Below are 72089 nucleotides of genomic sequence, written 5' to 3' on the forward strand. Positions count from 1 at the left end.
ACTACCGAACAACGACTGACGAATTAACAAGCCTGGTCTGAATACCCCTATTATGCATGGAATGCATCGTCAAAGAAATCGTTACGCAGAAAGCAAGGCCAACCAGTAGATAGACATCCAGGTGTCTTACCAACTAATGCATTAGGACGGATTTACACAATCCACCCGAAAAACGACGATTGTTTCTACCTTTGGTTGCTATTGATTAATGTACGCGGTTCAACTTTATTTGAGTCATTGCTTACTGTTCGATGTGTGCAAGTTTTGGAGAAGTAAGCCAGCAACTACAATTGCTGGAACACCTTAATCACTGGAATGAAAATGAATTTCGCATACTTTTCGATATAAACATCGACATTGTCAAAGAGATTTTACATCGTCTTCGCTAAAAATTGGAAATGGTACAATTTCGGTTGTTACTTCCGTTGGTTCGGTATCAATTCCATCTTCCCTTTATCAATTCACGAAAGATGAACTGATCACAAATGTTCGGACATTGGCCAAATTATCGTAACTACGATTCATTAAGTGCACGCGCAATGTTAGCTGCCAAAAATACCGATGTTGTTGACTTAAGCTGGAAGATACAAAGTCAAATTCCGGGAGACTTGCGCTCATACAAATCGATCGATCGTCTTAACAATGAAGACGACGACGTGAATTATCCAGTGGTATTTCTAAATTCTTTGGACAGGCTTGGTATGCCACCGCATCATTAGCGTCTCAAAGTGGGATCCGTCGTTATTATGTTTCGCAATCTTCATGCGCCGAAAGTGTGTAATGGAACCCGACTGATTGTGACGCACCTATTGAATACAAGGGGAAGAATGCTTGATTCTACGAATTCTTTTGAGGTCTAACGATTTCTCATCTAAGTTCAAACGTATTCCGTTTCCAGTGAAAATTGCATTTGAGATGTCAATCAACAGGACCTAAAGATAGTAGCATAGTGTGAGGCATAAATTTGGAAATGCTATGTTTTTCACACGGCCGTGGCGTGCTCACGTGTCCATCTTTTCTGTACACCTGAACAGAAACCAAAAAATGTTGTTTACAAAGCTTAGTAACATTGAAAAAAAAAAAACAAAAAAAAATGAAATGATAAATTTTACTTTCTTTTCATTTCAAAATACATAATTTCACGCAGGACAACGGGTGCGGGGTCAGCTAGTTTGAATTAAATATCTATTATCTAACTACATATATTTATTTTCTAAAGTTATTAACATACAAACCGCAATGCTTACCTTTTTTAATGGTTGCTTTTCCGTTTTATATATGTATAGAAAAAGCAAAAAATATATTACGAAATAATCGAGGAAAGAACTTTCATCTTCAAAATCCAAATTTTTCCATGAAATAGCGCTTTTTCGCTCTTTTCTTCTTCTTGAAAATTTTGTATTTACGTCTTTTTTATTGTAGCATGTTAATATTAACAATATGTTTAGAATGTCGATAGTCTTTCTCATTCTTATTTTAGCTTTCTCCCATTCAATTGGACGTTGTGGAAAATGTAACTTGGTGGGTGAACAGCTACCGTTTCAATCAGGGGTGTTGTGGAATCTGATAGTTGTCGGAATCAGAATTGAAACCGATCAAAAAAAGCAGTAGGTGTCATGAATTCAGACATTTTTGGTTGGATATTCGAAACAGAATTTGTATCGGTATTGGGTATCACGGAAACCAATTTTATCGGTTTTGCTGTCAGAAACAAAACAAGAAGATAGTCGCAAACAGATTTGAAATGTAAGTTAAGTAATCAAGTTATTTTATTGTTACGAATTGATTTATATTTATTTCTATAGGAAAAAACATAAGAATAAAATGAAACGAAATGTCTTAATTGTTAAGTTTTGGAAAAAATGCGGATATTTAAGGAGGGAGCCTGCTTTAGAGGCTTAAAAAATCGATTTTTTTAATGTTTTTTTGGGAGGTAAAGAAATAATTGATTAAAGCGAAATTTCTAGGGTTTATAGTTATCACCAAAAAAAAATGTTATTTTATGTTGTTTAAACATATGTTCAAACTTAACTTTTCTTAGTTTGTTTTAGTTTAAATAGAAAAAAAAAAATCGTAAAAATTAAAAACCGATTGAAAGTTTTCGCTTTCTGCCCAAGCGCTCATAAGTATTTGTATCTGCCAGACGCTCGGTCACTATTTCCCTTCTAGCTTCGAGAATATTTTTTTCCCATCTATAACTTTAGGGACATATTCTTAGATAATTTTTAAAGAGATTAATTGTTTAATTGCTTAACAATTCAATTTTTTGAAGCTTCTAAAGCAGGCTCCCCCCTTAAAGAAGATTTACAAAACGTAATAAACGTAACTTAACATCCAAATGCCTCTTTATTCATTCGATAAATATCATCTCTTAAAATCTTTCTTTAATTCGGAACTCATTAAAAACTTTAATAGGATTGCTTCCAAATGTATGCATTTGCAAGCTTTGTCACATTAGTAAACAGCTGGTTCGAATATTGGTTTTGCGTATGTTCGAAAAGACCAAAATCCAATCAGATTCTGTGACACCATTGATAATCAGAATTGGTTTGCAATTCTGACAACTAAGCAATTCTGTCTTGGATTCCACAACACCCCTGAATATCTTTATAAAACAATTATTCGATTCAGATGAAATGAAGCAGTCGTGTGCGCACTTGAACATGAATAACGTTAAAAGTTCGATATCATCGTCTATATGGGGATTTCTTCCCGCAAGTTGTGTGGCATAAGCAATAACTGAATTGAATTGTTTTAATTTTTTGTTTAAACATTTTCAGGTTGGTAACATCAATGAAACTTCAATTGAAAATAGTTGAATTTCCAAAAAGGGTTAAAATTATCTGAAGTTAAATTGCCTTAACTTAATTTAACTGAATGAATTTGAATAGGTGTAGAAATTGGTTAGAAAATACTCCACATCTCTCTCGATAAAGGTGTAAGGTAACATATTGCCTTTATAATAAAACAGTTGATTGAAATCAAATAATAGAATTTATTATAGTACAATATTGTTTATAATTCAAGAAATTTCAACAAATTAAATAAACCAGAATCCAAAATAAAGAAGACTTTGGAATGGAACATAAAATTTACAAATAATAAAGCCTGGCAATTTTTGAAACTGTTAAATTTTATCTAATTTTTGTTGATTGCAATATTGGATATATTTTTAAATTATTGGTTTATTTACCATGTTCTTCACGCTCCTGCCTAACCCTAATATTAATTAATACAAATAATTAAAAATGGCAGATCGGCGAATCATTTTATTATAACAATCAGTAAATATCATGACTGATATTAATCACAAAATACTGGTTACTCAACTTTTACCAACGTTATCACCAATGCCATTAGCCAATACCTCAGTCTTTTCAAGGTTAGGTGAAGAATTCGGCATATTACTCGAATGTTCAAAGGTACCATTATTTTGGGCAGTTCCGATAATGTTGTCATTTGTATTCTTTAAGTGTTTCTCTATTTCCGTTCGAACCTTAGCTATATCCTTTTGACTAAATAAAACACAATTAAAAAATATAAATATTTATGTAAATCTTTATGACCTACCTGATTTGAACGAACAATATTCCATTTATTGTGTTTAGCATCTCCAAAACCGATCCCATGGTCGGTGGTTGTATGTGAATTGGAGGTAACCCAGTGCCTAATTTGCCATTTGAATATATATCGTTCATTTTGCGTTGCAAAAGTACAGCTTGCTGTGTAAGCAGACGCAAGCATTCCGCAGACTCTCGGGTTTTCTCATGAGCCTCACCTAACTGCAATCCAAAAATATGTGTCAGCAAACTTAAAAATTTCTTATATATATTATGCATAATAAATACATATCGTCACCTGAAATGCAAAATAACGTATCATCAAAAAATTCGAAATTGAGTGTCTTATTGATTACGCTTCACTACATCAAATTATATACGTAATATTAAATATGTTCAACATTTTCTGGTTCTGCGGTCATATATAAACCAGTTTTAACCAATATTAATATTTTGTTTCACTCATGTTCCATTTTATTCCGTGTTTCATTCATGCCACTGTAAATTTCTGAAAATGTTGTTACGTTAATTTGCATTTCAGGTGACGATATAATGTTAACTATTCCTTAGCAAATATCAGAGGTTACTATAAGCTCAAAAAAGCGAAACATCACGCCTCTTGGAGGGGACCAACTGAGCGAAAAACCAATAGACCAACTGTATCAAGGACCGGCAAGGGTAAAACAAGCCACGATGCAGAGGAATAGGAAAATTATAGGATATCCTCACCGAAGTCAAGTAAAGTTATGTAAAGAGGCAATAATTAGATAAAAACTACTTTCAATGGAAGATTTGGCAACCATTATCTACATGTGCTTAAGCTGCCCTAGACCAGGCAGGTTCTTCAAGGGTAGCGAGAAGAAATGGACTGTAGAGAACACCTTAGGTCTTGGAACATTAGCAATACAAAAATATTCGATACGCAGGATCATGGGGGGTGATTAGGCGCTGGAGCATAACCTGAACAATTACCCAGCCTGTCATCCGTTGACGGAAAAATCACACATTTTATCAAATATTCTGACATGGAAGCACAATGTCTAATGACGGCTTAAGTACGGCTGCCTTCAACTATTACACTCATTTACTACATGTGCTTAAGCTGCCCTAGACCAGGCAGGTTCTTCAAGGGTAGCGAGAAGAAATGGACTGTAGAGAACACCTTAGGTCTTGGAACATTAGCAATACAAAAATATTCGATACGCAGGATCATGGGGGGTGATTAGGCGCTGGAGCATAACCTGAACAATTACCCAGCCTGTCATCCGTTGACGGAAAAATCACACATTTTATCAAATATTCTGACATGGAAGCACAATGTCTAATGACGGCTTAAGTACGGCTGCCTTCAACTATTACACTCATTTACTACATGTGCTTAAGCTGCCCTAGACCAGGCAGGTTCTTCAAGGGTAGCGAGAAGAAATGGACTGTAGAGAACACCTTAGGTCTTGGAACATTAGCAATACAAAAATATTCGATACGCAGGATCATGGGGGGTGATTAGGCGCTGGAGCATAACCTGAACAATTACCCAGCCTGTCATCCGTTGACGGAAAAATCACACATTTTATCAAATATTCTGACATGGAAGCACAATGTCTAATGACGGCTTAAGTACGGCTGCCTTCAACTATTACACTCATTTACTAAATACCGTAGTACTCAACGAAGTGAAAATGTTGAACAAAGTGAAATACATATCAATAACTATAAATTTGAAAATATTCTGTTTTTCTATTTCTTTCTGCTGAAGATACTGAAAACAATAACATGATTCACCCTTCACTGAGTACTAATTTTTCTTATTTCAGGTTAAGGCGTGACACATTAAAGAGACCGAAAAAACTTACCGAATTGTACACGTCAGAGATCACAATTGGACAAGGACAAGCAAAAAAAATTAACAATTTTCCGCGAAATGATTAAACTTTACATCCAGGATGGTGCACGAGGTCTTTATAGGCGCTGTTGTCAAACGACATTTGGCGTGTCACCGCCCACCTTTAGGTGAAATCACATACCTACGCGACCAATTTCAACCAAGTTATGTAGCTAATATTAACCTCAAATTTCTGTTACAATGCAAAAAAGTACAACAAACACGCCTCCTTCCAGGTAGGCACTTTGTAGCACTTCTGCAAGAGGTATGGCAAGTCTTATTGCCCCACCTTATTTGGTTGATAGGAGAATTCCACTCTTCAGTGGCAGTGGCATGTGGATCTGACCATTAGCAAAGGCACAAAAGCACCCATCGTGGGAATCGAATCGGAATGGGAAATCCTGGGGCTGCAAGCCAAGGATTATCAGGTGGATGTATACCATAATCGTAAGACCGATTGTTTCAACTATCAAACGGATTGAGTACAATAGACCTTAACTCGCGGTACAAGCCTCAATTACTTTCCAAGATGCATCCAATGCAATGTATTTAAAGATGAGTGACGTCGTTAAAATGACAAAATTTTATAATAAGGGTTTACTGGAGTCAGCAGAAACTCTTTATGGTAACAAATAACAATGATTGAATACTGCAACTAGACAATGATACGAAACATATTAAGACTTTTAAATTTAAATTTCGCGTGAAAACCTGTTCGTCGATATATTTTTTATTCTAGGTTGGTATGACTGTCACGTGACATCACACATTAAAATAATTATTAGTGATTAGTATACGCTTGTATTTCTGCAGTATATAAAGTGCACTGAGCACTCTTCTTTTATGACGAGCGAAATTATTCAACAAACAAGTTCCATTAAATTGTGTGTGCGGAATAAAATTTCTTATGCCGAAACGTTCAAAATGTTAGAAAACACCTTCGGTGATAATTGGTGTCAAAACCAGTTTTTTTTTCGAAAAATCAATGTCGCGTTATCGCCTGTGAAACAATGTTTTCCGACGTATTCAGGATGTCATGAAATGTATTATTACTGACGATGAGTCTTGGATCTATGCTTACGACTCGGAAACAAACGATCAATCGACCGATTATCATGGCAGAAGTGAGCCGAAGCCGAAAAACCACGTTAAAACAGGTCAAAAATCAAGGTTATGTTGATAGTTTTCTTCGATTATCGAGGTGTGATGCACTTCAAATTCCTTCCGACCGGCTAAACTGTTAAGTAATATTATTTGAGTGTTATGCTTCGTTTGCGCGAAGATGTTCGTAAAAAGAGGTCGGAATTATGGGGCGACAACTCTGGTTTTTGCACAACGACAATGCACCGTCGCTATATGTAGTGATTTTTCGTGAGTTTATCGCCAAACTTCTTTGGCTATTCAGCAAACTCAAACGTTCCGTGAAAATCGTTTTGAGTCAATTGAAGGCATTAAAAGCGAATCGCGTAGCATTGAATACTATTCCAGAAACCGACTTTAACAACTCTTTCGGGGATTGGGAAAAACGTAGGCATAAGTACGTTGGGCCCAAGGCGGATTACTTTGAGGGGAACGACATAGATTTTAAAGAATAAATTAAGAGTTTTAAAATTATGTAGTAAATACACATTTCCAAAATGTATTACAAGGTATTACCTGAGATTTATAAATGGCATACGTTTCTTTTTCATTATTTAGAGCTGAACGGAAATCACCCATACATGACTGAGTTCTGGCAACTAAGTGGTAACTAACTGCAACATGCATGGACTTATCTCCAAAATATTTCAAATTTAATCCCAGTGCATGTTCAATAAATCGTAGAGATAACTCGTACTCGCCCACAGCATGTAAAATTAGACTAATATTACTCTGAAATGGCAAAAAATATATCAGAAAAAGAAATTTTGACAAAACAACATTTTACATCTATGAGGGCAATTTCTGGATGATCTTCACCACATATCAGAACCAATAAATATCGGGCACGGTAAAGCAGTTTCAATGATGCACCAATTTGACCATTAGCGAAGCAATATAAAGATAAGTGTGTCTAAAAGATATGTACATAAATATTTTTCTTTTCTATATTTCATATTACTTACGTATTCTAATATGGTACATGGGTGATCAATACCGTTAACGCGTTCACTCATAATTACTGAGCGCTGCTGAATTGCTAATGCCTCCTGTGGATCTCCCAACAAGTAGCTAAGTCGAGCTAACATACGTAAGCAAGATCCATTTTCGGAATGCATAGCTCCAAAAACATTATTTAAAAGATTTAAGGCTTCACTAATAAGCTCATAACCTTCTTTAAATAGCCCTTGCTGTATTTTAGACTGACCTGTGGTATAAAAATTGTATGCATCTGACGCACGAGGACTTATATGTTTAACAATTGGAAAAACGTTTAAAATGTCCTCTTCGTTAAACGTTGATTTATTGCGTAAATCAAAATGATACTCCCGCAACAACACTTGTATTCCAACTTTCAAGCAGAAAGCACGCAAAACGCTCATTCGATGGAAACCATATATTTCGATAGCTGTTTCAATTGAATCACATTGGAGATCATAGTCCCAGTATGATTTAATTTCTTTTTTAATTTGATTCCATATTGACTTTGGGGTCACAAGTAGCCAATCATTATTATCGCCAACTGATGTGTTTTTGTTTCCAGATCCATTGGCAATTTTGGTATATTTTTTTTTTCCACGCCGATTAGATTTACTTGAATCATTTGAATTGCTTGCAGCATGCACAGGTCCCGAGGACAAGAAACAATTCAGAAAATGACTAATGGCGTTGGACAACTGCATAACATCCGTATTTTGCATATATGAATAATAAATATGTTTGGTAGCACGAACTATAATTTCAATAATAGCTATTCTATATAAGTATTCCAAGCGAGGTATTTTTTCCAACATATATATTACTTTTCCAAGATACCTTCAAACAAAACAGTGTTTATTAAAAAAAAAAATTAAAAATGTCAATATCCATACCTAATGTTAATGCCATGACTGTGTAAAGCCTCTGTTAAACTTGTACCATCCATCGGTGGTGACGAATGATTCATATGTTCTTTAATAAAAGATGGCAATTGTTTTGTAACCAAAAATTCAGCAGCATCCTGTATAAGTTTTTTTTGTTTAGAAATTGAGTTATGACAACTTGAATCATCCACATGACGTATTCCTGGCGAAAATACGTCCGGGTTGAAACGAAAGTCGAACTCTTGCTCTTTTAAAGAACCAACAGCTGCACACGCGTGTTTCACAACATCAGCAGCCTGGGTCTCATCAGAAGCAGCCACTTTAAACTGTGCTTCTTTGATAACGTCTAGGGCCTCCGACATAACGTCTTTGGCTTTATTGTTAGATTTTGTTGATATTTGGTTTTCCTCTTCTGATTGCAATACTTCACAGCGTAAATCATTATTATTTCCCAGCGTTGGCTTTTGTGAATTGCAACTTTGTAAGTGTTGAGCTGCGCTTCGTATAAAAGTAACATAACGGTCTTCTATAAACGCTTCAAGTAGCTCTTGTCTTAAGCAGGAAAGTTTATGTTTATGCTCTATTGGAAAACCTAAAGCTTGCAAATCAGGACTAATATGGATATCATCCAGAACTAAAAAATTTACATCTGGGGGAAACGTTCGAAGTAGATCTAGAATATAATGTCTGCCATCGTTACCTATGATGCCTTTACATTCGACAGAGGAGCAGAGCTCTACGGGTTCATCGCGTTCATTTAGTACGGAATGAGGCATAATCTTTAAATGCTTACCAGCCTTCCGTAGTAACTCAAGATACTTTGGATGGCTTAGAACAGTTTTTCCAAAATCAATGGAACCATAAACAACAGATTGCTCTTGTTCTCTCTCCAAAATCCCAGGAATAATGGATTGAGCGGTTACTCTATAACCACGATAATCTATTACTACTGTTCCCAATGTATAAAGGCCCTCTATATCTACGGCACTATAAACACGTACCCCATGAAGATCATTTCGAGGAGCTACAAAGGCGGCTACATCACCTCCCAAGTCCTTATAATGATCTCGTACATCAAATCCCAACGAGAAAAATATATTGTTCCATATAAACATTTGCATTTTTGGATCCTCTCCAGGGTTTATAGCCAAAACATTACCATCTATAACAGCCATAGCTCCGCGAGTTGCCGCAATAACAAAGTCTCCATGTACTTTAAAAATAGCTCGCTCGCGAAGTAATCGTTCTGGTAAAGTTTTACGTGGCAATTCACGAGTTGTTTGCAACTCTTCATTCCAATCACGTGTCTGTCCAGGGATGTGTTCCTCATAGCTATAAAAAAAATTATCAATATGTATTACTTCAAAAATTACCAAAATGCTTACCCAAGCTTTGATGAAAAAGCATCTTCAGCACGAATCGCATCAATTGTATGCTCTAATTGTGGTGCAGTCCACTGATACAATTGATAAGGCGTAGCAACCCGTTCGAATGCGTGACGTAAAGTACGCTTTTTTTGCATTTGTTGAAATGCACGCTTAAAACATGGTGAAATTTGTGAGAGTAAATCTATTAACGAATGATTCAAATGGCTGGTATTGTCAGGTTTAGGATTAAAAACTTCGTCTGTAGATTGGTTTATATAGAATCCCTTAGGACAAGCAGATATGTGAAATCGTTTCTCTTCCATGGTTACAACATATAAGTACATAAGATCTCCATGCAGTTTACGAGGGCCTGGAGGAGGATTCCATGCAGAGGTGGTTAATATTTTAAGTGCTTGTGGTCCTTTTGAATTTTTTAAACCTGGTTGCAAAGGAATAAGTGGAGCTTCTTTCACGCCGGGAATTACATAATCTGGTGGTGTACAATCTACTGAATCAGATCGCGATTTTTTCTTTTCGAGTAAGTCTCCTTGTGTTATAGTATGCAAAAACGTCAGAGAATTACATTCAATACCACTATAAGCATCCGAAGGGTCCATACTTTTTAGTAAATCACGCACATGACGTACATGAATACGCGCCTCACGCATCGTGTAAGGTTCTTCGATAACTTTAATTGTTGATCCGTGTTTTAAACCTTCAATTGTTTTTAGTTCAGCAAAATTATCTAAAGTTATTCCATTTAACTGTAAAGAAAAACAGGTACGGTGACAAGTATCTTCTCGATCCATGAGTAATTGATGTATTTCTTGAACCAACTCCATACTAGACAACTGTACTGAAAGCAATTCAGCACCTGGGCTCTGTATATGTACTGTGATACCAACATCATGAAGCGTTTCTAAATCTATAGACTCGGATGAAAGCGAATATTCTTCACCGTCAACTAACTCACTTGATCCACTCTCAACATTTTCGTGGGTTTTATTTTCATTTCTGTGAGTTGATGCTGATACAGAATTTTCACTTAATTCATTGATTGGTTTTTTCTCTTCTTTTCCTATAAGAAGACACAAATACATATACTAAGTTTATTTATATAGTTTGATAACACTGACAACTACATGTATAAGTAGTAAGATATACTTAGTCTAAGTTCTGTTACGAAGTTTACAATGCATACAGCGAGGACAAAATCGCAGAAAAAATAACTGATATTTTTATTGCTGCTGTTTCATCTAAAACTAATTAAGATAGATGTAAGGTTATACATAAATTCAATATATATGTAAATGGCCAGGATGGATGTCGGGTCGAATTATCATCCATATGTCTGTCTATCCGTCCGGCCGTTTGTCGTTCTGTTCCGTTGTGTCTGTGCAAGCTGTAACTTGAGTAAAAAATGAGATATCGTAATGAAACCTGGTTCACGTCTTTCTTGGAAAAAAGTGAGAATGAATTCGTTGATGGGTGTAATCGGATTACTTCCACTCGGATCGGATTAAATTTGACTTCTGGCTATTCAGTAAACTCAAACGACCGCTCTAGAGAAACCGTTTTAAGTCAATTGAAGACGTTAAACGTGATTCGCTACGCGCATTGAGGGCTATTCCGGAAATTGGCTCTATCAACTTTTTCAAATATTAGAAAAAACGTTGGCACAAGTGCATTGGCTCTGAAGAGGATTACTTTAAGGGGGATGACAAAGCTTTTGAAGAATAATTTAAGACACATATTACTTTGCAGAAGTAGTAATCGCATAGATTTAAATAAATAATAATAATTTATTGTGTTTTTGAAAAATAAGTAATTAAAAGTATTTCAGTATAAAATGGGGTCTGGAAAATATATCATGATTGAAAAAAATCTAGTAATTTGGGAAATGTATGAGAATTGGCTAAACTAATGCAAAATTCTTGTAAAATATACGCAATCAAATCATGTGTGGCGAACCCCCGTGTCTTGGTCAAAAGCAGAATTCGGGAACTAAAACCACGCCAAACGATTGCGCGTTCGGATGCTGTTTATAGTAAGAGTGGTCAACAATTATCCATTTAAATCATCGCGGCAGGTAGCAGCCGATATTAATCAATCATTGGGCTTAGAATAGAATAGAATGGGCTTAAAAATATCCTTCAGATTCGTCAAGAAACGTTTGAATCAGTCAAAGTTATTCGGGCGCACTTTGATGAAGAATCCACTCCTTCGCCAGAACTCACCAAAAAAAGGTTTAAATTTTGGAAAAATGTATTGTGGAATAGGCAGAATATTTGTCCATTATCCTAAGTGCAAAGAATATCACTCTAAGTTCAACCAAAAAAAGCTAGAGCAGGCTAGCTGAAATATTATGGTTTGGGAGTATTTTCTTGGCATGGCGTAGGTTCTCTCATAAGATAAAATGGAAAATTACAGAAGTTTGAGTGCTTGCACATTAAAAAAAAAACATATTTTTTCGATTACAAAATTTATTCAAGTAATGATCCCAAACACGCCTCAAAGCTAGTAACATTTTTTGCAGAGAAGATCGATCCTTTTGATTGGCCAGCCCGAAATCCTACCTTGAATTGAAAACCCCTGAAGTCAAGACTGAAACTGCAAAGGTTAATTGTATAAATATGGACGATTTCTGGTTCTGCCTTTAAAAAAAAACTTGGTACGTTTTATTTAAAGGTGGGTGTTAAAATCTGGTGAAAAGTATCGGTAGGAGGTGTAAAGCAGTCATCTAAAATAAAGGTTACAGCACATAATATTAACAATAAAAATCTTTGTACGCACTAAAGTTGATAAAAATCTAATTTTAACCAAATTGGCCATATTCATCTATGTTTTACCATTTATGCACCAGCTCATTATGCCACAAGCTTCGCATTTTCATCTTTTTTTGTTTTAACAATTGTAACTTCAGTTTGTATTATTGTAGAATACAAGGAACTCCCTGTAGAGTTCCTGTCCAATAATATGAAACAAAATGAAGGACATTGAACCTGTCGGAAATCAAGGCGCCTAGTAGAGGATTCTTCAACAAAGCCCGGAGTAGTGGGGCAAGGCGAATAGTTTTTCTTTTCTCAAAACAATATTGCATCTATTCAGCTCTATGCTCGAGTTGTCAATATAGCGTGTTATTTTTTTATATACAGTAGCGTGCAATGGTGAGTAAAAAAATGAAAATATCTGTTTAATTAGAAAACAGCATCGTGACATTGACAACGGATGCTCTCGTCAAGGCAAATTGCAGATAAACTAGGTGTTAGCCAGCGTACTGTAACCAACGTGCAAAAAAGACGAAATGTAGTCCGGAAAACAAAGGTGGCCGACCAAATTGCTCACGGACGCAGATGGACGCTGGAAAATGCAAAAGGACAACACAACTACACCAGAAAGGGCCGCAAAAGCTATAAATAAGGGTGTAAGCGAATGGACAGCACGCAGAGCACTGAATCGGATTGGTTTTGAGTCAGCAGTAAGAAAAAAAAAGCCAATCCATAAAATCGATGGAATAATGAAAAAATATTGAAGAGCTACTAGCCCGATTTTGTAGACAAAAGCGCGTACCCGGAGGAAGAAGTAGTATTTCAGCAGGACGGTGATCCCAAACACACCGCTAAAATTGTGAAGGAATGGTTGGCGCTTCAAAATTTTTCGGTGATGAAGTGGCCTGCACAAAGTCCTGATCTCAATACCATTGAGAATTTATGGGCATTAATGAAAATGCGATTAGGAAAGTACGAAAGAGCACCGAAAAACTGGATGAGCTGCACAGTCGCATACAAACGGAATGGAACAAAATACCAAATGAATTTATTCAAAAATTAATTGAGAGTATGCCAAAACGTATAAAAAGCGTAATTAAAAATAAAGGACTGTGGACAAAATATTAAAAATTAATAAGTTAATATGATTATTGCGAAACGAGCAAAACCGAGTAAATATTAGTATACTTTGAATTACTTCATTATTTAAGAAAGTTGATCTCTTGTCTTTAGTGTTATATTTTCTGTTTTTTAATACAATAAAAATAAAGAAATTCAGAAAGTTTTGTTTAAATTGATATATCATTAACATTTTTATATAATTATACAATATGTACAGCATTGGTAATAATTTACTCAGTTATGCACGATACTGCACATATATTTTCAGGATCGTTTGTTTTTTTCTCAGAATATGCCTTCCAGCTAAAAAAAAATGCAAAGTTTCTATAGTTCTCAAAACGTAAGAGTGCACCTGTAACACTCCAGCGAATGTTTACGATATTTATTTTTATAACCTGAAGTGGGTATAATAAGTTCGCTCCACAAGTTTGGATAGCAAAACGTTTTTGAATTCACATTCTTTTACGTTTTTGAAATTACTGTGTTTAAGATTTTTAGGTACAATGCCTAGGCAGTGCGTAAATAGTGCCAACAGTTTTGTGTTATATGTGCGGAGAACTAACTTTTAAATCGCAAAAGCGTAATTTTACTCCGCTGTGCTAAAAGCTTACGAACTGTATTTTGGTATTAAAGTTAGGGACCCCTCATATCTGTTGTAAAACTTAATATAAAAATGTAATATTGTTAATGCTTCAAATCGTAAAATGCCCTTTCCTTGCCAATAGTTTGAGAGAACCTAAATACTATGTTACAGACTGCTATTTTTGCCTCATGAATATTAAAGGTATTGGACCGAAGTCTAGACATACAACAACAGCAGACAACTTCCCTTTCCAAAAGCAACAGACTTGGAGTATCGATGAAGAACTAGAATCGACTAGCTCTTCAAGTGATGTTACAAAGGAAATGACAACCGATCCTTTATTTGATTTACCAGGATGTTCAACAGTGCCGCATCTAATTTTACAGGGTGAACTTAATGACTTTGTTCAAGATCTAAGCTTTTCAAAATCGCAATCGGAACTTTTATCATCCAGACTAAAAGGTTGGAACCTTCTCCAAAGTGATGGAAATGTTACTTTTTACAGAAAAAGGCAGAAAGACCTCACAAATTGCTTTCTTCAAGAAGGGGATCTAGTATACTGTTGAGAAGTTAACCTTGTGTTTAACGCACTAGGTTAAAAATATGATCCACGTGATTGGCGTCTATTCATTGATTTCTCTAAACTTAGTTTAAAGGCGGTATTGGTTCATAACGGTAACAAATATCAATCTGTGCCCTTAGCTCATGCGGTTCATATGAAGGAATAATAAGAGAGAGTTATTTTAGAGCACATCCGTTATCATGAGAGAGAATTTGTTGGTTTAATGTGCACTTGAATAATACTGAGATTTCGCTTGTGAATTAATGCGAAATAAGTTTTACAAAAAATCGAAAATACATTTTGTGTGACAGACTATTTCGTGCTATGTGTGTTAGAAGTTGTTTTTGTGCGTTTAATTACAACTTTATTACAGGTGTAGTGAATATAAAATATATGTAAATAATTGCGTTACGACGTTTAAATATGTACATAATATTTCAGATTTTCAAAATGCTGCCTTCAAAATTAAAAAAAAGCAAGGTCTGGAGCTTTTTTATAAGAAATTTAGATGCTTCCGCCACATGCAAACTCTGCAGCAAGAAATTAAAAACACCAGGTAACACGTCGAATCTTCGCTGTCACGTTGAGAATGTACATTAAATGGTATTACTCGATCAGGTTGATAATGCAGAATGCTCCTCCAAAACTACGCCGCACACGGAACCAAAACAGCGAAAAATTTCTGAAATAATTAACATATCACCAACCGCTGGGACGACAGCGTCAAGTGAGTTATCCGACAATAGTAATAAGAAGACTGCATGTATTGAATCGTCTCCTAGTACATGTACTCCGTCTGTACTGCAAAACAAATCGGATGAGTTGCCAGCGCAATTGTGAAATGTATTATAATGGACAACAAGCCATTTTCCACTGTAGAAGTAAAAGGTTTTCTGCAGATGATGAAAGAACGGGTTCCGCTTTTTAAAGTTCCAAGTAGAGAAACAATAAAATTACGAGTGGATGAAAAATATGAAGCGTTGTCTTCAATTTTCAAAAAGTATATTCGTAAGTGCGACAGTTATTGCCTAACGTATGACATATGGACGGAGACAATGAAAAATCGTCGTTCCTTGGGGTAACAATTCATTTTTGGACAATTTACTTTGTCGAGTCTGACGATAGGAGTAATCGAACTGCACGAAAGTCATACAGCAGCTTATTTAGAAGAAACTATGTTTAAACTTTTCAACGAGTAGAACGTTTCCATAAATAAAGTTTCTGCTTGTGTAACTGATAATGATTCAACCATGATGAAATTAAATAGAAGTTTGTTTGGCGAAAAAAAATAATACCCTGCTTCACATACACGTTTAATTTGATTGTAACGCAATCAATAGATAAGTCCACGGAATTATCATCTTTGATAACTAAGGTGCGCGAAATTGTTAAGTTTATTAAAAGAAGTGTTAATGCCTGTGATAAATTGCGGAAGAAACAAATAGACACCGGAGCTTCTACGCGTAATACCAAGAAAATGATTTTTGACGTAAGAACGCGATGGAATTCATGTTTTTATATGTTAGAGAGATTTGTCCAGATAGCCCCTATTTTAAGTGAAGTACTGCTCACTCGCCTAGAAGCACCCTGTATGGTTAATGTCTCCGAACTGAACAAAATTAAAGAGGTGATTGACCAGGGAGATTTCGGCTGATACCTACGTTACCATTAGCAAGGTTATACCTTTAGTTAGCTGTTTAATTGAAGCTCTGACAAAAATTTCAGCTCAAGACGCTATTGTAGGGGAGCTAAAAAGTGAACTGCAAAAGAACATGAATAAGAGATTTGACAAACTTGAATTTAATTAAGTTCTGGCGTTGGCTACTGTATTGGATCCGAGATTCAAATTTCTGCATTTTAAAGATGCACTGGCTAAAAACAAAACAGTTTTGTATTTAAATAGTTTCATAAAGGATGCAAATAATGGCGTTAGTACGACGGAATCTTCGGATGAGTGTGCAACAGAAACCCCATTTCATATTTGGAGCTAGCATAAACAGCTGGCCCACCAAAATATGAATTGTAAGTTTTCCAATTTATCTGCCATTACAACAACGGAAGTTGAAGTACAAATGTATCTTGGATCAGCTGTTGCTTCTATCACTCAGAATCCAACAGAAATGTGGGATGATATGAAAAAATGTATTTCCTGAATTGTATAAACAAGCTTCCAAATATTTATCCATTGTGGCCACTTCAGTCCCTAGTGAACGACTGTTTTCTAAAGCTGGAGCAACGATCACCCAGCAAAGAAATCGTTTAACAGGGAAAAGGCTTTTATCATCACCCGCTCTATAAGCGGTTGAAATAAACCATGTATAAGACAATCATATACTATATGACCAAATATCTGTACATAAATATATGCGTGCAACTGCAAAACGATTCATTAGCACTATCATTCTTCAAGAAATTGTTCAACATTAGAAATGGAAAAATTTGTTTGCATGGAGACTCACAATGCATAAAATTACCCCACACAATTTCTGCAACTTTGTTTACAAGTTAATCAACCTATCATCAGCACCTAAGCAATGCAACGGTACAAGATTAGTCATACAACAAATTATGGACAATGTTCTTGAAGCTACAATTTTAAACACAAATTTGAAGGTGAAGTTGTTTTCCTGCCATAAACCCCAATGCTCCCTTCAGACTTAGCCATTCCATTCAGACGTCTGCGATTTTCAATTCGCTCGGCATTTGCCATGACTATTAATACGTCACAGGGTCAAACAATATGTCGATATATGAGCTGAATCGAGTGTTTTCACATGGTCAATTATATGTGGTATCCCATATTGTAAACCGTCAAGAGTATTATTTTAGACTCGTCATAAATTGATTATAACGAATTGTTTTTAGAAAAATTAATTCTATTTCAAAATCTTCTATATAAATAAAAATGAATCGCCAAAATGTATGTACGCTCATAACTTTCATACGACTGAACCAAATTTGATAATTCTTTTTTTAAAATGTTTGTTGAGGTTCAGGGATGGTTTCTGCGGAGAAAAAATTCAAATAATTGCCGGAAAACCCCTAAAAACAGCCCTTTTCTTTTTCCCATACAAACGTTTGTTCGTTAGTAACGCTAAGAGAACGGCTGAATCAATATTGATGAAATTTTAAGAGGTTGTTCGTTGCGGATCGGGAAAGGTTTAGAAATAAAGATGTATGTCTTTCATGAGGAAATGTCGGAAAATTTAACAATTCCAAAAAGTTAATTTTTTCCATACACATGTTTTTACTCAATATTTTTGTTTTGTTTTTCAATTATTTAAATCTTTCAAATTTGGCGTTTGCTTCAAAAATTTTTGAAATTATTCCGTGAAAATGTTATATGTTTTTCATACAACGTGATCAATTACAACTTGAAATTTGTCACGATGCCATTAAGAGGTCGCGCTAATATCGGTCGGCGTTCTTTTTGTCATTAACATACATTGGCAGCCCAAGGCACATGAACGAGTACTCCCAGGATGCGATGACATACCTGCGGTATTATGGGTCGCGATCAATCAGAAAGCGATCGTCACGATGTCACAGCAAGACTTTTCAACAGCTTCGATCGACATTATCTTGAAGCAACGCATATATGGTGCTGTTAGATGCTAGATGGACTCTGTTGAGTGGCAAAAGAGAGGTTTGCCGCACGCACACATTCTTCTTTGGATGGTGGAAGGTGGTTACACCAGATCAAATTGATGAAATTATTCAATAATGCGGCAATTCCTGATGCAAAGAAAGATCCAGTATTATACGAAGTGATGAAAACCAATAAGGTTCATGGACCTTGCGGACACCACAACCCCACTTCGGTTTGAATGTCTGTCAATAAATGCACGAAACAGTATCCACGCACTTTTCTTTCGGAAACACAAACTAGAAATGATGGATATCGGATCGGCGTTGCTCACCAGACGACAATGGCAGAACATTTAGCATTGAATTTAGAGGCGTGAGTATCGAAGTTGACAACACATGGATCGTACCCTATTCTAATTCACATTCTAAAGTCATGTCAATGTTGAGTATTGCAGTTTGGTGTAATCGATAAAATACGTTTGTAAGTACGTCAATAAAGGAAGCAACATGGCGATTATTGGTCTTGAACGATACGGTCGATACGTGAACTGCAATAAAGCGCTTTGTAGGATATTTACTTTTGCAATTCATGAACGTTTTCCAACTGTTGTGCGTCTCGCAGTTAATTTGGAGAATGGCCAAAGAGTGTATTTCATCCCAGAAAATACAGTATAGCCAGTGGAAACATCGCCAGCAACAAAATTAACATTGACGAGTTTTTTCTCAACTTTCATCAGTGATGCGTTTGTGAGAACATTGCTCTATTCGAAAATACCTTGCTATTATACATGGAATGTATCGTCGAATAGTTCCGCAGAAAGCAAGGTCAACCAGTAGATTGACATCCAGGTGTCTTATCAACTAATGTATTAGGACGAATTTACACAATCCACCCGAAAAACGACGATTGTTTCTACCTTTCGTTGCTATTGATTAATGTACGCGGTTCAACTTTATTTGAGTCATTGCTTACTGTTCGATGTGTGCAAGTTTTGGAGAAGTAAGCCAGCAACTACAATTGCTGGAACACGTTAATCACTGGAATGAAAATGAATTTCGCATACTTTTCGATATAAACATCGACATTGTCAAAGAGATTTTACATAGTCTTCGCTAAAAATTGGAAATGGTACAATTTCGGTTAATACTTCCGGTGGTTCGATATCAATTCCATCTTCCCTTTATCAATTCACGAAAGATGAACTCATCACAAATGTTCGGACATTGGCCAAATTATCGTAACTACGATTCCTTAAGTGCACGCACAATGTTAGCTGCCAAAAATACCGATGTTGTTGACTTCAACTGGAAGATTCAAAGTCAAGTTCCGGGAGACTTGCGCTCATACAAATCGATCGATCGTCTTGACTATGAAGGCGACGCCGTGAAATATCCAGTGGTAATCCTAAATTCTTTGGACAGGCAGTGCAACTCCTTGCTAACCAAAGTTCAAAATAATGAGCTCGCTTAAAATTGTTTTATGGAATGCAAATGGTATACCTCGCCATAAACTGGAGCTGGCAAAATTTCTCAACGACAAGGAAATAGATATAATGCTTCTTGCAGAAACTCACCTAACCAATAAATACAACTTTAATGTATCGGGATATACCTTCTATTGTACGAATCATCCAGATGGAAAGGCGCATGGTGGAACTGGTATCTTAATCAGAAGTCGCATTAAACACCATTCTTTAACTGGAACTGCTGAAAATTATCTGCAAGCAACATCAATATGCGTGCAGACAAAGCAAGGTGACATTACTTTGTCCGCCGTTTATTGTCCCCCACGTTTCCCGATTACAGAAAATCAATTTATAGATTTCTTCAGCTCGCTGGGAGAGTGCTTTCTTGCTGCAGGTGATTATAACGCGAAACACCCTCATTGGGGTTCCCGGTTATGTAATCCTAAAGGCAAGCAATTATATAATGCCCTTATATGTAAAAGAAACAAACTGGACTACGTATCTCCTGGAAAGCCTACATATTGGCCGACAGACCCGAATAAGCTGCCAGATTTAATTGACTTCGCAGTAACTAGGAAAATTCCTCACAGCCTTATTACTGCAGAAACAAGAGCAGACCTCTCATCAGACCACTCACCAGTTCTCTTCACTTTGCGGCATCAGTCACACTATAAAGAGCTACCTTATATGCTCACGTCAAAAGCTACAAACTGGTTAAAGTACAAAAAATACATCAGCACACACATAGAACTCGAACCAAATTTAGATACACCGGTCGATATTGAAAATACCATCGCAGCATTCGAATCAACCATTATAACAGCCGCCAAAATTTCAACTCCTCAAAAAGGTTACATGCAAAACAAAAAGCATAGCTTAACTAATAGGGAAATTGAAATACTCGTATTACAAAAACGACGCCTACGAAGGGAGTGGCAGGTTCATAGATCACCAGCCTCAAAACAACTGTTGAAAGCGGCCACACATGCACTGACGAGAGCGCTCAGAAGTGAGGAACAGCGTGCGCAGTACCAGTATATTCAAAAGCTGTCACCGACTAGTACAAAGCACCCATTGTGGAAAGCACATCAAACTCTAAGTGCGCCAATAGAGTGTGAAATGCCAATACGTGACAATAATGGCAAATGGGCTCGGACTGATGCAGAAAAGTCAGCAACTTTCGCTGCTCATCTAAAAAATGTCTTCCAGCCAAACCCAGAAACTAATGACTTTACACTTCCAACCGTACCCTATTTGATGGAATCTGAGCCAGTGAAATTCGTACCTGAAGAGATATCAAAAATAATTATGGAGAAATTAAATCCAAGAAAAGCTCCTGGGCACGACTTAATTACTCCAAAAATGATTATTGAGCTACCAAATTGTGCTATAATTTGTATCTGTATGTTGTATCAATGCAATCACAAAACAAGCTCACTTTCCTCAACAATGCAAAAAGTCAACTATAGTGATGATACCTAAGCCTGGAAAGGACAAAACGCAGCCATCGTCCTATAGGCCCATCAGCTTGTTATCGTGCATGTCGAAATTGTTTGAAAGACTTCTTATGCTCCGCATTAAGCCGCATCTTGAAACCCACAACATAATACCATCTCACCAATTTGGCTTCAGGGAAAAGCATGGAACAATCGAGCAAGTACATAGGATCACATCTGAAATTCGAACAGCATTTGAAAAAGGGGAATATTGTTCTGCAATATTTCTTGATGTCGCGCAGGCTTTTGATCGAGTATGGTTAGATGGTCTTATGTACAAAATAAAAACGCTTCTCCCGCAAAACACCCACGAACTGTTTAAGTCCTACCTTTATGATCGAAATTTTGTAGTTCGATGTAACACCACTACATCTGAAGCCCAAACGATTGAAGCTGGTGTACCACAAGGTAGTGTTCTTGGCCCAATGCTATATGTTTTATTCACTTCAGATATCCCAGTAAGCGACCGCTTGACTATGTCTACTTTTGCCGATGACACTGCAATAATCAGCCGCTCCAAGTGCCCAATTCATGCAAATGCGCTGCTAGGAAATCATATCGTAGCTGTGGCCAACTGGCTCGCAAACTGGAGGATAAAGGTTAACGAGCAAAAATGTAAGCACGTTACATTTACCCTAAACAAGAGCAGCTGTTCGCCTTTGACACTGAACAGCGTACAAATACCACAAAGCAATCATGTTACTTACCTAGGGGTCCATCTGGATAGGCGACTTACTTGGCGAAACCACATAGAGGCTAAAAGGACTTACCTTAAGTTAAAGGCACGTTCTTTGCACTGGCTTATTAACTCTCGCTCAGCCCTGAGTCTGGAGTATAAAATCATTATATACAACACTGTTTTAAAACCAATCTGGACCTATGGGTGTGAGCTGTGGGGCAACGCGAGTAGCAGCAACATCGAAATTCTTCGTCGTGCGCAATCAAAAATTCTTCGTACAATCACCGGAGCACCGTGGTATATCCGAAATGAGAACATACAACGCGACTTAAGAATTCCAGACGTACGAACTGAAATAGAGCAACGAAGCGCGAAGTATGCATTGAAACTTTCAGTTCACCCAAACCAACTAGCAAGATCGCTATTGCGTGTGAACAGGAGCTCAAGACTACGTAGAAACGACTTACCAGCCCAGATGTAATATATTTTAGGCCCAGTTTAAAAAATTATCACCCATGTAGGGTGTAAATTAAGTGCGTAGTTTAAGATTCGAAAACTTATTGTTAGGCTCTTAAGTAGGGTAGATTCAATAAATAATTGGAAAGTTAATAAAAAAAAAAAAAAAAAAAAAAAAAGGCTTGGTATGCCACCGCATCATTTGCGTCTCAAAGTAGGATCCGTCGTTATTATGTTTTGCAATCTTCATGCGCCGAAACTGTGTAATGGAACCCGACTGATTATGACGCACCTATCGAATACAAAAGGACAGAATGCTTGATCCTACGAATTCCTTTGAGTTCTAACGATTTGCCATTTCAGTTCAAACGTATTCCGTTTCCAGTGAAAATTGAATTTGAGATGACAGTCAACAGGACCTAAAGATAGTCGCATAGTGTGAAGCATAAATTTGGAAATGCTATGTTTTTCACACGGCCGCAGCGTGCTCACGAGTTGGAAAACCATTTTTTCTGTACACCGGAACAGAAACCGAAAAATGTTGTTTATAAAGCTGCGTTACATTGAAAAAAAAAAATGAAATGATAAATTTAACTTTCTTTTCATTCCAAACTACATAATTTCACGCAGGACAACGGCTACGGGGTCAGCTAGTGAATAATAAAATTGAACCGCCAATTGGAAGAAGGGAATAATTACAAAAAGTTCGAACTGAGATAATTAGAAAAAACTGATTTACTCTCAACGTATAGATCAAATACCCATGATATCTTAAAATGAAATGTAGTAAACATTGTTGCCGATAATATGTTGTAAAAATATTTTATGTAAAGAAAAACAAAAGTTCGGGTAGTTTGAAATTCTTGGAACTATTCACTTTTTCCAATTTATGAAAATAAAGACACAAATATTAAAGAATATTAGCATTTATTATATTAATAACATAAAAAAGATATTGTATTAACCCTTATCTATATCAGCACCATCCAATGTGGTTGTGATTTTTCGCACATCATTCATCTTTTTTTCGTTTATGGGTAGTTTTGGTATGCTTTTTCGTCAGGCATTTTAGGAGTAGTTTTTGATTTTCGGAGCAATAAAGATGTCTTTACAAATCCGTCAATGAATTTGGAACAGGTTAAGTAACCTTTATTACCACTATTGTACTCAAAATGTTTATATTTTGATATTTTAAAAAATGTACTTTTATCTTTTGACTTGCAGGTTTTCTTGTAGAACGGCTACCATGTTGTTTTAAAATTCAATATGTTCTCTTTATTAATGGCTTCAACCAAAAATCCCTTACTTTTAGCTTCTGAAATCAAGTTGTTGTACTGAGCTGGGACGTATATTCTATCTTTTCCATCCATGATTTATTCCCTTCTTCCAACTTAAATTTTTTTTGGCCGCTAGTATTACAATGGCGTTTGGCCTTTTTATTCCTTTTTTCAACCTGACGCGTAGTTTTACGATTGAAAGAGCTAATATGAGTAAAAATCTATTTCAGTGTCGGCCAAAATGCATTTTTCCTATGCCAGGGGCATAGGCTAGCTGCTGCGACGTCAAACACGTTTACTCACACGTATGTATACTCTTCTGCCAGCTTCAGAAAAAACGAAAGAGCCAGTAAACTGCATGTATATCTATGAATAGCTTGGTTCGGCAGCAGCGTATGTCGAAGCTAATTATTTCAGTTGCGTTTCAGAATTCTGTGAGCTAGCACGTATGCGCAAGTTTAATTTTTTACACTGCCAGAAAATACCCCCTTGCGTAATTTATAAAAATGTTTAAAATTGAATGGAAGACAAATTTTTTTTGTTGAAAATATGGAGAGAGAAGCCCATTGCCTCATTTGTAATAAAGTGATTGCACATCTTACACGTTATGCATTATGTAGACATTATGAATCCTCCCACAATCAGTATGATTTAATTTTAGGTACCGAACGATCAAGTCTGCTTTTACAAAAAAAGCAGAATACTATTTAAATTATTTCGATTATATTGATAATAATAACAAAAATAACAGTAAAAATAAAAAACAATATGAGTGTCCCAAAGAAAAAAATACGCTCCAAAAAGAAAAAGCCTCTTATATTGTATCGCTATCACTAGCAAAACAATGCCGTCCAATTACCGATAGGGTGTTCTTTAAAGAACTATTTCAAAATGTTTTAGAATGCTTTGGAGAAGAAGGCAAAACATTGTGTAGAGTTATTGCGACTATTCCACTTTCAAAACAAACTATTGCCCGTAGAACTGAAGATATTAGCTCATATATTCAAAATTGTATGCAAAAACGGATGTCTGACTGCAAATTTTTTTCTTTATGTTTGGATGAAAGCACGGATAGTAACAATTTGTGTCAACTGGTAATGTGTGTTAGAACCATAAATGCAAATTTTGAAATTTTCGAAGAAATTGTTTGTATTTTATCGTTGCACGGTAATGTCAAAAGCGAAACTTTATATGAAGCCGAAAATGAACATGTTTTTTCTATAGTTGATAAGAATAAATTGAGTTCAATTTGTACCGATGGGGCCAAAGTCATGGTTGGCTAAAAGAAAGGGCTTGTTGGTTATTTACTTAAAAATAAATTAAAATACACCAACAAGCCTTTTTTGCGAAGGAACTTAATATGGTAGAGGCTATGGATATAGCCATAAAAATAATAAATAAAATAAAAGGAGGTCACCATGCCCTCAGCCATGGAAAATTCAAACAATTTTTAGACGAATTGCACGCCGAACATGGAGATCTACTTCTATATACCGAAGTTCGTTGGCTAAGCCGAGGCAAAAGTCTAAAAAGGGTCTTTGACCTGCGAAAAGAAATTGTATTGTTTTTGGAGCAAGATTCTTCTTCCTCTTCACAAACTCTTCTCACCTCTTTGAAAAGTTCAAATTTTTTATTGGACTTAGCTTTTTTGTGCGACTTCACAGAACTTTAAACAGAACTTTTAAATAAATTAAACCTCTCGCTCCAAGGAAAAAATAAAAACATATTCGATTTATTAACTTCAATAGACCAATTTGGATACAAACTCAAAATTTTAATAGAACAGGTTAAGAAAAATGATTCAACAAACATGCCATGTACAACAGCTATTATTCAGGAATTTTCCAATCAAAACAAATTAGAAACATATGCAGATATAGTTGACCGCGTTTTAAAAAATTATGAAAATAGATTCAGTGATTTTAATATCATTCGAAATGTAATAGAGCTTCATAATAATCCCATATATTGCACCCTTCATAATCAAGACCCTGAGGTTCAAGAAGAATTACTAAAGATGCGGAGTGATTTATCATTGGGTATTGAATCAGGGATTAATTTTTGGAAGAAAATAGATGAAACAAAATATTATAACATAAAAACACAAATTTTCAAATTATATTTCATGTTTGGATCCACATATAGCTGTGAAGTTTCATTTTCAACACTTAAATTGGTCCAAAATAATTATAGAAACAATCTTTCGGATCAACATATAGCTGACCTCATTCGAATTAAGGAGTATAATTCTGAGATAAATGTGGACAAAGTTATGGAAAACGCACTGATCAACATTTGTACAAATTGAACTTAAATCATTTTCATCAACATTATAAAAAAAAAGTGCTCATTATTTATTCAGTGTACTTTTCTGCCAACACAGTTTGCAGCAACGCTTTACGCACACAAGTGAAAGCTGCATACTATTGCATTGGACAACACTGCTATAAAGACAGCCCTTCCACAAGGAAAAAATTAAAGAAACAAATTTCGATTTTTTCCTAATAATTTGTTGCATTCATTATTATTAATGAGTGAATATTCGATTTGTCATTGATTTGGTATAATGAGATAACATTTCTGGGATTAATAAAGCCCTGTTTCCAAAAAATCGACGATAATCATCGTAAACCTTTCTTAGCAGCCATCCGCAGATGTTCTCAATTGGACTTACATTAGGAGAACAAGCTGACCATTTTCAAAAGATCGATATTTTTACGCTGAAGCCACGTTTTCGTTGACCGTATTTATTCTTGTATTGTCTTGTTGAATAGAGAAAAACATTTGGGGATGACTGTATATGTGTATATAAGGTAGCAGATTTACTACTGCTTCTAATATTTCCTGGTATTCGGAGCTATTCATTCAGCAAGAAGGGAATGCCGACTGTACTATACAGAATTTGAAAATGAGCCCCATACCCTAAGTTATCCCAAAAATCCGTCTGGACTATCAAGGTTGTACTTTTCTCAACGGAAAAACCACCTAGGACCAATAAAGTTTTTTTGTAACACATTATCAACTTTGCCGCAACCGTTTTATTCAAGATTTAATTTTTCTTTATGTTACCTGATGACATTTCGGGCAAAACTGAGACGAGACACTTTATGTTGTGAGAGAGAAGCTTTCTGCATTTGCTCATGTACAATGTTAAGATTTCGTTTCATCGCACGCCAAATAATTGAAACAGATGAAGAAATTTGGTTATCTCTTTTCACTTTCCTGTCGCGTGTTAATAATTTTGGATGGCTGGTAAAAAAGGTTTTCGAGGATTATCTTCAATTCAATACGATGTCTGAGTTGAAAAAAGTTTTTTCGGATACATGGGCTTTATTAACGCCATAAATGCTTTCTTATTACACCAACTCTGCCAAATCCACTATTCATACTTAATAATACTAATGGAAACATAATAAATTATTTGCAAAAATTAGAAATTTGTTTATTTCATTTCCTATAACATAAAAAACTAGCTTGGATAGCTCAACGTTGTGTATTTTTATTGTCCGAATGATTGATTTATCCTCTTGTTCCGTCACTGCAACTAAAGAGCGAAATCGGTTTAATATTCGGGAAACAATAGTGTTACTTATTCCAAACTTTTTGCAGTCATAACCGACTCTCCGTTCATAACATCATTAACAATTTTTTTTTCTAAACACAAATACTGGAGCCCTTGAAGTACCTTGCACTTTAGTGTACAACCAACCTCTACATACATATATGTACTACACTTATCCAACAATTGCCGATCATTAGAAACCGTTGGGAACAAAATTAATGTGTACAGGTAAAAATTACATTCATGTGAATTAGTTTTCACCCATAAGAATTTTGGAGTTTTCCGATAAGTTTTTATATAATGGTACTTTGAAAGAAATAAAGAATTTGGTTGATAACCCAAGCCGTTTTTGTTTTATTAAAAAAAACTTTTGCAGCGCTCTCATTATAACTGTGGCGAAGCACATCCAGCCAACTATCGAGGATGCCATGTTGCCAAAGAATTACAGGTGACGGTCTACCACAAAAAGTAGAAGGTTCTGTAGACTTGAGAACAAAAAACAACGAACATCAACAACAAGATCATAAAATTACAGCTGGAACATGAAAAAAATATTTATTTCATGTTTTAAAAGCAAATAATAATGATAATATATCCAATAACAGCAGTTTATCACAGATCCTAAAGAAACTCAACAAACAAGACGAATTCAACACTTCCTTTCAAAATCGCCTATGCAAGCGTGAAAAATATCTTTTTAATACCAAAGATGTCTAAATATATATATTTATTTTATTTATTTATATATAAATTTAATTCATCCATAGAAGAAACTAAAATGGGTTAAGGAAACCTAAGAATGAAATCGAAATTGTACTGAACTCGGTGAATGTTGACGTATGTATGATATCGGAAACACATTTTACGTCACAAACTTATTTTAAAATTAAAAACTATACAATTATCCTAGCAATTGCGTCCGTGGCGGAAGCGCAATATTAATTGAAAATACGACTAAACATTTTGAGGAAGAAAAACTTCAACTGATAAGTTTCAACCTCCAACAGTGACTATTTACGAAGTTCAAGGTTCAAGTCTTACGACTACAAAGGGGAGAGAACTCTATAAAGCACTACAGTCAACGGGAAGTTACGCATTCTCGACGAACTTACAATCTTATTGGCTATCAGATAATTAAAAGATTCCAGACCTGATAGATTTTTTCATTGTCAGCGAAATATTCCTGAACTATTTGTCGATCAATCAGGGTTATGACCTATGGCCTTAACTCCAATATATTTAACCCATAGTGAAACCGTCATCTTTAAAGACAAAACCGCGGCCTTGTATAGCAAACGTACAGATTGGGAATACTTTATACGATCATGGAATGTTACGAAAGGTTTTTTTTTTCTTTTTTTTCATTGTACCTAGTACATAAAAATAAAGTACTAACAACAATTCTGGTATAAGAGATATCAAAAAGCTAAATGCTAAGAAATACATTTGCTGCTACTGTTCAACCGGATTTCTCGCCCAGCAGTTTCGATGAGTCTGGAGGCTTCCTCATTAACATGCTGTCTAAGCCTCAGTTCGTGAGACTTTGCTAATTTGGAGATTTCATTTACCACTGAATTCACGCCTAGATCACGGTGCAGGACAGCAGATCTAATGTACCAAGAAGCATTAACTTTACTTTGAAAGCGCTGAGTGCTGCCAACACAGCTTTGACTTGAGCAACCCCATAGTTGGGCTCCGTAGGCCCAAACTGGCTTTAGGACTTGATAATAAATAATAGCAGTTTGTTTTGTATTGACAGCTTGGATTTCCTGCCAACTAGGTGGTAAAGTCTGCCAAATTTCATATCAAGCTCGCTCCTTTTTTTTGACATGCTCTTTCCAGCGTAGCTTAGCATCTAAGGTGATACCTAGATACTGTTATGGTGTGGTATAGGAATGTTATTTATATAAATTTGACAACATGCCGGCGTTTTTAAGGTAAAGTCGACATGAATTGATTTGGTGTCGTTTAATTTTATGCGCCACTTAGATGCCCACTTAGTAATTGCGTTGACTGCTGTCTGCACTCGTCGACTAGATACTGAAGTTGACTCTCCAGCTGCTAACAAAGCTGTGTCATCCGCAAATGTCGCTGTCATATAACCAGAATCAGACGGGAGGTCACTTTTAATCTTTCACACAATACGCTCGATAGTACCTTATACGCTATGGTTAGGAGGCTTATCCCACGGTAGTTGGCACAGATTGTGGGGTCTCCCTTTTTATGGTTTGGGCATAGCACACTTAAATTTCAATCGTTGGGCATGCTTTCGTCCGACTCCTTATCAGCTCTTCGCCGCCGTGTTTGAATAGCTCGGCCGGCAATCCATCGGCCCCCGCCGCTTTGTTGTTCTTCAGGCGGGTAATTGCTATTCGAACTTCTTCATAGTCGGGCAATGGAACGTCTGCTCCATCGTCTTCGATTGGGGAATCGGGTTCACCTTCTCCTGGCGTCATGCTTTCACTGCCATTTCGCAGGCTGGAGAAGTGTTCCCTCCGTTATTTTAGTATGATGTGGGCATCGGTTACTAGATCGCCTCCTTGGGTACTACAAGAGTATGCTCCGATCTCGAAACCTTCTATTAGTCGAGCAACCTTCTATTAGTCGGCCTACTTGTCAAGCTCTTCAGAGTCACGCATTTCGGCCCCTCTCGTTTTCTGTCTGCAAATGCGTCTCGCTTTTTTCATTAACTCTTGGTATCCATCCCATCCCGCACGTGTTGTGGTCGATGGCAGTCTGTTTTCTCTCCGCTGCGATACGACACTCCTCGTCGCACCAGCTGTTCTTTTGCATTTCGGCGACGGAGTCTCTCTCCCACCACGAATCCCACACCAAACTTGCGCTCCTTTATATGGCCAATGTAGTAAATGCCACAAGGACCTACTCGTCTCTGTCCTTGTCCCGTCCATCGCATTTCTTGGACGGCGGTGATGTCAGCCTTTATTTTCACGAGGACATCTACCAGCTGGGCAGCGGCACCTTCCCAATTAAGGGACCGGACATTTCAGGTGCATGCCCTTATTTCGTAGTCCTTATTTCGTTTGTCATGGTCATCAAAAGGGGGGTCACTCATCCGAGGCTTGTTGTTCCTTTTCATTAGTATGATTTTTTACGTGGCGGGTCCCAAACCCATCGGACAACCCTGCGGGGGGGATGTTTCGCCCTCTCACTTTAGCTCGCCTTCAAACGGATGTTCTTAGGCTACCCAGAGGATACTTGGTCAAAGACCGGAAGTCATGAGCTGCTTGAGTCATATGTAAAAGAATCGTTTCTGGCCACTCCCAAGTGAGTGGCGATCAGAGAACTTTCCTCACTTGCGTGAACTTCTACATATGACAACAGGACTTTAAAAAAGCAGAACAAACGGTTTTTTCGGCAAAATCAATTTATTTTATTCAAAATAGTCTCCTTCTGCTTCAATACAGTTTTTTGCACGGTTCAAAAGCATGTCGAACGAGTGTTTTAGCTCGTTGGCCGGTATGCCCGCCAGTACGCCGGTGCAAGCTTTTTGAATGGCCTCTACGTCTGCATAGCCCTTTCCTTTCATGGGCAATGCATTTTTCCGAAAAGAAGAAGTAGCACGACTCCTTATCAGGTGAATACGGGGAGTGGTTAATGGTTAAAATGTGCTTTTTGGTCAAATAATCGGCCACAAGCTTCGATCGATGAGACGGCGCATTATCGTGCAACAAAAGCCAGCTTTCATCTTCGCGATATTTGGGTCGAATACGGCGTACCAAACGCTTCAAAACTCCAAGGTAGAATACCGGTTTGGCCGGGTGGAACAAATTCTTTGTGGACAATACCCTTGGAATCATAAAAACAAATCAGCATTGTCTTCACTTTTGACTTCTCCATGCGTGATTTTTTTGGTTTCGACTCGTCCGGTGCCTTCTATTCAGCACTCTGGCGTTTCGTTTCGGGATCATATAATAAACACCACGTTTCGTCACCAGTCACCAGTCAATATTGTAAAGGAAGTTTTTGTCCTTTTTGACCTCTTTAATGATGTCCTTCGAATGTTGGATTATGAGCAATTTTTGGTCGTCAGTCAATTTGTGCGGAACAAACCGTGCACACACTTTTCGTAAGCCCAAATGTTCGGTCATAATGCGATAAGTCGATGTTTTGGAGATGTCTTTCACTCGATGAAATTTCATGAAATTCTCACTGGACAATCGATATAGATAGCAGATTCTAACGCTCGACATATAGACTGCGACACCAGGCCGCCTGATACGTGTTCACTTTGGAACGCACCTTGTAGTATTTTGCTGGTAACAATACTATAATGTTTCATTGTGGTATTCCAATAAACAAAATTAAAAAAAGAAAAAAAACTTTGCTTAAAGTTTTTACACGAAAGCTTTTCTAAATATTCCGTCAAAATGACTTAAAAAATAATAAATGAAATGGGGAAAAAGTTGTGAATTCAAAAAAATTCACAATTTTTTTTTCGGAAAAGCAAGAAATGCCTTACACTATCTTTTCACGACATGGAGGATGGAATATCCATATTGTTCTGTCTCCTGCTTTTGACGAATTTCCAAAATTGACTCGAATCCACCCGTACAAGCTCCTCCATCCTGGACGTGTATGCGCTGTAACACCCTTTGCGATTCTTTTGCATTCCGATCGCAACCGACGAACAACATTGTAGGCGTAACTCGTTTTTAATCTTTGTTGTATATTGTATATTGCATGCGCATCCTTTTTCTGCTGTATTTTCCCTATCAGCTCCCTAGAAAACCAGCATGGATAATTGCTTTTCCTGTTAGTATGGACAGGAACAAATTACACAATTTCATCGTTAATTCTCTCGTATAGCCAGTTTACCTTGTCATCCAGTGATACTAATTTATACAGTTCAATCCAGTTACTCTTCAGAAAGAAGTAATTCAATCAAAAGTAGTCCGCCTTCTTGAATGCATAAGGGTAAGGGGAGTGGACGCTTGAAGCCGAGCCGAGCGCATTTTCCCATTTACACAACACGCGAATTTCCGCTCGGCTCGGCTTTAAGCGTCCATTCTGCGGGCAACCTTAGTCGGTGCCACGTTCATTTTTAGGTTGGCCTTAATTTCAGCACGTTTACTTATAGCCGGGTGGTGCTTATCTTCATCAATAATAGCCTCGGTACTGTCTACACATACTTCAACGCTGCTAAAGCATAAATCAAGCGTACGATCATTTACATTACGAATTTGATTATACTGTTGACAGTTAGCCACACTCATCTCACTGTATACTATATTTGCACACTCATCTTGAGGACAGCTCCTGGGGAGATTATAGTCGCCAAGGATAATCAATGCACAGTTGGGATATTTTTCCTTCAAATACGAAATTGTTGACATATGACTCGCATACTTATCCAACGACGACAGTGCTGGAAGATACACACATCCAACTAGTAGATCGCCCTCAGTACATTTTAGTTTAATAAAAACTTGCTCGACACTACTACAGTTAGTTGGCAGTAGCTCAGCATTAATACTACGCTTCACCGCAATGAAAACACCGCCACCTCTCGTGCAATTGCTTCTTTGGTTGTCTCTATCTTTGCTAAATATTAAATACGTATCGTCTACCACTTCACTATCTGATATTGAACAATGAAGCAATGACTCGCTAACACAAATCAAATCACATTGATGCCCTGCTGATGAGATTAAGAACTCTTTTAATTTTGTTCTTAACCCTCGAGTATTTTGATAGTATATACCTAACTTACGAATCTTTAGGCTTTTCTTTTGGCGCACGAAAAGTCTGCTTATCGACTATCCTCAGCACCACATAAATGTATCTAATTGTCTTGCTGTTATCTCCACCTTTAGTTAAATTATCAAGCTCCGTAACGTACGATTCCCGAGATGATCTTGCTGAGCTCGAGTTAGGTTCGCCTTAAATGAGATGCCAGACTCAAAAGCTGTCTTGATACGCAATAGACTCCTGGCATCTGCTACAGACTCTGTAGTTAGTAATAGCGGACGAATCTTGCCTACCACAGGACGACCGAGTCTACGGAGACCGAGTTTCGGACCAACCTCTGATATCTCCTGTGGTAATAATGCGACAACCTTCTCCAAATCATCCAGGCGTCGATCATAGCCTACCGGCTTCTCAGACTCCAGCACGTTCAAAGCAATAACCTCTCTTTTTCGCTTATTGCGATCATTTATTCCCGATATTATAATGTTGGGGTCCACATTGAACGGTGCTAAATATTTCTCAAACGTTTTCTCCAACTCCGATTTGCTTGTTGATAACGGCAATTCATTGTCGTCCTCATCACTGTCATTGATTGCCTCAATAATACTAACCTCTGAGTGACAGCCAGAGCACCGCCAGTCAATATGACCAGTTTTCCGAAACGCAGCAGCAATTTTCTTGCAACCATCGTCACTCAAGTCGCTGCACTTCTTGTGGAACCAATTCTTACAACTATTGCAGCTAATACTTCCTAAGTTTCCCCTTATAATCTTGGAACAAGTCATACACACATGTTTACTCGACGCCATTGGTGCCAGTAACGAATACATAACTAACTTCTAGAGATGGACCACCAAGACGACCCAAACGCCTCAAACCAGGCGATCTTTCAAATTAGACAATATTCTGATAGTAGTTTTGCAATTAGTTCTGCTTTCTCCAGACTGAACAAGGAAGCAACGCAAATGGGTCTGGCAGTGAACGAGGGCAAGACGAAATATCTCCTGTCATCAAACAAACAGTCGTCGCACTCGCGACTTGGCACTCACGTCACTGTTGACAGTCATAACTTTGAAGTTGTAGATAATTTCGTCTATCTTGGAACCAGCGTAAACACCACCAACAATGTCTGCTTTGAAATCCAACGCAGGATAACTCTTGCCAACAGGTGCTACTTCGGACTAAGTAGGCAATTGAGAAGCAAAGTCCTCTCTCGACGAACAAAAACCAAACTCTATAAGTCACTCATAATACCCGTCCTGCTATATGGTGCAGAGGCTTGGACGATGACAACATCTGATGAGTCGACGTTGCGAGTTTTCGAGAGAAAAGTTCTGCGAAAGATTTATGGTCCTTTGCGCGTTGGCCACGGCGAATATCGCATTCGATGGAACGATGAGCTGTACGAGATATACGGCGACATTGACATAGTTCAGCGAATTAAAAGACAGCGGCTACGCTGGCTAGGTCATGTTGTCCGAATGGACGAAAACACTCCAGCTCTGAAAGTATTCGACGCTGTACCCGCCGGGGGAAGCAGAGGAAGAGGAAGACCTCCACTCCGTTGGAAGGACCAAGTGGAGAAGGACCTGGCTTCGCTTGGAATATCCAATTGGCGCCACGTAGCGAAGAGAAGAAACGACTGGCGCGCTGTTGTTGACTCGGCTATAATCGCGTAAGCGGTGACTACACCAGTAAAGAAGAAGAAGAAGAAGTTTTGCAATTTTGTAATTATATGTTTATCATATTCAAGTGCTTGTTAGTCCTTTCTTTTATTTGAACTAGTTGCAAAGTATAAACAAAATAAAAAAAATTTAACTTCTGACATGTCGATTGTGTTTATATGTAGGTATGAACCAGAGAGCTGCAACGATCACAATTTTTTCAATCATACCCGATCATTGACTTAGATTTTTTGTGACGGAAAACTTTGCTTCAACAAAAATGAATGATCGTAAGCGAGCGTGCTCAAAGCGAACAATCAGTTTCAATCACTGTTGCTTGTTTCGTAATGATTTTTCTCGATCGAACGCCTTGTGTGAGCAGCAAAGAATGTTCGAGAATGCTGCTGGCATTCCGATCGATCACAATCATACCATTTGGTCATACCGGGTGGTTCCTGCCAGCAGCGCAGTCGCTGAGCGTTCTTTTTCTTTAGCTGGAAATATTATGTATAAATGAAAAAAGAAATAGGCTCGGACCATGTTCAGTTGCAAGCTTATTTTTTTTTTTATTTATTTTATAAAAGTTTTAGCGATTAAGATTGAAACCAGAAAATAAACCTTTTTTTAATTTTAAGTTTTTGTGGATCTCAATAAAGAAGTGCTTAAAATTAAAATTTTGTGTTCCCTAAGCATTACCTTTGTTTATTAATTTTAAGCATTAATTGAATTTTAGTTTTAAGCGTTAAAAATGAAGAAATATATGCAGTAATGTTTTGGATTTTATGCATCGCAACTTGTTTTCGTTAAAACACACAAATATGTACATACAAACTATGCACATACATATTTGCAGGGCAATTCTCGATCTGATTGGTTCAATCACAATCAATTCAAACGCACACTTGATCGATGTATGAGTTTTCGTGCATCATTGGACTTGATCGTGTTTTTCTGTACAATCATTTCCAATCATCATACCGGAACCGAACAATCAGTTTCAATCAGTAAGCAGAGCAATCAAATCAATTGATCGAACTCCTTCGTTTTGAGCACGAAACTCGATCGAACAATTTTGTTGCGAACCGCTGTGCTGAGTTGTGACCGTTTTGAGCGAGGCTGATCGAACCGGATCGATCATACTCAATGCAGGTCTCTGGTATGAACATATCGCACCCTAAATACAAAAGGGTCACAACTTAAAATTTTCCAAAACTGAGTTTTTTGCATAAATTAATTCAGAGTACACATCTCTAACTACTGCAAAAATTTCGTTTACATAACTGTCTTCTTTAACTGGAAAAATACAGTTATGTCTATTTTTATGTCAAGTGTGTTGCTTTTGCACGATCAACTAAATAGAATTATTTTTAGTTGCGTTAATGTGCTCAAGAACAGCTGATTACTTTTATTACACATAAAGAGTTTTATTTTGAGTTCTGCCTCTATAACTGTAAAAAGTGATAAATTTCGTGGTATATTATTTTGCATTGTGCCTCTTTAGTTGTGAAAAGTGAGTTCAGTTAACAGTATTATTTATTTATGTGCCTTCTTTGATTAAATAATCGTGAGCGTCGTAAGTTTTATAATTTTTTTTTATTTTAAAATAGAAAAAAGAATTAAATGTTAATGATATTGGTATTAGTATTTTGTTTGTTTACTTATTTTGCATGCCTTTTGTAATTATTTGCAATACAAAATTTAATTTTTAGTTGTGACCCCTTTAATGAAAATGTCTTGCCCAAACCTTGGACATTACTCAAACACAATGGAAACAGATTGTAGTGTGCCTTGTCACAATGATGATAGTAGCACTAATGCATTTAGTGACTCAGGGAGTGAATTTTGTGTGTCCGGAAAAAGCACCACCTCGGAAGAATACTCAGAAGAAGCAGAAGAAGAAGATATAAAAAGATTAAGTAGCAAGAGAACACTTTCTAGATATACATATCAAAACAAGAAACAACAGAAAAAAAATCTTTACGAAACTCTGGAGCCTCTTATACATCACTTTCCAAGTCGAAAAAAGAAGTAAATGCCAGGTGTATATCGCTTCCACAAATAAAGCAAAAGGACCTAAAGGAACTGGTGGATAAAAATCATATTCCAAAAAACTTTTATGAATCATATTACAAATATTTATTACATACATAGTTTCAATGGCATTTAAAAACGTAAACTTTTGAAGATTTTCTTTTTTAATATAGTAAACTATTTTGATTTCTACTTTGTGCTACTTTGATACATATGTGTTATTGAAATGAATAAAGCTTTATTTCAAAATAGAAATATTTAAATAAAAACATACATTTCATCACTCCTGTGATTTTCTTATTATTCTTATTCTTCTATTGAGTCGGCGGTTAGGAAACTTATAAAATTAAAACATTTTATGAGTTAAAAAGGTACAACTTAAGATAATATCGCTAGTTAATCGAAAAATTTTCAGTTAAAGAGTCATAAATAAAAATTTTGTTTTATTTTCGCAAACATAATATAAAATTGAAAAAAATATAGCAGAACCTTCTTCAATGTTGTATATTTTCATGATGGCACAATATTTTCTTTAAACATTGCAATAATTTTTACATAAAACGTTTTTCGTCTCTCCTGAAAATCTTAGTATTTTTAGTTGTGACCCTTTTATATTTAGGGTGCGATATGTAGTACTGTAGACATGAGAATGCAAAAACAAAAATAACAAAATGTAACGGAATTTACCGTTAAAAATTTCATGCGAATAAATACATATGTATGTAGCTTTAGAATTTATGTTTGCAGTCAGTCGCAACCGAGTTGTCAAACCGTACGGTCGCATTTTTCTTTTTCTCTCGCGGTCATTCTAGCGGTGTCTGTGTTATAACGCTACTTTACAGTTGTGCACAAATAACTTTTTTACTGTTAATTTCTCGTTGTGTTTATTTCTTATTATTAACTTGTGCTACATTCATACATTTTTGCATACATAAGAAGTAATATTTTCACAATGTCTCCTGGGGCCAACAATCTGGGTGATAATAGGTTTGCCCTATTATCCTCAGCCCACAAGACTAAAAGAAAAAAGGCTGAACAAACAACGTTGGACCCATTTCCGAAACTCCCCATAACAAAGAAGGATGACCCCAAATACCTCGTCATTAAGTCGCGGGATGCCAGTAAACCTATTACTTCCATCTCCTGCTTCGCGATTTATAAAGGTATTCAATCTATCAGTAAAGATATTAACAACGTCTCGTCACTTCGCGATGGCAGCCTACTCCTCCTTGTAAAAAATCAAAAAATTGCTGATAAATTCCTTTTTACTAAGAATCTACCCGGTGCAGGTGCTGTTGAAGTTGCTCTTCACAGCACCCTTAACTCAGTCAAGGGCACAATTTATGCCCCCTTTATTTGCCAACTTAGCGACGATGAAATAATTGAAGGTCTCAAGGAACAAGGTGTCTCTGCAGTCCACAAGTTTAACCAAATAGTTAAAGGCGTTCGTGTACCTACTGGTGCCGTATTATTAACATTCAATTAATATACACTTCCTAACAGAATTGATGTAGCCTGGAGAACCCTAGATGTCCGTCCGTACTACCCTAATCCTATGCGCTGCAAAACTTGTCAGCTATTAGGACACACCACTAAACACTGCGTAAAAACTCCTTCCTGTGTCATTTGCAACCTTCCTCCTAACCACTCTCCTCCTTCTGATTGCACCAGAGTTTACTGCGCTAACTGCGCAGGTGAACACCCCTCGTCCTCAAATGCTTGCCTTAAATTTATTCAATCGAAAGAAATATTAAAAATTAACACTATACACAAATGCACCATGCATGACGCCATTACCATGTATAAAAATCAACTTCCTTCCACCCCATCCCCCTTCTCCTTCGCCAACGTGGCAAAAATGCAAACTAACAGTGATATAAATACAAATTCAAAAAATCCTAATAACAAAGATAATACTTCAATATCAAAAAACTCTAACCTCAATAATAACGCAACAACAACAAAAACTAACAACGATTCATCCTCCACCAACAATCCATTGCATCACATAGAACTTCCAGAAACTTCTAAGAACTGCCCTCTTCTATACCCTCCATCCTTGGATTCTTCCCCCTTCCCATCTTTCTCTCCACTTTCCCACATCTCATCGCCCTCCTCACACACCTTATCTCCCCTGCTCATAACACCCATCCAACTTCCTCCTCCCTTTCATCTCCGTCACCCTCGTTTATGGAACAATAAATTCCCATAACCTCACATTATTATTTTTTCTTTATTTTTCTGTCCATGTTATCCATCCTTCAGTGGAATATCAACGGATACTTAACCCTCGTCGAGACCAACGGTCTGATACACTTAGTCGAGACCAATGGTGCTTGGCTAGGCCCCTATGTGTTTACATACATTTGTATGGAAATACGTGTTGTATTTACGCTCATATATGTACAATATAGATAGATTTTTGAAATTTCTTACCTCTCAATTTGATTGAAATCAAATTTACCGCTTTGTTCACACTTGGCGTAGCAAAAGCGTTCACAAAAAATGTAACATTTTGAGAAAAAATACATTTTTTCTTAACCTTTTAAAGCGCTCTAGCGGCTAAAGTATTTGACTTAGGTTGGTCAAATAAATTGCACCGGTTGGGTAATTTAAAGAGCTTTCAGGAAATGTATAATTCCAAGGCCCAATTGCCCCCAAGGCCCCACCGGGGGCGTGGCAATAAGCGAAAATGGGTTTTCACCATGTCCCCCCCTTTGTTTCACTACAGTTGGGGAGGTATGGGGCCGGGGGAGATCAAAACCATTTTGCGAGTTAGCTCGCCCCTGGGGCTTTCAGGGAACCTTCCCTCTATCTCTACCAGGGGCGTCGCAATAGCGTTCACAAAAAATGTAACAGTTTGAGAAAAAATACATTTTTTCTTAACCTTTAAAACGCTCTAGCGGCTAAAGTATTTGACCTAGATAAACATACAAACCAATTTGGACATGTAATGAACATGAAAACAGATAAATTAACCGTGCGAAGTGATAGAAACATTCCAAAGTTCATATATTTTCAGATGAAAGAGAGTGTTCAAAGAGTACGGACGTGTTTTTTAACTCGCTCCGTGAATTCAATCTTTACAAAAAAAAAAAAATTAATCATAAAACCAATCAAACAAGTAAAACAAAAAAACAATTCATAAATTGTAAACAAACATTTAAAACAGTGCACACAAATTAATAATAATAAACATAAACAATTAGTGCACGAATCAACAAGTGAAAACAAAAAACAAAAAAAAAAAAATCAAACAAACAATAATGAGTGCTTCGCAGCCTCATCAGCAAGGCCGTAGGCATTCCTTAAATGCCTACTTCAGCTTTGTCGACCCAACAACAACCACAACTACTGGAAATAAAAAGTGTAACGGCGATGATGAGTCATCGCGGCGATCAGCTGAAAAGGAATCGAAGAAAGGAACGCAGTCAGCAGTAGCAGCCGAAAACAACAATCGGGCAATAACAAATGCCCTGACACCAACCAGCCTGCAGGTACCAACAAACGAGCAGGCAACGAAGAAAACCACAAGGCAAGGTGAGCGTGTATCAACAAAAAAAAGCCCGTCTGTACAAACAGGCATTGACCGCTACGTCAATATAAAGAGGAAATTAAGTCCTTCTAAATCAGCGGTCAATCCTAAAAAATTCCAAGGCAGCACACCAAATAAAAATAAAACGGAAGTTTTAAATGGCAACAGATTTGCCATACTAAGCAATGGTTCAGACGACGATGCGAAGGGTACCACCACAGTCGTTAATGCCAAACCACCTCCGATATACTTGCGCGAGCGTAGCAGTAATACTCTTGTTGCGAATTTAAGTGAAATTGTTGGCACTAACAATTTTCATATAGTGCCTTTGAAAAAAGGCAATATAGACGAAACAAAAATTCAGTCCTACACTGAAAAAAGTTTCATGGAAATCGTTAAATTTTTGTCGAATAAAAACAAAAATTATTATTCATATCAACTGAAGAGCTCTAAGGGCCTAGTTGTTGTAATCAAGGGTATAGAGTCCGCCGTAGACTCTAGTGAAGTGAAAGAAGCATTGGAGGAATGTGGTTTTGGAATTAAAACAGTTGTAAATATATTTAATAGAAACAAAGTACCACAGCCAATGTTTAAAATTGAATTGTTGCCGAATTCGAATCAACTAAAAAAAAATGAGACCCATCCTATATACAATCTGAAATATTTGCTGCATCGCAGAGTAACTGTGGAAGAACCACATAAAAGAAACGGTCCGGTACAATGTACTAACTGCCAAGAATATGGGCATACTAAATCATATTGCACTCTACGAAGTGTTTGTGTGGTATGTGGTGATTTACATCCCACTTCGAAATGCACCCTTAAGAAAGAAGAATTAAATAAGAAATGCAGCAATTGTGGAGGAAATCACACTGCTAACTACAGGGGTTGTCCTGTATATAAAGATTTGAAATCGAAGTTGTCACAGGGCATTCAAGCACGTCGTAACCAAATGTTACAAACACCCCCTAATGAAATTATAGCAGGCTCAGAGAAAAGTTCAAATCCTATTACTTCTATCAATAATAATATGCAAGGAAGCTATGCAAATGTGGTGAAAGGCAACACTGTGCAAATGCAACTGCCGCAAAATCCTCCAAATGGAGGTATTGAAACTATGATTATAAATCTTACACAGTGTATGACACAATTTATGTCTACCATGCAAAACATGATCCAAGATTTAATAAAATCACAAAATCAAATGCTGCAAAATTTATTAAGTAAAAAATGAGCTTACTAAATATCTGTATATGGAATGCAAACATAAATTAGAGATTATCAGATTTCTGTCTGAAAAGAATATTGATGCAATGCTAATATCAGAAACTCATTTAACAAAGAAAAATAATTTCAATATTCCGGGATTTAGAGTCTATGTCACAAATCATCCAGATGGAAAAGCGCATGGTGGCACGGCAGTGTTGATTAGAAATCGTTTAAACCACTATGCTCTAGAATCGCATGCTACTCCACAGTTACAAGCTACAACAATTTCACTCAAAAATCGGGGTTGTGACTTAAACCTAACTGCTATATACTGTCCACCTCGTTTTAAAATTACAGAAATCGAATTTAGGGACTTTTTTGGAACACTAGGTCATAAATTTCTAGCAGGTGGAGATTATAACGCAAAACACACGTACTGGGGCTCACGTCTTATTAATCCGAAAGGACGACAGTTGTACTACACTATTATGAATAAGCATAATAAGCTGGATATAATATCTCCTGGTAAGCCGACATACTGGCCAAGTGATAGAAGAAAAATACCAGACTTAATAGATTTTGCTGTAGTCAAAAATATAGATAGATCGCTTATGACAGCTGATACATGTACAGACTTATCATCTGATCATTCTCCTGTACTAATAAAGTTATATGAACAGCCCATGATATTTGAGCCAAAAGTTTCTCTAACATCACATAAAACTAACTGGTTGAAATACAGAAAGTATATCAGCACCCATATCAATATTGATTGCAAAATAAATACAGGAAGAGACATTGATGAAAATATAAGAGAAATTAATGACGTAATAACCAATGCAGCTGTATTGGCAACACCAAAAAGAAATAACAAACCAGTTGGTTTTAGAAAGATCACCAATAATGAAATAGAGAAACTTGTAAATGAGAAAAGGCGAGCTAGGCGGGAATGGCAGTTAAATCGATCCCCTTCAACTCTGCTTCAACTGAAATCTGCTGTACGAAAGTTAAAAAAAGCGCTTAAATGCGAAGAGGAACACAACACTGAAAATTATATAAAGAAACTGTGTCCAAATTCTCGCAAGCAAAATTCTCTTTGGAAAGCACAAAAGTCTTTCAAGCCACCAGTAGATTCCAACATGCCTCTAAGACAGTTGAATGGTAATTGGGCACGTAGTGATGAGGATAAGGCAAATTGCTTTGCAAATCACCTAGAAAAGGTATTTCAACCCAATTGCCCAAAAACAACTTTGAGTTGCCAACCTTGCCCAATACCGCAAAAGAGTCGCATGTGTCTATTAGGACTTCTACTTCTGAAGTTACTAGAATAATAAAAGAGCTTAACCCCAAAAAATCACCTGGACATGATAATATTACCCCAAAAATGCTAATTGAGTTACCAAATATTGCCGTAAAGGTGCTCTTCAATGCAATTCTTAATCTCGGACACTATCCAAATTCGTGGAAAAAGTCGCAGATCATCTTGATAGATAAACCTGGGAAAGACTTAACACAGCCGTCTTCATACAGACCAATCAGTCTTCTACCCTGTCTTTCAAAGATATTTGAAAAATTGTTACTATCAAAGATGACTCCTTTCCTCCACGAAAATAATATAATACCAACGCACCAATTTGGGTTTCGTGAAAAACATAGCACGATTGAGCAAGTAAATAGAATTACGAACGAAATAAGAAAAGCATTTGAGCACAGAGAGTACTGTTCAGCTATATTTCTAGACGTGGCTCAGGCGTTTGATAAGGTATGGCATGATGGCCTTTTATACAAGATTAAAAATATTCTGCCTTCAAAATTATATAAAACATTGGAATCGTATTTAACAAATAGAAAATTTACGGTAAAAGTGGGAGATTTCATATTTGATGAAAGACAGATAAGAGCTGGTGTACCCCAGGGCAGTGTTCTAGGCCCAACACTATACATCATATATACAGCAGATCTTCCAATAGATAACAATGTATTAACTTCTACTTTTGCGGACGACACAGCTATAGTGAGCCGTAACAAATGCCACATAATAGCATCAAGAGTATTAGCCGAGCACTTAAAGTTTGTTGAAGAATGGCTAGCTAACTGGCGTATAAAGGTAAATGAACAAAAGTGTAAGCATGTTACATTTTCGCTTAGACCAAAAATGTGTCCGGCGATAAAAATTAACAATATTTTAGTACCCCAAGCGAATGAAGTAACCTATCTTGGTATTCACCTAGATAGAAGACTTACGTGGAAAAAACATATATCTAGTAAAATAACTTGCATGAAGATAAGAGCTGCAAATTTAAATTGGCTATTAAATAAAAACTCCAAACTTAGCCTAGACAACAAAGTGCTTTTATATAATGCGGTCATAAAGCCGATTTGGATGTATGGCATTGAACTGTGGGGTACGACCTGTGCAACTAATATAGACATAATACAAAGGTTCCAATCAAAAATGCTTAGATCAATCACGTGTTCACCATGGTACATGCGTAATGAGAATATCCATAAAGACCTTGGTATTTCTATGGTAAGGAAAGAAGCAGAAGACAGTAGAATTAAATATATATGTAAACTCCGTGATCACCCAAACCCTTTGGCTAATGCTTTGGTACATTCCTGCAATCAAACACGCCTTAAAAGAAGAGATATGCCCGCGTACTGAGGAGCAATGTATTACCAAAACAGCTCAATAATTTGCTTGAGCGTGTCTAGTTTTTAAATAGGTTTAAGATTTTATTACTTATTGTTAGGCTTTCAAAACAAAAAGCAGATTCAATAAATAAAAAGATATTGAAACAAAAAAAAAAAAAAAAATATATATTTTCATACAAAACATATGGGGTCTAGCCAAGCACCATTGGTCTCGACTAAGGTGTAATATTATAACATCCTTTTTTCGTCCTTTTCGATACGATATCCTTGAATTTTTTTTTCTGAATTCTATAGACAATAAAATTCTAGGAAGCTACCTGGAAGCGCAAGTCGTTTGTTACACTCTAAATATATTTAAATAACATTTAAAAACAAAATATGCCTGGCCAGACCCGTTGGTCTCGACGAGGGTTAAATAATTACATCGAACTCGAAGTTTTATAAACTCATCATTATTTGTGCCTATTCCCCTCCTAATGAATCTTTCACTTTAAGTTATTTCAAAAGTTCACTAGTTTAACCTCCTTTTTTCCGATTTCTCTCCTCAATTCTCCTCGTGGCAATCTACTATATCCGCAAGATATAGCCTTAGAATTTGCTCTTCAAAATCAGTACAATTTTATCTCACTTCCCTAATATCAGTCACCAAATCTATGCTGATGATTTAGTATTATTTTCTAATTCCTCCGATTTGTCCGTTGTTACGTCTTCCTTTTCTAAAATCTTATCCCTCTTATTCCATTGGTCCGGTTCTTCGGGCACGTCAATTTCTTCCTCTAAATCTAAGTTATTACATATTTGTAAGAAACATCATTGTAATACACCCACACTTACCGTTAATAATATAAATTTAATCTGTACAGATAGTTTTAAGTTCCTAGGCTTAATATTAGATTCTAAGTATTCATTTAAGCAACATTGTCAATATGTAAGAAAAAGACTATTTGTTACCAACATCTCCGATAAAAAACATATTGCCTGAATCTGGACTGCCTTTTTAAAAAGACAATATGGAAGACAGCTTATATAATCTCTATCAACAATGATGATCCTGCTCAGCTTTTAATGAACCCAACTATTATCCCACCGAAAGCCTATGATGCTAGTGCTGCGTACTATAGTTTATATAATAATTTGTTTATTATGTAAGCTTTAATAAAATAAAATAAAAAAAAAAATGTTGCAGTCTTAAGTTGCTTATTTAAAAAAGCAGTGGTATTTTTTTTTATCCCATCCATGTCAGCCGTGCGTAAGCAAAAAAAATTATCAGTCGCTGAAGAATTTTGAAGAATAAGATTTAAAAAATTAGATTAAGGCGTTTTGGCAAATACTTTGGCCATAGTTTCTCTTTTTTCTGCAGCTTCAATGTCAAAAAAACAAAGAAAATATTTATGCAGGTACATGTGACAAAATTAAGAAAAAAAAATTTACATAAGGCAGAATACGTGAATTTGGAAAATCAGCTGTACAAGTGATTCTTAAATAAACGAGAAAGACACTGTCTAATAAGTGGTCCCATTTTGAAAGCTAAGGCAAAGCATTTTTTTGGACAAATTTATCCAAATAGAACTCCAAATGATTTTAGAGCAAGTCAAGGCTGGTTTCCAAAATTCAAGGATCGATATAGAATACGCACTCTTAAAGTCTGTGGTGAAGTTTTATCAAGCAAGACATCAATAATTACACCATTTATTAAAGCTTTGCGGACAAAAATGCATCAAACGGAAATCACAAACGGACAATGGACCAAAATCCAATAAAACTGACAAAACTTCTATCGCAGCTATTAACATCCATTGTGACTCTAGAAGGCCAGTCGATTTATGAATTATTGCAGAAACACGATATTCGTCACCCAATTTTGCTAGTAAAACTCGCATGGGATAAGTGCCCACAAAGCATTTTACAAGAAGAGTGGCATAACTTATTAAATTGGGGAAATCATCAGTATGATCCTTTTTATAATCGCATATTCGAAGAGACACAAGAGTTGTGGACAAGACTAGCACCTGATTGCATTCTCTCAATTGAATATATTACTGCATGGAATGCCGACTTGCTACAACAAAACAAAATGCGCTGTGAATATGCTTATTAAATGGAATGAGTACAAGTACAAGTAACAAACAAATTTCACAACTTCTCGAACTACAATCGGACATCGTATTCGGAGAAAAGGCTCCATCAAAATAAGGTTACTGATTTCTTCAACGTTACAAACACCGTATGATTATATACATTTTTAACACATATGTAAACTAATGCGCTATGTATAGTATTACACAAAAATGAAATGTTAAAACAATAAAAAATATACGTATAATATTTGACTTTATATTAAAAAATAAATATAACTGTTTAAATACACGTATAATCACTTGCATGTTTCATATCGCGGAAAAGTTAAAAATTCACAAAAGTTAAGCACCCTAATAACAAACTACTTAACTTTTTCGAGCCTGTATATATTCATATCTTCTTCTTCTTTACTGGCGTGGACACCGCTTACGCGATTATAGCCGAGTCAACAACAGCGCGCCAGTCGTTTCTTCTCTTCGCTACGTGGCGCCAATTGAATATTCCAAGCGAGGCCAGGTTCTTCTCCACTTGGTCCTTCCACCGGAGTGGAGGTCTTCCTCTTCCTCTGCTTCCCGCAGCGGGTACTGCGTCGAATACTTTCAGAGCTGGAGTGTTTTCATCCATCCGGACAACATGACCTAGCCAGCGTAGCCGCTGTCTTTTAATTCGCTGAACTATGTCAATGTCGTCGTATATCACGTACAGCTCATCGTTCCATCGAATGCGATATTCGCCGTAGCCAACGCGCAAAGGACCATAAATCTTTCGCAGAACTTTTCTCTCGAAAACTCGCAACGTCGACTCATCGGTTGTTGTCATCGTCCAAGCCTCTGCACCATATAGCAGGACGGGAATTATGAGCGACTTATAGAGTTTGGTTTTTGTTCGTCGAGAGAGGTCTTTACTTTTCAATTGCCTACTCAGTCCGAAGTAGCACCTGTTGGCAAGAGTAATCCTGCGTTGGATTTCCAGGCTGACATTGTTGGTGGTGTTTACGCTGGTTCCAAGATAGACGAAATTATCTACAACATCAAAGTTATGACTGTCAACAGTGATGTGTGTGCCAAGTCGCGAGTGCGACGACTGTTTGTTTGATGACAGGAGAAAACAACAAACAGCCTCGGATGAGAGACCCCCCTTTTGATTCATATACATATAATTTTTTTCAATAAGTTCATTTTTTTAATTTTTACTCATTTAAAAAGAATAATGAATGTAATAATTATAAAAATAAAAACAAATCAATTAATGTTCACTTGATGCCATTCAAACTAACCGATCGAAATCAATATACAAGATGTATTTATACTTTGTCATGAGAATTGCACACTTAAAAGGTTTTATAGATATATTTATATAGAATATATTAAAATACTGTCTAGAAAAATTTACCCATTTTTAATATATTTGCATTTAAAGTTGAGAAAATGTATTTATTTACACCTTTATTTTGTGCACTTGACACATTATGGGGTTATATACATACATACATAGTCGATATATTTTTATTTTATTTATATATTATTATCGATTTATTTTATTTATTTCAAAAAGGAGTGCTTGGAAGTGCATTTCAGACGTGGTTCGTAAATATATTTTTTAATAATTAATATACATTTTTTTAATCAATAAATATTTTTTTATAAACAAGGCCGAAATTTCAGTTAAAAATTGTTTTTTAGAAACCGCCATTTTGTCAAACAATATTATTTTGCTTATTCCTCCAATTAATTACTAGATTTAATATTACTTTAACGAAATATGTTTTTTTTCGCTATTTCAGTCTTCGTTTTTGTTCTGAATCTCAGTGATAAATTGACGATTGAAGGTCACGCACTTCTTTTCGTTTGTCACTTGAGTATTTTTATACTCTTGCAACTTGCAAGAACCAAAGCAAGGGAAATAGTGGTCAAATTGAAAGGTGAATTTTTAATTTATACTTCGCGTGTGTTTCGAATCGGTAAATTTTTTTTCTGTAAGTTGGTAGTACTGTTAGTGAAGTCTATGCTAAATTTCAAAATATTCATTAATATTTGAGATACTCGTCTTTTCGTGAGGCTCCAAAAGTAAATTCTTCGATTTTTACTATGTCTGAATTTATTGAACAAAGAAGTGCGATAATGCACCACCACCGCATTCGCCTGATTTACCTTCGTGTAACTTCTAGCTATTCAGCAAATTCCCATGACCAGTCCGAGGACACCGCTTTGACTCAGTTGAGGATATAAAAGCTGAATCGAAAAAGTTGTGATGACCATCACGACGGAGGATTTTTCCAAGTGCTATGATGAATGGAAAATTCGTGGGCATAAGTGCATTTCAGCGGGAGGGGATTACTTTGAAGGAGATGAAATGGACAAAATTTACCTTTCAATTTGATCACAGTAGTATACTCTATATCTATATAAAAAATTCGGCCTAGGATTTGTTAGAAAGGCGAAAATCATTACACATAGTATATGGGAGTTGGAGTAGTATCGGCCCGATTTTATCAATTAACTATTATCATGCCAATCGTTTACGAAGATGATGCTGTATCAGTTCGTGTAGCACAACAATGGTTCGTTCGCTTCCGTTTTGAAAATTTCGATGTGAAATATGCACCTCGCTCTGGTTGACCTCTCGTTGAAAAAATCGACGAAACTATGGAAAAGATTGACCAGAAACGGCATGTAAGCAGCCATGACATCGCTAAGGAACTTAACATTCATTATCAAATGGTTTTAAATCATTTAAAAAAGGCTGGCTACAAAAAAGCTCGATGTTTGGGTACCACATGAACTGTTTGTGAAAATTTTAATGTTCCGAATTAACATCTGCGATTCTTTGCTGAAACGAAATGAAACCGAACCATTTCTGAATCGAATGGTAACAGGAGACGAAAAGTGGATCAAATACGACAATAATGTGCGAAAAAGCTCATGGTCCAAGCATAGTGAAGGTCAACAAATGGTCGCAAAACCAGGATTGACGCCTCGAAAGGTTATGCTGAGTTTTTGGTGGGATTGGTAAGGAATCATCCACTATGAGCTGCTTCAGTCTGGTCGAACGATAGATGCTATATTTTACTGTCAACCACTGGCGAGATTGAAACGAGCAATGAAAAAAACCGGCGAGAGCTGATCAACAGAAAGAGCTTCGGCTTCCATCCAGATATCGCTGGACCACACACATCTTTGATGCCTCGGCAAAACCTGGGAGAGCTTGGCTGGAAGTTTTGATGCATTCACCATGTACCCCTGACCTTGTACCATCAGACTACTATTTGTTTCGGTCAATACAGAAATCCCTTATTGGAGTAAAGTTGGCATTAAGAGAAGCCTGTGAAAATTACACGCAAACATACATACTTATGTATAATTTATTTCTCCAATAGAAACCAGAAAAGTTTTACACTGATGAAACAATGTCTCTATCGGAAAAATGGCAAAAAAATTGTCGACCAAAATGGTACATATTTGGTTCATTAAATTATAAATATTAAAAATAATAAGGTGAAATTTGCCTAGAAATACGAAAAGACTTTTTCGACTCGTCTATATTGATGCCTTTCAGCCTATTTTTATATACAGAAATACTATTGTCAGGAAAGGATTTTGTCTGAAAAAAAAAATGTATAAAAAAGGCGATAAATGACACTTTTATGAATAAAAACAAATAGAAATTGTAATTCTTAATTTTTCTAAATTTGTTTCATCAAGTTCGCGAAAAAACATAAAGATAAGGAAAAAATTTAAAAGGTCATAAAAAAAACTGACACATACGAACGCCAAACCCTTTGAGGGTTTTACTATACTGACCTAGTACCATCACCCTGACTTGGAATTTCTCACCCCCCAGATTAGCTGTTGTACTGTGTTACGTCCATCTACGAACTCATAAATTTTTTTGTGCCAAGAAACCTGCATACCATGAAGATATCTCAATTTTTACTCATATTGACATACGGACGGACAGACAAACAGTCACTCGGATTTCAACTTTCCCCGTCATCCTGTTTATTTATATATACATAACAGACTACCGTTAGATGCACAAAACTATTATAAAGGGTGATTTTTTAAGAGCTTGATAACTTTTTTTAAAAAAAAAAACGCATAAAATTTGCAAAATCTCATCGGTTCTTTATTTGAAACGTTAGATTGGTTCATGACATTTACTTTTTGAAGATAATTTCATTTAAATGTTGACCGCGGCTGCGTCTTAGGTGGTCCATTCGGAAAGTCCAATTTTGGGCAACTTTTTCGAGCATTTCGGCCGGAATAGCCCGAATTTCTTCGGAAATGTTGTCTTCCAAAGCTGGAATAGTTGCTGGCTTATTTCTGTAGACTTTAGACTTGACGTAGCCCCACAAAAAATAGTCTAAAGGCGTTAAATCGCATGATCTTGGTGGCCAACTTACGGGTCCATTTCTTGAGATGAATTGTTGTCCGAAGTTTTCCCTCAAAATGGCCATAGAATCGCGAGCTGTGTGGCATGTAGCGCCATCTTGTTGAAACCACATGTCAACCAAGTTCAGTTCTTCCATTTTTGGCAACAAAAAGTTTGTTAGCATCGAACGATAGCGATCGCCATTCACCGTAACGTTGCGTCCAACAGCATCTTTGAAAAAATACGGTCCAATGATTCCACCAGCGTACAAACCACACCAAACAGTGCATTTTTCGGGATGCATGGGCAGTTCTTGAACGGCTTCTGGTTGCTCTTCACCCCAAATGCGGCAATTTTGCTTATTTACGTAGCCATTCAACCAGAAATGAGCCTCATCGCTGAACAAAATTTGTCGATAAACACATTTCGAACCGAACACTGATTTTGGTAATAAAATTCAATGATTTGCAAGCGTTGCTCGTTAGTAAGTCTATTCATGATGAAATGTCAAAGCATACTGAGCATCTTTCTCTTTGACACCATGTCTGAAATCCCACGTGATCTGTCAAATACTAATGCATGAAAATCCTAACCTCAAAAAAATCACCCGTTACTATTAGCAAAAGGTTGCAAGGGTATAAAAACGTCATCTCAACGCCGTAAAACATTTACGATTGAGGAGAAAGGTAGAATAATATGCAGATTAGAAAATAGAGAGTCAAACTCATCTATCGTAAAGGAATTTGAAGTGGGTAATTCAGCAATCTTTCAAATCAAATGTTTTGAAACTGCGGTCTTCGAAAATAGCGACAAGAAAATGTTGATCAAACATTAATTCAGGAGTTTAACATTCATGAGAAACCAAAGAATATTTTCTATTTTTTCGAAGCGATTTCTGTCAATGCAGGATTTTTTAAAATGAAATCCCAAAATTGTGTGTCTCTTCTGAAATATAAGAAAAAATGAATAAAAAGGTGAGGAGGTGATTTAAGTTAACATTTTGTGGGTAAACCCCCTTAATGTAAAAAAAAAAATTATAAAACGATGGGGGAGGTATTTTATATGTCAAAAATTTGTACAAAGTTTGAAATGAATCGGTCAAGTAGTAACAGTGATTGAATTTACTCAATCCATATTTAAGAAATAAATTCGCAAAAAAGTAATTTTTACTAAGAAAACCTTACCCCGCCCTCCTTAAGTTGTAAAACGAAGTCCAAGCAATTTTGAAAATACATGTGTATACTATATATAACTCTTATACTGACAGACTAATAAGGTTTGTTAGAAAAACGAAAATCATTATATGTAGTACGAGTATATGGGAGTTGGGGTAGTATCGATTCTATTTTATTTTTCCTATACCACATAATACTAACATGCCAAATACAAAAAACGAATCATATAGAGTAAAGTCAGCCGGAAAATCCTCTCTCACTTTCATTTACATAACTCACATATTGGCTGATATACCCGGAAATTCGAAAATCTTTATATTAGGCATATAGTGGCTAAGGGCAGTATTGGCCCGATTCATCCCATTTTTAACATACAGACACACCACTGCCAGAGCAGGATTATCCCTGTATTTACCGAGGTACCTAGGAGCGTGAACAGTTTTTATTGGATTCCAACAATTTTTTGTCATAAGGTGGCACACACTAAGGACTTTATTCTTGCAAAGTTTTATCCCGTTATATTAATTAATTGTTGATATGTGTACTAGAAACTGAACGAATCAAGTTAAATTTAAAATTGTGCTACATAAGTAGGCGTGGTTGTTGTTCGATTTCGTCCATTTTCACAATGGGACATAAGAATGTAAAAATGACACGTAATAAATTTTGAAGAAATCGTTTGCTAGAGCCCGAGATATGGAATTTCACCAAAAAGTGGGCGGTGCCGCGCCCATCGTCCAATTTTTACACCATCCCGGAGGTAAAATTTAAGGTCTCTGGCGTATATAGTTATGGATTTATTGCGCTTTTAGTAGTTTTTAACTGTACCGTTTTATGGGGAGTAAGCGGGGTTATCCTCCGTTTTCATCCATTTTCACACTGTCGGTAGAAGCTCTTATATGATTTGCACAAAGCAATCTTGGTTGTTGTAGCTTAAGTGATTTAACTGACATATACTTTAAACTTGTTAGAGGGCGGGGTCACGCTCACTTTTTAAAAAAATTTTACCCACAGATGCCCCTTGCTACTGCGAATCTTTGTACCGAATTGCAGCTTTATATCTTAATTTAGTGCTTTGTTATGGCACTTTATGTGTTTTCGGTTAATGGCGATTTGTGGGCGTGCCAGTGATCCGATTTTTTGTACTTAGGAATCCCCATACCCAGTTTCATCGAGATATCTCAATTTTTTACTCAAGTTACAGCCTGCACGGACGGACAGGCAGACAGTCAACCGGATTTCAACTTTTCTCGTCAACCTGATTATTTATATATATACAGTATTGGACAAAACTTAGCACCCCCTATGGTTCAGCAGAACTTATCTGTTTTCAGACGACAAAAATAAAAATTCTAAAATTTTTACGTTTTTCAAAGGGTTAATTATTAATTTTTATTAAAATCAAGCGTTTCATTTTCAGTTTTCTAAATGTAATAAGTTAAAACAACAAAAACACTTATGGTTAAAAAATCAAGTGGACAAAACTATAGCACCTCTTTCATGGGTTTGAAAATAATATCTGAAAATTAAAAAAATAGTAGCAAACCCTTTATTTTGAGTGACTGAAACGCATTTTTAGGCATAGAAGAAATTAAATTTTTTACTATATATCGTGTTGCATTCCATTCCAGGCCATTTGTCAGGTTCTAAAGGTTAATTCCTGGTTTTACAGTTTTCCCTATTTATATTGGAACTAACGATCTCCGATAAGTTTTCGAACTACCATTATAGTGGCATATCCTTTTCAGCATACGTTAGCATCGTTTTTTTTTTTTTTAATGTCGGTGTAAACAAACGGGTCTCTTATTCCATTTATTATATGAATCGATCCAGTCCCTTGCCCAGAGAAAGAACTCCAGACTGTAACATTACCACCGCCATATTTAATGGTCGCAACATAATACTTAGGTTTGAGTGCTTGTCCTTTCGGCCTCCTCACACATCTTATGCCATCCGAACCTTTAATATATTTCGAATAAAATGGTATTAAATTTCTGAATGCTGCAATCGAGATATACATATATACATTGCCAGTTTGCTGAAATTTATTTATTAATCGGGGGCACCACTGATCTTTTCACTGAATATTTTTAACTAATTTTATGTTTAGATAAATCGTTTTGCCAACCACTTATTATTTTATTTTGATTCTTAAACTCTAAATCGCAACTGAACAGTGAAAACGACAAAAATCTCTTTATAAAATGTCTCATGAATATTTGTAACGGTTTATGGTTAACTTCTTCAACGAATAAAGTACTTTTAGAGTAGCTGCGTAATTTTTTTCCTAACAAATATTAGGGGTGCTTCAGTTTTGCCACCCAGATCTATACTTTTGAAAAGTTTTTTGTTTAATATTTTTTATCTCGAAAAATACATATATAACTAATGTTATATTTTTTATGAATTAATATATAAATATATGTTATACACCCAACTCGTTTTTTACACGGTGGATACGTTCCATGTCATCTGAAAACCGTGTAAGATTAAATAAAGAAATACATTTACTTCGAAAAACAGTGCAAAACATGTTGAAAACTATAAAATTTCAGATATGCATACAAATTGTATGTTCATATGGCATTTTACTGAGCACTAAAACTTAAAATACATAATTTATACAGGTGAAAAATTGGTAGATTAAGCAAATAAACAAAAGAAATCTGTTAATCCAGAACTAAGAACAGAAAAATTTGAATAGAAATAAGGAAAAAATCTTAACATTGCTACATAATTATTCGTCGCTAATTGATAACAAGCGCCATTGTTTGGACTAAAGTCGGTATCATCGCTGGAGATATCCATTTCAGCAATGTAAATATCATGCGAACAAAATGTGTAAGTAATACCATGTTCAGACCGACACTTAATCACACGATTTCGGCTGTTGAAAGGATTATCCCACTAATCTTAAAAATTTATCAAGATTTCGCCATACAAAAATGACAGTTCCAAATCACTTCATTGAAATGATTTCAAACTGATCCACGCTAAATCTCTCTGTGCGACTCTGATTTTGCGCAATCTACTTGTCAGCACTGGAAATCTGTTACATTATCACGGCTGATTTAGCCACTACAAAGGGGAAAAAATTTAAACAAACAAAATTTTTTCTAAGCAATGAATCTAATTTCACCTGAAAATCGACTTGACAAATGAAAAAATGCATCCATTATTTCTATTATATGGAAAATATTAAAAAAATACGGTTTTTATTTGAAAATACTATATGACAATCTTTCCTTTTCATAAATATTAAGCTATGTGAATTCTTGAATGACAGTAACAGCTGTTTTTTGATCTTTCTAACGGCAGTGAGAACACTGTTGGGTTATGAAATGCTTAAATGTAATCTAATCTTGTAAATTTTCGGTCTGAACATGGTATAAGAGAGAGGGGACTACTACATATGTATGTTCATTTCAGCAATGCTGCCAAGTGTGGTAAAAACAAACATAATTACAAGACAGTGATTTAAAAACCGTAGTAGATTGAAAATTAAAAAAAAAATTTCCCAACCGTGTTACTTCAAATCCCTGTAAAAAAAGAGTTGGGTGTATTTTTCAAAAATTTAGACATAAAAAAGAAACAGTAGAGGTGCTTTAGTTTTGTCCAATGTCGTATAACCCTATATCTATCTCATTTAGTTTTAGGTGATACGTACAACCGTTAGGTGAACAAAACTTTAAAAGAGAGAAGGGAGTAGCGTTTTTCACTGTTCACTCACATTGCGCGCCCATAAGATAGGTCGTATCAGCTGACACGGGACACGATTCTACGTCCTTTGTGTTTCTGCTATAATACTCTGTGGCAACTGGTTGCGAGAGTATAACAAGGAAAAACGTTAATTTTGGTTGAACTGAAACTTAACAAATACTAAAGATTCATAACAAGAACTTTGATCTGCCAGTTTAAATGGCAGCTATATGCTATCGTAACTCGATCTTCATCAAGTTCTTCAAATTCAAATTAATTTCAAATGAAGAAAGCTTTCAATACAAGCATTTGACTCCGATCTATCAGTTTTTATGACAACTATACATATCGCACCCTAAATACAAAAGGGTCACAACTTAAAATTTTCCAAAACTGAGTTTTTTGCATAAATTAATTCAGAGTACACATCTCTAACTACTGCAAAAATTTCGTTCACATAACTGTCTTCTTTAACTGGAAAAATACAGTTATGTCTATTTTTATGTCAAGTGTGTTGCTTTTGCACGATCAACTAAATAGAATTATTTTTAGTTGCGTTAATGTGCTCAAGAACAGCTGATTACTTTTATTACACATAAAGAGTTTTATTTTGAGTTCTGCCTCTATAACTGTAAAAAGTGATAAATTTCGTGGTATATTATTTTGCATTGTGCCTCTTTAGTTGTGAAAAGTGAGTTCAGTTAACAGTATTATTTATTTATGTTCCTTCTTTGATTAAATAATCGTGAGCGTCGTAAGTTTTATAATTTTTTTTTATTTTAAAGTAGAAAAATTAATTAAATGTTAATGATATTGGTATTAGTATTTTATTTGTTTACTTATTTTGCATGCCTTTTGTAATTATTTGCAATACAAAATTTAATTTTTAGTTGTGACCCCTTTAATGAAAATGTCTTGCCCAAACCTTGGACATTACTCAAACACAATGGAAACAGATTGTAGTGTGCCTTGTCACAATGATGATAGTAGCACTAATGCATCTAGTGACTCAGGGAGTGAATTTTGTGTGCCCGGAAAAGCACCACCTCGGAAGAATACTCAGAAGAAGAAGAAGAAGAAGATATAAAAAGATTAAGTAGCAAGAGAACTCTTTCTAGATATACATATCAAAACAAGAAACAACAGAAAAAAAATCTTTACGAAACTCTGGAGCCTCTTATACATCACTTTCCAAGTCGAAAAAAGAAGTAAATGCCAGGTGTATATCGCTTCCACAAATAAAGCAAAAGGATCTAAAGGAACTGGTGGATAAAAATCATATTCCAAAAAACTTTTATGAATCATATTACAAATATTTATTACATAGTTTCAATGGCATTTAAAAACGTAAACTTTTGAAGATTTTCTTTTTTAATATAGTGAACTATTTTGATTTCTACTTTGTGCTACTTTGATACATATGTGTTATTGAAATGAATAAAGCTTTATTTCAAAATAGAAATATTTAAATAAAAACATACATTTCATCACTCCTGTGATTTTCTTATTATTCTTATTCTTCTATTGAGTCGGCGGTTAGGAAACTTATAAAATTAAAACATTTTATGAATTAAAAAGGCACAACTTAAGATAATATCGCTAGTTAATCGAAAAAATTTCAGTTAAAGAGTCATAAATAAAAATTTTGTTTTATTTTCGCAAACATAATATAAAATTGAAAAAAATATAGCAGAACCTTCTTCAATGTTGTATATTTTCATGATGGCACAATATTTTCTTTAAACATTGCAATAATTTTTACATAAAACGTTTTTCGTCTCTCCTGAAAATCTTAGTATTTTTAGTTGTGACCCTTTTATATTTAGGGTGCGATATGTTACAATAATTCGATCTGAACAATTTCTTCAGAGATTAAGCCACACGCTGGCCACAAACAGCTCGATTTGTGTACATGGATCGAATTGACAGAATCAGACAGAGTAACGGTCAAAACTAGATTCGGAACAAAAATTTATTACTTGTTGAAGTTCTCTGGTACTTATGCTTTTTGGCTGTGATATAGAAAATTTAATATTTCTTATCGACATATTTATTTTCATTCAAGTTTAAATATATACTTCTCTAAGTAACGAAATGAAACCGTTGATTAGACCTATTCGTTTCAAATTGAGAAATTTTGTGACTTTTACAAACTCAATTGCAAAATCGTCACAAAAATTTTCTCTAATTGGAAATCTCAAATTTAGAGACTTGTGACTGTATCACAGTACAGAATACTGGTATCAACATATCCTGTTCAGGGAATAATAAAGATGTAGAAAAGAATCAAGGTTTGGTTTAGGATAGCATCCTTCGATTTCGGGATTAAAATAGGTATGTACAGATAGAGAAGGTTCAACAGATTGAGAAAAATATTGTATATAAACTCAAAAATTTAAAAAAGGTTGAATTTTTGAACTTTAAATGCAATTATCTCAAATATCAAAATTTAGCGGCAACTACGTTTATATGTATATTTTATTGAACAGGACAATTTTTTCTATCAGCGCATATCTACCTTAACCCCGAGATAGGGGTTTTATCCAGAATTACGAGAAGGTATTCTGAAGTTTTCCCACTTAATTTATTTACAAACCGTTAATTTTTTAACTTCAAAGTAGACTCAAAAACAACAAATAGCATCTAATATCTCAATAAGTTTTTTGTTAAATTTTATGTTGCTTATTTTATAGAAAAAAAAAACTGTTACGCTTTGTTCGAATGGGTTTTAAAAAAACACATTAGTTTTTTTCAGTTGAAGAGATAATTCATAGCGTCTCATTTCAAGCACTACAAATCACGTGCGACTTGCAGGTTACGTTAAGCCATAATGTATGCTAATAATAGAAAGAGTAAAATGGATTTATTAGGCCCTTAGGAAATTTTACATGTTGAGGAACTAATGCTCCTATGTCAAGAAATGCTTTAAAAATAGACACATGTATTACATAAAACCGATTAACATACCATTCGATTGAATATTTTCGGTTAGAACTTTACTCCTATCTGTAGATGCCGACGACATATCATCTACTGAAACCGCTCTTTCCTTGCTTTGTAATTCGTTTTCTTGAGCCATTGTTCCACTTGCAAAATGCAGGATCAATTCAAAATCCCCAAGTTACACAACACGTTCACAATGTAATATAAATCTACAAGTACAGTTCCAAATTTCAATACGTGTAATCGTTCAAACAGGAGTAAATGAGAAACGTAATTAATCTTCTCGAATTATATTATTACATAAATTAAAATTAATGTTACTAACAGGCCAAATCTGACCCAACGCGATAAGGAAAAGAAATAAAGTTACAAAATTATCGAACGGACTATCGATAGTAAATCAATTTGAATTTGATAAATGTTACAATATTTTCGAAGAAAACCCTTAATAGACGTATTCACAGGGTACTATAAAATATTCCCAAGAAATGGGAAAACTAAAGAACAAAAATGGGTATGCGTGGATATAACAGGTTATGCAAATCGAAAATATACATACATAGACTCATAATTTTCAAGAAATTTGTTTTTATAGTTGAAAAGGCACGATTCCGATTACTTTGGCGGAGGGGTAAAAAAACCGAATTTCCAGGAAAATGGGGTATGTACGGATAAGGGGGCTTCTCTAGAGAAGGAATATCCAAAAATTATGTAAAAATAGCTAATATTTTTAAAAATATTCACGTTTAAAAATTCAAAATTTGCCCTAAGAACACATGTTATTTCTCCATGTTGCACAGAATATTTTCACGTTTTTCACTCACTATATTTAAATATACACTCTTAACATTGAAATAAGTTCACTTTTCACTTTTATTTTGTAATTTTTCAGCCAAATTTAGTAATTTAAAATCACTTACCAAATTTATGGCTGAAAAGCTTAGAGTGTTTATGTTTACGAGGAAAACCAGCATTGCCACACCTTAAAAACCAAAAGTGAAGGATTTTTTTAGCATTTCACAGCGTTTTCTTTGTTTGTACTTTCGAGTGATTCCTTTTTCTTTATAAACTATAAAAAAAACTATAAAAAAGGTTTTTCGAGCTAAAATTGAATATGTGAACACTTTTCTATATACATACATACATACATATATGAATAATATGTGATTTATATTTAATAAACACAGATAAGTAAAATCGTGTGATAACACCTATTATATTATACATATGATTGTAATATAACATTTGGGTCGGCTTTAGTATACGATCCCACGATTTCAGGGTTAAAAGTGGTATGGTTGGATAGAGCTGATGCTCCAGATTAAGAAAATATATAATTGTTGCCGCCGCAAACTTATAGTTTCCGAGATATTTGCATTTAAAGTTGAAAATTTTGCAAATTTTATCTTGCAATTTCTCGATTGCTAGTAATTATTTAATTCATATTATGCCTTTTTTATGCATTTATACTTCATTACATTGTTTCTACATATTTATTTTTTAGTAATTATTTAGTTATTTGCTTAAAATAAGCATTTTATATTTTACACAATTTTCATTTCATGCACAATAACAAAAGTATTCCGTGTTGACAAATAATAAGTGTTGCCATAATTACACATTTATCAAACGAATAAAAATGAATAAAAAATAGGACTATACCCCAAATACATAAATCATTGCCCTTTTTCTTGATATATCAAGGTTTTTGACACCCCCCTGTGTTGGATCGGCCAGGGTTATTTTTTTGAAGAGCGGCCGACGGCCGCCAACGCGAAAAGGAGTTTTAATTAAAAAAAAACCTGATACACCCCGGTGTTGGATCGGCCAGGGTTATTTTTTTGAAGCGCGGCCGAAGGCCGCCAACGCGAAAAGGAGTTTTACTTAAAAAAAACTTGATACACCCCGGTGTTGGATCGGCCAGGGTTATTTTTTTGAAGCGCGGCCGAAGGCCGCCAACGCGAAAAGGAGTTTTACTTAAAAAAAACTTGATACACCCTGGTGTTGGATCGGCCAGGGTTATTTTTTTTGAAGCGCGGCCGAACGCCGCCAATAAAGCCTTAAAACTTTTCTTATTACAATGGAAAATTTATTTCAGATAGTATTTGTTTTCTGCGTTTGAGTTTTTATATCCATTCTTATTCGTTTGATATATGTGTAATTATGGCAACACTTAATATCTGTAAACACGGAATACTTTTGTTATTGTGCATGGAATGAAAATTGTGTAAAATATAAAATGCTTATTTTAAGCAAATAACTAAATAATTACTAAAAAATAAATATGTAGAAACAATGTAATGAAGTATAAATGCATAAAAAAGGCATAATATGAATTAAATAATTACTAGCAATCGAGAAATTGCAAGATAAAATTTGCAAAATTTTCAACTTTAAATGCAAATATCTCGGAAACTATAAGTTTGCGGCGGCAACAATTATATATTTTCTTAATCTGGAGTATCAGCCCTATCCAACCATACCACTTTTAACCCTGAAATCGTGGGATCGTATACTAAAGTTTCCCCTAACATTTTTATATATGTACATATTACAATTTTATACTATAATAAAATCATCAGCGAATACCCAGGGTGACCGAAGTACTCTCGCGTAGTAAACCTTTCTGCGTTGGCGGCCTTCGGCCGCGCTCTAAAAAAATAACCCTGGCCGAGCGAATACCTGGGGTTACTGAAGTACTTTCGCGTAGTACTCCTTTCTGCGTTGGCGGCCTTCGGCCAAGCTCTAAAAAAATAACCCTGGCCGAGCGAATACCAGGGGTGACTGAAGTACTTTCGCGTAGTACTCCTTTTTGCGTTGGCGGCCTTCGGCCGCGCTCTAAAAAAATAACCCTGGCCGAGCGAATACCAGGGGTGACTGAAGTACTTTCTCGTAGTATTCCTTTCTGCGTTGGCGGCCTTCGGCCGCGCTCTAAAAAATAACCCTGGCCGAGCGAATCCCAGGGGTGACTGAAGTACTTTCGCGTAGTACTCCCTTCTGCGTTGGCGGCCTTCGGCCGCGCTCTAAAAAAATAACCCTGGCCGAGCGAATACCAGGGGTGACAGAAGCACTTTCGCGTATTACCCCTCTCTGCGTTGAAAATAAAAAAAATATATTGGCTTTTCGGTATAAAGTGGTTATAATTTATGGTTATCATGCACTCAAAATTTAAGTTTTCGTTATAAAATGGATACATTTTGATTTTATATCTGTCAGCGATTTCCATTTATTTTTGATGATACATTGGTTTGTATTTTAGTCGACGATATATATATTATTATATTTAAAATATGAGTTTTGGGTATGAAGTGGTTATATTTTTTGGTTATCATGCACACATATTGAAATAAAATTAGAGTTTTCGTACTGTACTGTATGCTTCACACTTTATTACGTAATATTATTATATAATATTATTTACACATATGTATATACATTTAATATTAATACATGTATATAATATTACTTATTTGCTCAATAAATTTAAAAAAGAAAATATTCATATGCATGAATAGAGGAATTTTTGCGAAAAAGAGGAATTTCAGCGAATTGCCTTATCATCACATGGTAGCGCTCCATTTCGTCGTAATTTTTGGTAAACAAATGAGGTTCAAACAAGTGTAAAATGTGATTTTTAAAGCAAAGATTTTTTAGGTAAAAAACGTGCTAAAAGAGTAAAATATAGGTTTATTTAAAAGATTATAGTGCAATTTAATTAATTTGATGTGAAAAATGAGAAAAAAGTGTGTTTAAAGTGGTGAAATAACTCTTTGAAATGGTCCAATTTTGCGAATTTTTGAAATTTAAGGCCGAATATCTCCTAAACTAAGCGTTTGCGGACCCTATAACTTTTTTAATCAGGAGGACTTCCTCTTTCCAACGGTACCTTCAAATCGCGGCGCCAAAGAAATCGGAATTGTGCCGTTGAAAATTTCGGGGAAACCTTAGTATACCATCCCACGATTTCAGGGTTAAAAGTGGTAGGTAGTGGATAGGGCTGCTGCTCCAGATTAAGAAAATTTCGCATATTTCATTCTGCAATTTCTCGATTTATGGTAACTTTTTCTTTCACATTATGCACTTTTTATACACTTACACTTCACTGCAATATTGGTACATATCTATTTTATATTTATTACTTAGATAATTGCTTAAAATAAACATTTCATTTTTTTTACACAAATTTCACTAAATGCACAATAACGTAAGTGTTCCGTGTTGTCAAATAATAAGTGTTACCATATCCCAAGCGATTGAAAACAATAAAAATAAATAATAAAAAAAGCTCAAATGCAGGAAAAAAATAAACCTGACCGATCCAACACCGGGGTGTGTCAGGTTTTTTTGTTTTGAGTAAAACTCCTTTTTGCGTTGGCGACTTTCGGCCGCGCTTCAAAAAAAAATAACTCTGGCTGATCCAACACTGGGGTGTGTGAGGTTTTTATCGAGTAAAACTCCTTTTTGCGTTGGCGGCCTTCGGCCGCGCTTCAAAAAAAAAAATAACTCTGGCCGGTCCAACACCGGGGTGTGTCAAGTTTTTTTCGAGTAAATCTCTTTTTTTCTTTTTACTCATGATATGGCAAGAAACGGGATAATGAATTGGGGTATAGACCTATTTTTTTATTAATTTTTATTCGTTTGATAAATATCTCGAAAACTATAAGTTTGCGGCGGCAATAATTGGGTCGGCTTTAATATACCAACCCACGATTTCAGGGTTAAAAGTGGAATGGTTGGATAGAGCTGCTGCTCCAGATTAAGAAAATATACAATTATTGCCGCCGCAAACTTATAGTTTTCGAGATATTTGCATTTAAAGTTGAAAATTTTGCAAATTTTATCTTGCAATTTCTCGACTTCTAGTAATTATTTATTTCATATTATGCACTTTTTATGCACTTATACTTTATTACATTGTTTCTACATATTTATTTTTTTAGTAATTATTTAGTTATTTGCTTAAAATAAGCATTTTATATTTTACACAAATTTCATTCCATGCACAATAACAAAAGTATTCCGTGTTGACAGATAATAAGTGTTGCCAAAATTACACACTTATCAAACGAATAAAAATGAATCAAAATGAATAAAAAATAAGATTATACCCCAGATACATACATAAATCATTGCCCCTTTTCTTCATACATCATGATTTTTGATCGGGCAGGCCGCCAACGCCAAAAAGGAGTTTTACTCAAAAAAATACCTGACATACCCCGGTGTTGGATCGGCCAGGGTTATTTTTTTTGAAGTGCGGCCGAAGGCCGACAACGCAAAAAGAAGTTTTACTCAAAAAAAAATCCGACACACCCCGGTGTTGGATCGGCCAGGGTTATTTTTTTCGAAGCGCGGCCGAAGGCCGCCAATGCAGAAAGAAGTGGGACGCGAATAGACTAATGTTTACCCTGTTTTACCTTTGTTGTATTGCAAATAATCATTATGATCCTTTTATTAAATTATTAGATTAAACATACGTATAAGCCTTAAAACTTTTTTTATTACAATGGAAAATTTATTTCAGATGGTATTTGTTTTCTGCGTTTGAGTTTTTATATCCATTCTTATTCATTTGATAAATGTGTAATTATGGCAACACTTAATATCTGTAAACACGGAATACTTTTGTTATTGTGCATGGAATGAAAATTGTGCAAAATATAAAATGCTTATTTTAAGCAAATAACTAAAAAATTACTAAAAAATAAATATGTAGAAACAATGTAATAAAGTATAAGTGCATAAAAAGAGAGTGTGCTTATGACCGCACGACTGAAATAAAACTTCTTTGTCTCAATCTATATGTATATATATGAACGTGTGTGTGCAATATATACATGTATGCACATATACATATATTTATATATACAGCTCATATGCAAAAGTTTCTATTTAAGTTCAATCACTGTGCGTATGAGCTGATTCAAGGAAAAAGTGAGTTTTGCAGTTCTCTGATACATACCAGCAACTGCAAAACTCACTTTTTCCTTGAATCAGCTCATACGCAAAAGTTTCTATTTAAGTCCAATCACTGTGTCGGAATCGATCTTCAGTAGTCGAAGTCGATTATGAATCGGTTCTTGACATTCGAAAAATCGATTACTTCACGAGAAAACTCGATTCTCGAGTAGAATCGGAATCGAGTTTACCATCCCTACTGGCCGCCATCGCGTGCACATTAAAACCTCCGCACAATAACCACCACAAAAAAAATGATTTTTTTCCATGTAATTTACGCTCCGAGGTCCTAACATCGACTCGGACCACTATATTGTTGCAGCCAAAATTCGCACCCGCCTCTGTGCAGCAAAAAACGCACGCCAACAAACACAAGGAAGGTTCGACGTCGAGAAGCTGCAATCACAACAGACAGCCGAACGATTTTCTACTCGGCTTGCACTCCTGCTCTCTGAGAGCACTCGTCAACAACTCGGTATAAGGGAACTGTGGGACGGCAAATCAAACTCCTTACGTACAGCTGCAACCGAAACCCTTGGTTTTCGGAAAGTGCAAAAGAACAGCTGGTACGACGAGGAGTGCCGTGTCGCAGCGGAGAGAAAACAGGCTGCCTACCTCGCAACGTTACGATCGACCACAACACGTGCGGGATGGGATAGATACCGAGAGTTGAAGAGGGAAGCGAGACGCATTTGCAGACAGAAGAAGAAAGAGGCCGAAATGCGTGAGTACGAACAGCTCGATAAGCTGGCCGACAGGGGTAATGCTCGAAAATTCTACGAAAAGGTGCGGCGGCTTACAGAAGGTTTCAAGACCGGAGCATACTCTTGTAGAACCCCCCAAGGTGATCTAGTTACCGATGCCCAGAGCATACTTAAATTATGGAGGGAACACTTCTCCAACCTGCTGTATGGCAGTGATAGCACAACACCGGGAGAAGGCGAACCCGATACCCCAATCGATGACGATGGAGCAGGCGTTCCATTGCCCGACCATGAAGAAGTTCGAATAGCAATTGCTCGACTGAAAAACAACAAAGCGGCAGGGGCCGATGGATTGCCGGCCGAGCTATTCAAATACGGCGGCGAAGAGCTGATAAGGTGCATGCATCAGCTTCTTTGCAAAATATGGTCGGACGAAAGTATGCCAAACGATTGGAATTTAAGTGTGCTATGCCCAATCCATAAAAAAGGAGACCCCACAATCTGCGCCAACTACCGTGGGATTAGCCTCCTCAATATCGCATATAAGGTTCTGTCGAGCGTATTGTGTGAAAGATTAAAGCCCACCGTCAACAAACTGATTGGACCTTATCAGTGTGGCTTCAGACCTGGTAAATCAACAACCGACCAGATATTCACCATGCGCCAAATCTTGGAAAAGACCCGTGAAAGGAGAATCGACACTCACCACCTATTTGTCGATTTCAAAGCTGCTTTCGACAGCACGAAAAGGAGCTGCCTTTATGCCGCGATGTCTGAATTTGGTATCCCCGCAAAACTAATACGGCTGTGTAAACTGACATTGAGCGGGACCAAAAGCTCTGTCAGGATCGGGAAGGACCTCTCCGAGCCGTTCGATACCAAACGAGGTTTCAGACAAGGCGACTCCCTATCGTGCGACTACTTCAATCTGCTGCTGGAGAAAATTATTCGAGCTGCAGAACTTAATCGAGCAGGTACAATCTTTTATAAGAGCTGCTGGCGTATGCCGATGATATTGATATCATCGGTCTCAACACCCGCGCCGTTAGTTCTGCTTTCTCCAGACTGAACAAGGAGGCAACGCAAATGGGTCTGGCAGTGAACGAGGGCAAGACGAAATATCTCCTGTCATCAAACAAACAGTCATCGCACTCGCGACTTGGCACTCACGTCACTGTTGACAGTCATAACTTTGAAGTTGTAGATAATTTCGTCTATTTAGGAACCAGTATTAACACCACCAACAGTGTCAGCTTTGAAATCCAACGCAGGATTACTCTTGCCAACAGGTGCTACTTCGGACTGAGTAGGCAATTGAAAAGTAAAGTCCTCTCTCGACGAACAAAAGCCAAACTCTATAAGTCGCTCATAATTCCCGTCCTGCTATATGGTGCAGAGGCTTGGACGATGACAACAACCGATGAGTCGACGTTGCGAGTTTTCGAGAGAAAAGTTCTGCGAAAGATTTATGGTCCTTTGCGCGTTGGCCACGGCGAATATCGCATTCGATGGAACGATGAGCTGTACGAGATATACGACGACATTGACATAGTTCAGCGAATTAAGAGACAGCGGCTACGCTGGCTAGGTCATGTTGTCCGGATGGATGAAAACACTCCGGCTCTGAAAGTATTCGACGCAGTTCCCGCCGCGGGAAGCAGAGGAAGAGGAAGACCTCCACTCCGTTGGAAGGACCAAGTGGAAAAGGACCTGGCTTCGCTTGGAATATCCAATTGGCGCCACGTAGCGAAGAGAAGAAACGACTGGCGCGCTATTGTTGACTCGGCTATCATCGCGTAAGCGGTGTCTACGCCAGTAAAGAAGAAGAAGAATTTATATGGAAAACAGAAAATTTGAAAGAGGCACCTCTTAATATTAATATTAAGAGCTCATCTTTTGAGTGACTTTTTTTTTACACATTTTCGAAAGTTTTGAGCCTGTTTTTCAGTTGAAAAAAAGGTTGCCTCAGAATGACACACCCTAATGTACATACATTCATAATAACAAGTGTCGCACGCATCTTTCGCATCCCCGCTGTCACGGACAATCAATGGCCGAAACTCAAAGAGTCTCGCCCGGAACACATAGAGCGGGGCAGGCTGCAAGCGACATCTGTCAAATATTAAAATACACACGTTCTTATGGACACAGTTATATAGTTCTGCAGCTGTCTAAATAACTGTGTCCTTAAGAATGTGTGTATTTCAATATCAGATTCAGATGGCGCTTGCAGTCTGTCGCGTTCTATGTGTTCAGCACATCAATCTGTCGAAGCATTGACGCGACGAGACGCGAAAGAAACTAACAAACGATCGCCGATTTTTACCACTTCCCTTGCCGCTGTAACAGCTTCGCCATCCAAAGTGCGTAAATATGTATGAATTATGTATGTTTATGTCTTCATATTCATATTCATGCATACATATATGTATGTCTCTTCATATTCTTGCGTATGTGAGACAGAGAACATAATGTATTTTGTACACATTTTCGGTGTCAAAATGAAACAAAATATAAACTAGCAAAACGAAATTCTTCGTTGGGAGTCTCTTCATATTCTCTTCTTCGGCATATATGCCTTTTCATCATATGCCGTAAATAAATATATTTCTGTCTCTTCATATTCTCGATTAGAATATGTGAGAGAATTGTAAACAATGTTAAAATTGCGAGGCGAATTCCGACCTTACATACAATGTTAACAAATTTTATGTTCTCTGTCTATACTTTTAAGTTCTCTGGTTCTTGCAAATTTGTTTACATGCACACATAATTACATATGTATGTACGTGAATATGCGCGACCGCTTGGTCTTTTAATATGTACATATGTTAAATGAAATGTCGTAAATTTGGCAACGCGGTGAGCCTTTTCTATATTATACGTTCTCTGCGTTCGCCTCGCCTGATCACACTTTTCGTTACACATTCGCCTGATCACACTTTTCGTTACGCGTTTGTCAGCTTACTCCCCAATCCAAGCGCGCGTAAAGAAGTTTTACTTCAAAAAGGTTGTCTCAGAATGACACACCCTAATGTACATACATTCATAATAACAAGTGTCGCACGCATCTTTCGCATCTCCGTTGTCACGGACAATCAATGGCCGAAACTCAAAGAGTCACGCCCGGAACACATAGAGCGGTGCAGGCTGCAGGAGACATCTGTCAAATATTAAAATACACACGTTCTTATGGACACAGTTATGTAGTTGTGCAGCTGTCTAAATAACTGTGTCCTTAAGAATGTGTGTATTTCAATATCAGATTCAGATGGCGCTTGCAGTCTGTCGCGTTCTATGTGTTCAGCACATCAATCTGTCGAAGCATTGACGTGACGAGACGCGAAAGAAACTAACAAACGATCGCCGATTGTTACCGCTTCCCTTGCCGCTGTAACAGCTTCGCCGTCCAAATATGTATTCATATGTATGAACTTGCATAAGGAGCATGCATGCATGTGTTTATGTCTTCATATTCATATTCATGCATACATATATTTATGTCTCTTCATATTCTTGCGTATGTGAGACAGAGAACATAATGTATTTTGTACACATTTTCGGTGTCAAAATTAAACAAAATATAAACTAGCAAAACGAAATTCTTCGTTGGGAGTCTCTTCATATTCTCTTCTTCGGCATATATGCCTTGTCATCATATGCCGTAAATAAATATATTTCTGTCTCTTCATATTCTCGGTTAGAATATGTGAGAGAATTGTAAACAATGTTAAAATTGCGAGGGGAATTCCGACCTTACATACAATGTTAACAAATTTTATGTTCTCTGTCTATACTTTTAAGTTCTCTGGTTCTTGCAAATTTGTTTACATGCACACATAATTACATATGTATGTACGTGAATATGCGCGACCGCTTGGTCTTTTAATATGTACATATGTTAAATGAAATGTCGTAAATTTGGCAACGCGGTGAGCCTTCTCTATATTATACGTTCTCTGCGTTCGCCTCGCCTGATCACACTTTTCGTTACACGTTCGCCTGATCACACTTCTCGTCACGCGTTCGTCAGTTTACTCCCCAAGCCAAGCGCGCCTAAAGAAGTTTTACTTCAAAAAGTGCATAATATGAAATAAATAATTACTAGAAATCGAGAAATTGCAAGATAAAATTTGCAAAATTTTCAACTTTAAATGCAAATATCTCGAAAACTATAAGTTTGCGGTGGCAACAATTATATATTTTCTTAATCTGGAGCAGCAGCTCTATCCAACCATACCACTTTTAACCCTGAAATCGTGGGATGGTATACTAAAGTTTCCCCGCAATAATTATATATATTCTTAATTTGGAGCATCAGCTCTATCCAACCATACCACTTTTAACCCTGAAATCGTGTGTTGGTATAGTAAATCCGACCCAAAATTTCAACTATATAAAGTATGTATTTTTTCGAAATGATTTGTTATTATTTTCATTGATGCAAAATAACAAAACGTTTCTTCGAATAGAATTCCATTGTTTTAAATTCTTTTTTAGTGGTCTTGAATGACGTCAACACATAATTTCGCTTACATATTTTTTTGATAGGAATTCAATCTAGAAGTCGTTCGTTTTAAATTGCTAAACGTTAAAACCTTCTGAACTTTGACTGTTGACTAAGCTCAAGAGTTTTCGAAGTTGTTCAATGAGATAAGAATTGGGCATCTCTTTTTCTCTAACACTGCGATGAACAACAAATTTCGTACGGATGTATTTGTTTTTTCGCAACTTTTTATGCCCTTCTTTCCGTCAAATGATATTTCTCTAGCCCTTGTACGTACTTTGAAGTGCTGAACACAATGACAGCGACAGATTGCAGCAGCACGACAGTGAACTGAAAATGACGTTGCGCATCCTACTACATGAACGCATGTACACAAGACAACACAGCTCTCCATTTTGCATGTACACAATTTCGTTGTGGCCATACTAATAATGGAAATTCAATGAAATTTTAATATTTTTTTCAAAGTGAAATTTTTTATGCAAAAAATAAGTAAATAAGTATATATTTTCGTTTTAAAATATCAATTGTTATCACAAATGATATAATAAAGCTATAATAGAGCTATTTTATGCTTTTATTTGTAAAATAACGTCAAGTTTGTTAGAGCTGTGAATAATTTTACATTTTACATATTAGTGGCATCACCACTCTACCTCATCTCTCTATCTTCCATTCTACTGTCCACTCTACTGTCGTCCTACTGTCATTAGCAAATATAAGAATATGTTGAAGTTAGCGCGAACGATAACTGTCGGCCTGCAGTCGTGTAGTCGTGCAGCTGTCAAAATAACAGTGTCCTTCAGTGAGCTTCAGCATATGATAACTCTGAGAACTAAAAATTTTCCCATTCTATCCCAATCTATTTAAAACTTACCTTCCTCAACAATATAACGGAGGGGTAAAAAAACCGAATTTCCGCATAAGTGGAGTATGTACGGATAGGGGAGCTTCTCCAGAGGAGGAATATCCAAAAATAATATAAAAATAACTAATATTTTTTAAAATATCCACGTTTAAAAATTCAAAAATTTGCACTGGGAACACATGTTATTTCTCTATGCTTCACTAATTTTTTTACGTTTTTTACTATGTATATTCAAATATACACTCTAAGCATTGAAATAAGCTCACATTTCACATTTTTTTTTTTTGTATTTTTTCAACTAAATTTAGTAATTTAAAAATCACTTGTCAAATTTATGCCTGAAAAAATAGAGTGCTTATATTTACTGGGAAAACCAGCATTGCCACACCTTAAAAACCAAAAGTGAAAGATTTTTAGCGTTTCACAGCGATTTCTTTGTTTGTACTTTCGAGTGATTCTTTTTTCTTTATTAACTATAAAAAAATTATAAAGAAGAATTTTCAAGCTGAAATTGAATATGTGAACACTTTTCCATATACAGATGTACATATATGAATAATATGTGATTTATATTTAATAAACACAGATAAGTAAAACCGTGTGATAATATTATAATATTACGAGCGAATACCCGGGGTAACTAAAGTACTATCGCGTAGTGCTTCTTTCTGCGTTGGCGGCCTTCGGCCGCGCTTTTAAAAAATAACCCTGGACGAGCGAATACCCGGAGTGACTGAAGTACCATCACGTAGTACTCCTTTCTGCGTTAAAAATAAAAAATATATTGACTTTTTGTCAAAAATAACTACTTTATATCCAAAACTCAAATTTTGTTTCAATATGAGTGCATAATAACCAAAAAATATAACCACTTTATATTCAATATTGAAACAAAATTTAAGTTTTCGTTATAAAATGGATAAATTTTGGTTATTATATCTTTCAGCGATTTCCATTTATTTTTGATGATACATTGGTTTGTATTTTAGGCGATGATATATATATTGTTACGAATTTACTCTTGCTAGTTTACTTTGTTAGGTTCGTATCTCTGGATTGACAAATAAAATCAACACTGTTTAATTTAATTCAACAACTCTTTATTTCACAACTCGTCTACACTATAGCAGTTTACTCTTAGCACTGATTGATTACGTTGGCGCTGCCACGGCTTATATAGCCACGCACTTCTCGCTGATGCTGACGTGTCCTTCTAGAATATCGCGTCTGGAAATTACCAGAACATACGGCTATACGGCGCCAGACGCAAGCAGACAGTCGCGGCGCCAGACTCAGCAAATGTTTAACTAGACAAGCAGACAGTGCGGCGCCAGATGTCTAATGTTTCGACAAGCAGACAGCCGTGGCGCCAGATGTCTACAACAAGACAAATGTTATTCCATATACCTACAGCTATTGTTCATAATCAGGGATGCATATAGTAATACAAATACAACTTAATACTACTTTTGTAACAATATTATTATATTTAAAATATGAGTTTTGGGTATAAAGTGGTTATATTTTTCGGTTATCATGCACTCCTATTGAAACAAAATTTGAGTTTTCGTACTGTACTGTATATCTTACACTTTATTACGTAATATTATTA

The 72089-nt window shown here is 36.1% G+C and overlaps 1 protein-coding gene across 2 annotated transcripts; it reads right to left on the bottom strand.

The window, feature by feature from the left end:
* Window positions 1-2975: 2975 nt before the first annotated feature.
* LOC105225428 (protein clueless) lies at window positions 2976-58877 on the bottom strand. Of its 2 annotated transcripts, XM_011203890.4 has the most exons (9): window positions 58766-58877; window positions 58465-58649; window positions 9830-10889; window positions 8454-9776; window positions 7548-8397; window positions 7370-7495; window positions 7099-7314; window positions 3571-3782; window positions 2976-3515 (listed from the first exon to the last, which is right to left on the bottom strand). In XM_011203890.4, exons 2-9 carry the CDS (start codon window positions 58574-58576, stop codon window positions 3326-3328), a joined length of 4089 nt encoding a protein of 1362 aa, XP_011202192.2. In that variant the 5' UTR covers window positions 58577-58649; window positions 58766-58877; the 3' UTR covers window positions 2976-3325. The 2 variants fall into 2 exon arrangements, with proteins under 2 accessions (XP_011202192.2, XP_029406399.2); XM_029550539.2 differs by having other exon boundaries at window positions 58465-58805.
* Window positions 58878-72089: the final 13212 nt, after the last annotated feature.

Source organism: Bactrocera dorsalis, chromosome 3 (genome assembly GCF_023373825.1).
Source record: "Bactrocera dorsalis isolate Fly_Bdor chromosome 3, ASM2337382v1, whole genome shotgun sequence".
In the NCBI taxonomy this organism is placed as follows: Eukaryota; Metazoa; Arthropoda; class Insecta; order Diptera; family Tephritidae; genus Bactrocera; species Bactrocera dorsalis.

Coding starts and splice junctions, on each gene's coding strand:
- LOC105225428 (XM_011203890.4), bottom strand. CDS start 58,576: ATGGCTCAAGAAAACGAATTACAAAGCAAGGAAAGAGCGGTTTCAGTA. Junction 7,315..7,369: donor CAGAAATTGCCCTCATAGAT/GTAAAATGTTGT, acceptor TTGCCATTTCAG/AGTAATATTAGTCTAATTTT. Junction 3,516..3,570: donor ATATTGTTCGTTCAAATCAG/GTAGGTCATAAA, acceptor TGTTTTATTTAG/TCAAAAGGATATAGCTAAGG.